Below are 55,904 nucleotides of genomic sequence, written 5' to 3'. Positions count from 1 at the left end.
TTTTGCCCTTTCATGCTTATTTTTCTGGGTTTCTTACGTAACACCATATTTGGCTATTTGCAGCAGTGTCTAAAATAACTGCTTCAAATCATCAGTGATGAGTGAGTTAGTGTAATGAAGCCGAGCTGAATAAGTATGTCAAAAGAAGTGGAGATGTTATGAGATGTTTACAGTAACTGACAGTTGAGAGGAGGGGTGCTGTGTAGTTCACTGAGAACAACAGTCAGTGATAGAAACACTCATCTCTCTCACTAATCTGTTTCACAGTCTTCTGATTTTTATACTTAAGTATTATGTTAAATGTTCTGCGGATTCACTTGAAAGCCTCAAACTACTACCTGTACCACAAACATCTCATTCCACTGTCAAAATGAGGATAAGGATCAAAAGGTGTGGCATACATAGTTACGTGCCATGAGAATGCTCTTTATTGGGTTAGATGTTGATGATGTAGAAGAAGTTGCTTTTCTCAACCATTGAAATAACTCTGTCATCATGCACTTATGTTTTTCAGGACATATGCTCTTTCAGGACTTTGTTGTTGTTAAACTGGCCAGTGCATTTCTTCTATGTAAATCATTTTTTTCTTCGGTTTTTTTATGTCACATTTAAGCTATAAAGTACAAATTCAACACTTTGGATCAACTCCATTTATTATGTCTGCTTTGTTTGTCATGAAATAACAAGGGATAGATTTGCCTATGAAACAACTTGTCAGTTAATTAAAAAAAATGGAAGAAGATGGATAAAAATGGCTGCCATTTCCATATATTTAATGCTAAATTTAATAAACAAAAACCCCTTGTTCAGTAGTCTGCTATAACGTGGCTGTTTGATTTAAAATCTGCTGTGGTAGTGTAGAGAGGCAAAAATGCAATTGCTGATAAGGATGTAGAAGAGAGACAATGTATTCTTAGTTACCAAGGTAACTGCAATATTTAGTCATAACAAATTTCTATTAAATCTTGAACTAACCAAGCACAGACTGGAAAATGTGTTGTATAACACAAAGTAAAGCTGATTGCACACTGTGGAGAGGGTCATAGCACAATATTACATTTTCGATTCATTGGGTTAAGACTATAATTTACATCATTTAGCTTTTTCATTGACATCCTGGAAAAGATTACTCTGATTGGAATTGAAATCCTTCATGACAGGATAGAAGTGATCACTCAAATCAAGTTTGGAATCATTTCTAGGGACCCTTTCCACTATGGGGACAAGTGGATACAAACCATTACAGCAAAAATGTCCACCACAGCATAACAGAGCCACCAGATCCACTCAATAGTTCAAGCTTTTCCTTTATTTTGACGCTCATCTATATATTTTATATATGAGAACATGAAAATGAGCTCCAGCATGCAAGAAATATCAGAATAAATATTATTTCTCATTCCTTGGACTCCAGAATCAACTTTCTGGGATTTCCTTACCTGGACGATTGAGCATCCATCAAGACAACACAGAAATATGTTTCTGATCCCCTGTGAGTGAGAATGATGGGGGACAAAAAATTTACATTCCTCTTTCTGTGTGCTGTTAATTGATGTTCGTAGGAGACTTTCAGTTACACTTCTAGGTACAAAGATCCCTTTTGATGCTACTGTGCCTCTACTGAAGTCAGTCGGTTAGGGATGTGTTAGAACAGGAGATTCACAAAACTGCAAGGAGCAGATATTTTGCTGAGTTCCTCAGAAGGGAGATTAAAAGAGACACATGGCAGCATGAGAGATATCCCTAGTGCCTGTGTCTATTTGAATATGCTGAGCATGTGTATTACTAAAAAAATATTAACAAATATAAACCACAAAAATAACATAAAAATTATCACTACATCAATTACATATTAAAGAGTGCTTGGGGTCATTAAGATATTTATCTTTACAGAGAAATGTTACGTTGCTGTTAGTTCGGCCTGTGCTGTGCACCTGTGACCTATCCTGGTTGTACTCCACCTTTAAACTGTTGTCATATGCAATAGTCTCCAGTTCTCCCATGGCTGGCTTTTGGGCGGATGTTACAGCTCTGTGACGCTGGCGTTAGACATCTACACATTTTTTAATGCCCAAATAAAAATTTTTTATAGCTCAAGCAGAAATTCAAGAGAAAAAGTTTTGTTTGTGTGACTTATTGCTGAGCTCTTTGTGTGTAGCTCTTGAACAGTTTTTGAATTCTGCCTTAAACTACATTTGTGACCTGTTTGGGGCATTAAGCTTTTTACTATTCCAAAAATTCAAGGTGGACATAAACTTAACCTGTTGACTTATCTGGGGTACATCGATTGTAGTATGCGAAATAAAAACTGCGCATATTGCAAAAATGTTAAGGTAACCTATCTATAGGTTTTTTAGGACTATATCCCCTCTCTCGTGCCTGTGGGCGGTCTTTATCCTTCAACCTCCGGTCCTCTGATGGAGGCCTGGGAGTTTGAGGGTCATGCGCAGTATCTTTGCCGCGCTTTTCTGAACAGAGATGTGCTTAGTAATTATCCTTTGAGTTATTTAGGCGGTATGATTTTTTGTGTCTTGCTTTGTGTTAATTGCCTACAACTGTGTCTGATTCCCTGAGCTGTTTCCCCAAGGTGTACTGAACAGATAGTCCAAGTCTTTGTTATATTATCCGTGTAAGTGCTCATGTATTTGGATTTTGAGCTGTGCTTTTTTCCAATGTGGACTTTGACTTGGACTTGACTTACAACCTAATAAAACACATTTTTGGGCTTAACTCCTGTATTTGGGTCCTTCACTTCACAACCCATGACAGAAATTGCTTTTCTTTGTGAAGCCACAAACTTTTATTTCTTCAACCTTGAAGTGTTCCAGCCTCATAAACGCTCTGTGCGTCAGCAGTTAATTACTTAAGTTATATTAAAGCTCAACACTGAAATAAATGCCTTTCAGATCATAGTGGTAAATTATGTGTTAGCAGGACTACTGAATCCCAAATTTATAAGTAAAACAGTGCCGAACTTGATTTTTCTGCAACACCAATGCACACAAGAGTAGTGCTTTATTAGTAAAGGCTTTGGTAAGCGTTTATATAGGCTATCAACCTTGATCTGCGACTTTTCCTCTTTTTACATGTCTTTTTGTCACTTTTATGCACATTACTGCTCAGTAAATATTACGATGCAACTTTGCGTGGATAAAGAAGAGTGCAGCCTCATAACTCACAGTTTTTTATTTGTTTTGCAACATATAGTTATATTGTTTCGGTATAAATACGTTGGATCTCAACTAGCCTACACAGGCTCTTTATTGTGTTTACGAAATGGGCAAGTGCTATATCTACGAGAAGACTGACACAGTGTGGTGAAAAGTGGGACATACTTGCCAGATTTCACCGTCATTTTACACATTATTAATGCTATTATCACTGGGTTGAGAGTACATTATTAGTTAAATATTGTAAAAACAACACATATGTTTAATTAGTGTAATTCCTTGTTTCGTGATTTACTTTAGTGTTTAAATTTGATGTCTGTTTGTGCCACCCTTTTTGTTTTTTTGTTCACTTGCACCATCAATAAATGATTCCGACGCGGTGAAACGACTGCTCTTTTGGAGTTATGACGGATGCTGCAGATGACCTGCTGCTCTACTGTAAAATGCATACAAGGCAAGCCCGTGCAGGGATGTCCAAGAAACCCCATCGACGAGACAAAACTCGAGGCGTGAACGTGGCAGCCATTTTACATCATCAAGAGTGAATGACTGAAGCCGGACCAGTGCCGGGAGTTTTACACTTTTCTCTCTTTTTCAGTATCACATTTATCTTCCTAAATAATCAGCACCATACACGTTGGTGTGCCAGCGGCAGGTAGGGCGAATGCTTGTAATTGATAACGTTATTGTTGCTTAATTGAGTGCTAAAAAAGTGTGAATCGTGCGGTGCTGTTTCAAACAATGTGGAAACTGGTGGTGGTTGGGAACGAGTTCTCCAGACCGGCTTTTTGAAAATGGACTCTTCCTATGTGGCGGCACGTTGACAGACCACGCATTTAGCAGGCTAATCCTCTAGCTTCCAAGGCCACGTTGGATCTAATTGTATTTAAAAAGCCATGCTTTGTCAATTGGCTAAGTCCTCATCGACAAATGACGTTGTAACAATGGCCTCACTGAAATTCCGTTCGAATTAGCATGCTAGCATAGGCTAACCCATTTTGACAGATCACGAAAATGACATGCTCATTGTCATTGTATGCTAACAGCACTTAGCTGGCAAAGGCCGGTTATATTGGTAAGAAGCGGCGATCATCCCTTAGTACTGTACTAACACATATGTGCATTGCCTACTTAAAGAATAACTATAGCTGTGTTCATAGTAAATGCACACAAGCACCTCATGTTATTGTCCCGATTAATGCCCCTAGCTTGATTGCTGAAACATTAGCTGTGCAAACTAGCTCGCTGGCTAGTTAGCTTCAACGTGTGCGAGTCGGTCCCTCCCCGCTAAACCTAACCTAACCTAACATTATGGTAGAAGTTTGAGGGGAGACGGCGGGGGTAATTAATTTCCACAAAACTGATAACGTGAATGGGTTAAAAATTTAAGATCTATTTGTAAATGGGTTTCACTCGTGGATTTAGCGTAGTAGAAAGGTTTTTGCCACGGAGAAAGCACGTGCCTACCGATACGAGATTGATTAGCAGTCAGTATAGCACATCGACTGGACAATACGAGCTTCTGTTAATGTTAGGCCAAAACATAAGATTGCCGTCCACGTTTTTGCTGAGTCTGCCGTTGCCGGATAGACATTGTGACCAGTGAGCAGGTCGATTGCTGCTGTTAGTACCCCAAAATCTATCCATACAAAGGAATGGGAGGCAGTGTTTGGGTTGGTCATTAACACGATTATTAGAGTGTTTGTGTTCAGTGTAACAATAGTTGATGCAAAGGTATAAACAAAATGCTAAAGTATGCATAGTTGTTCATTGGTCAGTCACCGGAAACCGGGGTTCACTCTCTCTGATGGAACACGTGTATCAGCTATCTGTCCTGTGCTGAAGTCAGCAGTGAGAAGGTAAGCTAACATGTAATTTAGAGACCGTAGCAGACAGGAGAAGACTGAGATTCGGGCGTTAGCGCGTAAACTTGGCTCCGTTTGCTCAACTTTTTTAGCTCAGAACAAACCAGAATGAAAATACTGCCACATGGCCACGAACTTCGTAGTTAAACCTTTTTTTCCCCCCTTCTTTTTTATTATCTATATATGTAATATGCAGCTGAGGTGAATTCTTTGGTGAAGTCTTTGGTATGTGCTTGTCCTGAACCCAATGTATTGCACACAGTGTCACACAGCCTATATCAGGCTTTGGAGCTTCTAGTTCAAGCTGAGTGCTAAGTCAAGATAGTGAAAAGTCTCCAGACTGTGAAGGAGCACATGACCATGATAATTGGTTCAGCACATGTCAGGATCTCCTTTGTTATAATTGGGTTTTATTAGTATGAAAGTTGCACTCCAGCAAACATTACAATTGGTGAAGTGATTTTTTTCCCCCCAAATGATTTTCCTGACAAGTCTGAGACTTCACACTCTTTTGAGCACATCACAATTGTTGCCCTTGACCCAGGATTAATTTGGCTCATTGCATTTACACAGATTTCTGGAGACATGGCCACAGAACATATTAATGGAAATGGTCCAGAAGAACCAATGGACACCTCTGCAGTTACCCATTCTGAGCACTTCCAGACTTTATTAGAAGCTGGTTTACCACAGAAAGTTGCTGAAAAACTAGATGAAATTTACCTAGCAGGTAAGGCACTATGAATACTCTTGCATATTCAGTATGCAAATCTTTATGTTTAGCAATTTCTTGCATGTATTGTCATTTTATCACATTTTTGAATGGGGGAATTGGGATCCTGAAGCAACTTTTTGTGGTTTCCTACCAAAATGGGTACTGCAGTGCTACAGAATTTTAAATTACACATTACCAGAGTGAAAATGTGTAAATGATTGCAGCATTTGCATTCCCAACATGGTTGCATGATCACTGGTGTCAGGGCGAATGAATTCTCTCCCTCTCTCTCTCTGGGAGTCTTTTGATGAGCCTATTCAGTATTGCTATTAATTTCTGTGAGGTTTCTCTGCATCCCATAAAATTATAGCAGAGCAGTTTCTAAATGGGACACTAGCTACAGCTTAAATAACTGTTGATTTTTAGTAGAAGATCAAATAGGGATGAACTGTAATGACAAATTTTGGGGGGGGGTCATTTTAGGATTTGTTTGGTTGGCCACATCTAGAAAAAGTACTGGTCTGGCCTTTTCAGCCAGATGGAACTGAGGCAGAAACAATGGCAGCAGCTGTCTGGTATATGGCTGCCTGGGACAGGTGACGGCCTCTCCATAAAGGAGAATGTAGACTGGCTCATTAGAAACTCCCAGCCACAGTATAGAGGGGCATGAGCATATCGAGTTGCACTGTCACATCTGTTGTGATTAGTTCTGCAAAAATTTGCTGGTTGAGGAGTAAAGTACAGCCTGACTACTGAATACGGCTCTATTAGATCATGCTCGTCCCACTCCTCACTCCTAATTGTACAAGTCATTATTCATCCATTATATCGGTTGCACAAAATCATTCCCATTTAAATACTTCACTTAGGTTCTTGCACTTTTGTCAATTATGTATCATTTTTGTATTTTTTTTTCCCCTTATTAGTAGCTCACTATTTGTGTGTATGTGTGTGTGTCGTTCAACCTGCAGGTTTGGTGTCACACAGTGATTTAGATGATCGAGCGATTGAGGCTCTGAAAGAATTCAACGAGGAAGGTGCTCTCCAAGTCCTTTTGCAATTCAAGGACAGCGACCTCTCACATGTTCAGGTATGCATGTGGTGCTGCTGCTGGTGCTATTTACATAATTTTGAATACCTCAATGCAAAGTCAAAATCAGAGTGCTAGTGTAATGAAATAATAGTATTTATGTTGAAATGTGCAACTACACTATAGGTCTTAGTTGTCATTAAGCTTCCTGTTCCTTCTGCCTGCTCATATATATTGAAGGATAAAGTTAATATATTAATATTTGACAGTGAAATTGATATTTTTTTTTTAATTACTGTTTGATCCCATTTGTTTCTTTCAGAACAAAAGTGCCTTTCTTTGTGGCGTGATGAAGACGTACAGACAGAGAGAGAAACAAGGGACCAAAGTGTCAGACACCAACAAAGGACCAGATGAAGCCAAAATCAAAGTGAGAACTGATGGTTCATTTAAAAATCACTCAAACTGATTTCATGCTTCGTTGGACACTATTGAATAATGAATGTTTTTGGGCCCAAAAAATGCAATAATTTTGTCTCTGCTCCCCCTCTTTTTCTTTCTTTTTTTTATTGTTAGGCTTTGCTAGAGAGGACTGGCTACACACTTGATGTGACAACAGGACAGAGGAAGTACGGTGGTCCCCCACCAGAGTCTGCTCATTCAGGGGCACAACCCACCATTGGTACAGAGGTATGGAACAATCACTTGTCCTTTTACATTGTTTATTTATTCGTTTAAAATGCTGCACCTTTATATATGTGTTCTGAGATTGATTGTATGAAGTGCAGTCATTTATTTTATGGTGTCCAAATGATGAAACTATTCACTGCTGTAGTAACCTTGGTTACACTGATAGTTTACCGCTAAGACCTGACTGGATACCATTTACTACAATGTTATTACCCTTTATACCACACATCTTAAATGAGTACTTTGATCTCACGCGCTACACCTCCTTTTCCTGTCAACCTGGCAGATTTTTGTAGGAAAAATCCCCAGAGATCTTTTTGAGGATGAACTGGTTCCACTGTTTGAGAAAGCTGGGCCCATATGGGACTTGCGCCTGATGATGGATCCCCTAAGTGGCCTGAACAGAGGCTATGCCTTTGTCACTTTCTGCACTAAAGAAGCTGCACAGCAGGCTGTCAAATTGGTAGGTCTACTGTAATACTCTAATTATGACCAGAAAATTAGTTATTCTATGGGTTTGTTTTAACAAAAGGGAGTTTTCAGTTGGAGAATAAAGGAATATATTTATGCAGCATGCGTGTGCCTCATGTTTGTCAGTGGCGAAAAAGCATCTTAAAGCATCACCACCAGTTGCAATAGGCTCTCCTAACTAGACTTGACTGTCTCCTTTTATTTATATATTTTTTCCTCTTATACTATCCTGCGTCTTTTTGCAGTGCAACAACAATGAAATTCGACCAGGAAAACACATTGGAGTGTGCATCTCTGTGGCCAATAATAGACTGTTTGTTGGCTCCATCCCCAAGAGTAAAACGAAAGAGCAGATTGTTGAAGAATTTGCGAAAGTAACAGGTGAGTCAAACTGTTTTTTAACCTTTTCCATCCATTATCCGTCTTGGAATGGGTTTCGCTTCGCTTGTGTATTTGATTGGATACACCTTGCACATTTGCAGGTGTAGCTTGTCCAGTTAGCATTTTTAAAACTTTTTTTTGGTCCAAATGATGATCTCATGACTGTACTTGAGTGATTCACATTACTCTGATGGTTTACCGCTAAGATCTGAATGGACACAAACTGCAGAAAATTTTGTTTTTCAAATTTTATTTCTCTAATTTTGATCAATTCATGTTTTGAATCAAGCATTTATGGCTTCAGGTTTATGCTTTCCATAGAACATTTGTCTTAACTTCTTTGTCTACACTTCTCTCTCCTGTTTCTCATCTTTACAGAGGGTCTAAATGATGTCATATTGTACCACCAGCCAGATGACAAGAAAAAGAATCGAGGTTTTTGCTTCCTTGAGTATGAAGATCACAAGACGGCAGCTCAGGCCCGGCGCCGACTAATGAGTGGCAAGGTCAAAGTTTGGGGAAATTTGGTCACAGTGGAGTGGGCTGATCCCATTGAGGACCCAGACCCGGAGGTCATGGCCAAGGTAAGGCACAGGACGAAAAGTCCTCAGCAATGTAACCTTAAGTGTATTTGCACGCACAACCTCTTTCGTCTTGTGCATTTGTTTGGATTTGCACTGCATTTCTGCATGGGGAATAAACAAAACATGCTTCTCTTTACCCAGGTCAAGGTGCTGTTTGTGAGAAACTTGGCGAGCACTGTTACAGAGGAGATACTTGAAAAGACCTTTAGCCAACACGGCAAGCTGGAGCGAGTGAAGAAGTTGAAAGACTACGCCTTCATACACTTTGAGGAACGAGAAAGTGCTGTGAAGGTATGAGGGGAAGCTGTTTGGACTTAACCTGTTGTGATTTTTGTGTATGAATGGTATTTCACTATTCTCTCGATTTCACGTCACAGGCTTTGACTGATCTTAATGGCAAAGACCTCGAAGGAGAGCACATTGAAATTGTCTTTGCCAAGCCACCTGACCAGAAGAGGAAAGAGCGTAAAGCCCAGAGACAAGCCGCTAAAACACAAATGTAAGCAAGAACTTTGCAATTGAAACTAGGCTTGTGTTGTGTGTAATTAATCCAACAACCTTTATAGCGAAAAACTGTCAAATTTAAAATTATGTTATATGGCATGATGGCTTCCTGATGAGAACTCTGTATCCTCCCTCAGGTATGATGATTACTATTATTACGGTCCCCCCCACATGCCACCACCAACAAGAGGTAGAGGACGAGGCGGTAGGGGAGGTTATTCTTATCCGCCTGATTATTATGGCTATGAAGACTATTACGATTACTATGGATATAATTACCACAACTACCGGGGCGGCTACGATGACCCGTACTATGGCTATGAGGACTTCCAGGCATCTGGGAGAGGAAGAGGAGCAAGAGGAGGACTCCGTGGCGGTGCCAATCAGACCAGGGGCCGTGGTGCTATCACACCAAGGGGTCGAGTGGGCTTCTCCCAACGAGGAGGCCTCGGAACAATCAGAGGTTAATGACGTTTTCCTGTGTGACCACCCACCTCACCTCCACATTTTTACTTTGTGCTTTTTATTTTCAAATTAAAAAATACATTTAAGCTCGGTTTGCTGTAAGCAAGTATTCTGACATTGGGTAAGAAATTAAAGCACAAAGTTAAGAGCAGTGGCGTGAATGAAACAACTGATGGATAGAAAATGAAAGCAGCTATAGTTGTGAAAAGTTGAGGGTGATTATCTTCAAATGACCTTGGCCTTATTCTAAGGCTCCAGTTTTCTGGTGGGATCTTTGAGAGCAGCCAGTCAGCTTGTTTTCCAGCAGAGAGGGTCATTCATAGAATTTTTAAGGCTGGCTGAGGCCCACACAAGTGACAAGACTACTGGTGTGAATGTCTGATGTCTGGTCTAAATGTCTGATTTATGGCAATTGTGTGCAACATTGGTTTCCTGTGCTAATTTCATCTTTCTTTCTTATTGGTCCAGCAGGGAAACGGGGCCGAGGGCGGTCCTGACCTGTCACAGTGGATACTGACTTGATATGTGGGGTTACACCGTAAGCTGCAATGGATGTCGAAACAACAAGCATGAGAAAAAGGTCCAATGATATTCCAGCCTTACAGAAGAAGCATCTCCCCTCCTCTATATTTTAACTCACTTTAGCCCTTTTCAGACATGGGATAATGCATAACTATAATCTCTTTAGTGGTGTCATTATGTCAATCAGACATGGGTCACTTTTACATTAATGTTCATCATGCCTACGATAATGCATGCAAAAGAATTGTTACTTTATGGCAACAGATTTTGTCAGCATCGACTCGAAATGTAACCACGTTTTTGAGCGCTCGCGCTCTCTGCGCTGTTAAGGTTTTCCATGCAGAGTAAGAGATTAATCTTTTATGGATCGTGAAGAAATGTCTTAATAATCGGAAACCAAACAGAGATAAGATGGCATAGGGCAAGTTTTGCTGTTGAACACTTTCTTTAGTGAGCCGAGCAGTTTAGAGAGTGAACATGAACTGTCAATCTTGGGTGTGCCCATCCGTTAATGTTACTGAGTACAGTTCAACGTTATGCTGTGTTTAAAGACTTGTTACTAGGTCCAACCAAGTAAGCTTACCAATGCAACTTTCATGGAAAAGTGACCTGGGTGCTCATGCAAATGAAGCCACCATGTTCAGATTATTGGAGAATAGCGCATGTCTGAAAAGGGCTCATTTTTTGTTTTTGTTTTGAAGCTGCCACCTTATAAAATAACTGGAGGAGTCTGAATACTTGCCACAGCCTCTTTGCTGAGTCCCTGTTCCTAGACGGGACCTATGAATTGCCCTTACAATCTACCCCTTCCCTGTCCCTGAACATGCCATTTTTATTTTTTTTTTTAATTAATGACGAAATTGCACTTTTTAAGTTCTTAGGTTTGAAGTGGCTCAAAGGAGCTTGATGCTATTGTATATTTTTGTGCTAATCGGAATTTTTATTGTCGGAATATCCATGTTAATCTTAATTGTTTGATCTGGATGTTTGAAAGAGAACATTTGCAGGGTTTTAGGGTGTACCCACCTGGCATGGATAAGTCAGGCATTCCAGGAAAGTGGTTCTTTTCAGAACTTGTCTTTAAAGGGTTGGTTGACTACCTCAGTACAGAGGACTAAACTACCCGGCCTGTACTGTAAATAGGGAAACTATATCGATGAAAGCAGGGCTTGTTTTCATACAAAATATGCACAAGAGCTGCAGCGCAAAAACGATGTACTTAAATGTAATATAGTCATTTTAGCTGCAGCTCTGCAGACTGCAAACAGTCACACCGGGCATGCAAAACAATCTCATATGATGAGTCTGAACAAGCCCTGCTTTTATCTTATTTTGAACTGAATTAGCTGCCTTGCTTATTCAGAGTATGTAGTTACTGGTTGTATAGTTTTTCGGAAAATGTTACTTTTGTAAAGGCTTCAACATCACGGGCATCCAACTGCCTTTGATTTAAAAAAAAAACAATAAAAAAAACAAACAAAAATAAAGCCCTGCAGTGTCCCTTTTGTGCCACTGTATTCTTCCAGTGGGTTTGTTTTTATATCAATACAACACATTTTCAGACAGCATCAGAATAATGTAAGAGCCTAATCCAATCCTTCCTCTTATAAGATCGTGTTAATCTCGAATGATCCCTCCCCAGTACAGCAACTATGTAGAAGATCTCTGGAGTTAATCTTATTGGATGACTGACTTGCCATATTGCCCAGCCAGTGAGCATGTGTGCCTAACATTAGCTGCTATGATTTGGTGAGGGATCATGGTCTCACAGTGGTAGAAGGGATACTGCAGTGAACGATTTCTACTTCCAGGTATAGCATAAAGGAAACTGCTCTTCAATCCCAGTTTTCTATACAGTTAACTCCCTCAGTAAAATCATAACAACCACCTTTTGAGAAAAAAAAAATGTTAGCAGTTTTAAACTATTGTTGGTGGCCAACAACGTTTTTTGCATTCCTGCAAATAAATTGTTTTATACTGTAAAATGGAGGTGAGTGTAACTTATTTTTGTAATAAAGTTTTTGATTTTTATCTGTGTCTTACTCTTTTGATTAAAACAAAAGCCTTCATGAGATGCAAGGACTTTATTAACTGGAAGCAGTCGATCATTTTGGATTTTGGTATTTTAAATTTCATGTAATAAGATTTGCATTAAAGTTTCATGTTTAAATGCAAGATTTTGAATAAATATTTTCCTAAACGGGTTGACGAGCGCAGTGGGGGTATGTAATAGACAAGATCTACTGTGCTACAGTTTGTATTTTTTTTTCATCTTTATATATGTATGTTTTGTATGTGTATAATGGTGTATATGATTTATAAGGCTTATAATATTAGATTTATAGGACAGGCATACATGCGCAGTATTAGTGCCTTTGAATAAATTCAACACTATTTATTGCATTTAATCGTCAAATGTAACAATACTGTGTTAGTATAGTTACTATTACAGTAATCTACAGCCTGATGTTAAAAGCTCTAAACGCCTTTGTGTCAGTTAGCTGGAAGTAGGTCAGCGCGAGTGATGGAGCTACTGTAGGAGGGCTATTTGCCGGTTAACCCAATTTAAGTCCACGTTAAAAAAAAAAACGTAAAAACGCAATTTTCCCATGTTCCGCTGTGCAGTTTCTTCGGTCAGAGTACGACTGTAAGGTGCTGCGCTTCGAGTCCGTTAAATGTGACAATACTACAAATAATGGCCGCTCCAGTGAGCACCACTCCGCTCCGGGACTCGTCTCCTTGATCCGGGCACCTTGGCGTGGGTTTCATTTCAAGGGGAATATGTGGCGGACACGTCCGTTACCTCAGAGCTAAACTACAGGAGCCAGTAGCAGCTACTGCTGCTGGGAGCGCAGCGGAGGTGACATCACACGTCTCCAGCGCTGACAACCGAGGCACCAACCACCACCGCTGCTGCTGCTTCTCAATGGACAGCTATGCCCGTGACAGGACCGCGGCCATTAACCAAAACGGCAACCTATCAGAGTTTTAGGACGGTCCACGCACGAATGATGCTGTGTAACTGCCACTAATCCTGCTGTGGCTCACAGCTGTGCGCGGCTCTGCTCTCTGCGCTGATCCTGCACACAGGCAACCTGCTTATGTATTTATTTTGTTTTTGCAAATTCATTATGGTGTCGCGCCTGAACTACAGTGAAAAATGGCCCATATCGTCCGCCGTACACTTACAGTAAGTGCTTGAGTCGATATGTTAATATCAGTGCAACCTGATACGTATGTTAAGCGCAATAGATTTTAAAAAATTAAATAAAAAATACTGTGACTTTGAGTAAGGAGCTCGTGCTTCCTACTACACGCCCTTATTTATTTGTAGCCTGCAGCCACTTCGTAATGCGACCTTTATTTATTTACAGTAATATGCAGTAGGGTGGGTGTTGACAGACAAAGATGGGATGCATCCGGGCTTATCTGCAGAAATTAAGACGCAGGGTAAAGGTGGACCGGCTCAGAGAGCTTGGTCGACAATATCCAGTCTTCTGCTTCCTTCTGCTGGTCCTGCTTCTCTCCACTGTGCTTTTGAACAGGTAACTAGTTCAGTCTCCATAGGCAAACCTGCAGCCCACTCATTTCACTTCATAGTTTACCATGTTCTTATTCATTTATACCTCACACCTCCTCTTTACTACAGATATATTCACATTATAATGGTGTTTTGGTCGTTCCTGGCTGGAGTCGTCACTTTCTACTGCTCCCTGGGGCCTGAGTCTCTGCTGCCTAACATCTTAGTCTCCATTAAACCAAAAATCAAGGTTGGTTAGAATTTAACTGGACAAATTAGGAGGATACAGCCTCCACACTCTGAGTGCCACAGCTGATAAAAATATATGTAATGTCTATCACTTGTTGGAAGCATGCCGTTGCTTGCTTATACATTGATGATGATGAATAAAAAGGCACAAAAGCAGCAGCAGTTCATACTCTTTGCTGTTGACTTTATCTTGTAGTCGTACCAGCAGGAGCTGTTTCCGCTGGGCCACAGCTGTGCTGTTTGTGGAAAAATCAAGTGCAAAAGGCACAGGTGAGTGACGTGGTTATGCTGTTGTGCAATGGTCGTAGACTGGACAGAAGCTGACTTGTGTTTTATTGAAACCTTATATCAGCAGTTATATATTTAGCATAATCAATGCTTAATGCCTGACGCCACAGATTACAGATTATCTGTGACTAAGTCCATATCACTGTGTTACTACATATGCTATACATATATATATATAACCTCATTACTGGGTTGACAACAATAAAGTTACCTACTTATTAGGTCATGGGAGATTTAGCAGTGCCATCTAGTGGTCAGACTGGATTCTTCTGTCTTCCTCTGCTGATGATACTGAATTTTTTCTATTTCATTCCTTTCTTTTTTCAATTTTGATCATATTTATAGACCGACTCTGTTACTGGAAAACTATCAGCCATGGCTTGACCTGAAAATTCCTTCTAAAGTGGATGCCTCACTCTCAGAGGTAATAGGCATATTAGTTAAACACATTATTATTATTATTAAATAAACATTAAATTAATCTATCAAATTATGGCACAATGAAATCTGTTGTTTTTATTTTAGATTCTAGAGCTTGTTCTGGAAAATTTTGTATATCCTTGGTATAGGTAAGAGTTTCTTGTATCCTTCCTCCGAGGTTCAAACTGTGTTGTGTCCTGTGAAATGAGGGGACAGATTTCTTTTTCCTTTCAGAGACATCACAGACGACGAGGCGTTTGTCGACGAGCTGAGAGTGACCTTGCGTTTCTTTGCAGCTGTGCTGGTTCGTCGGACCCAGAAGGTGAAACTTAGACTCTGTAAACTTAAAAACTTTGAATGTTTTGACCTGGTTTTCATCATTTTTGGATAAACTTGTCTCTCTCTCTTAGGTGGATGTGGCATCTCTCATCACAAAAAAGCTCCTTAAAGTTTCCATGAAGCACATTGAAATTATTAGCAAAGCAAGGCAGAAGGGTATGGCAGATATAATCACACAGAGCAGTTTGTTTATTTATTTTTCTTTTATCATAAAAAATGTTTTTTGGTTTCTTTTCAGTAAAAAACATAGAGTATCTTCAACAAGCTGCCCTGGAGGAATATGGTCCTGATCTCCACGTGGCTCTTCGCAGTCGCAGAGATGAGCTTCTCTACCTCAGGAAGCTGACTGAGATACTGTTCCCTTACATCCTGCCGCCCAAGGCCACAGACTGCAGGTAACTGACTGCTCTGCAAGTAAAGCCCATGCACTGCAACCATATATTTACCCAATTAAGTCACAACATGAATGCACAGCATGATTCTACCATGAGAATAGTGTCATTTGTGACACTATGCAGCACTACGTCTTTATTGCTTCATTCTCTTATTTCCTGCTTCTGTATCTCCTCATTCTCTCAGATCTCTTACACTCCTGATAAGGGAAGTTTTGGCTGGTTCTGTCTTCCTTCCTTCAATGGACTACTTGGCTGATCCTGTGAGTGTAGAATAGAAATCCAAAGCTGTTTTTTCCCTTAAACGTGTCTTTGGATGCTTTTGCCAGTCTAACAGGATATTTCTTTTATAGTCCTTTTAACAGCGCTAATGTGCAGTATTATGAGAATGCAAATAAAAGACAGATCAAAACATTACTTACAGCACTACACTTGAGTTTGAAACTTACTGACTGCTTTTTTTGTGTATTTCTTTTAAATTTCAGGACACAGCGAATCATTTAATTTTGATATTCATTGACAACTCACCTGTAAGTATATACTGGACTGTAACTGGCTGTCATTTGCACTCACCAGTCACTCTGTTTGGTTCACCTTTCTAGTAACAAGTCAGGTCACTCTTTTGCTTTCTGAACTCCTTCAAATTTTTGATGCATAAAGCAGATTTGTTGGCTGGGTCATTTGTTGGATGGACATGATCAGCAGCAGTACTCAGTGTGTGTCAAGAAAATATCCCCACACCATTACACCAGCACCACCTGTCTGAGTTATTGGCAGGATGCATCCATGCTTTCATGCTGTTTACATTAAATTCTGACCCTTCCCTTTAAGTGTCACAGCAGAAATTCAGACTCATCAGACCAGATACTGTCTTTTGTATCTTCTATTGTCCAATTTTGGTGAATCTTTGTGTGGTCTTCTGTTGCTGTAGCCCATCTGCTTCAGTGTTCAACATGTTGTGCATTCAGAGATGCTATTCTGCATACCCTGGCCACTCTCCTCTGACCTGTGACATCCACAAGGCATTTTCACCCAGAGAACCGCTGCTCATGGGATATTTTCTCTTTTTCAGACCATTCTCTTGAAACCCTAGAGATGGATGTGTGGAGTAAATCCCAGTAGATCAGCAGTTTCTGAAATAGCCCAGTCTGTATTAGCACTGTATTAGAAATCTCCTTTCTTCTCCGTTCTGATGCTCGATTTGAACTTCAGCAGGTTGCTTTAAACATGTCTAAATGTACTGAGTTTGTGTCATGTGATTAGATATTCCTGTTAACAAGCAGTTGAACAGGCATACCTAACAGAATGAGGGGTGAGTGTATCTTCTGTGAATTTTAAATGTGTATTTAATTTTTCCCGACTTGTTCACTCCAGCCTGAAGAAGCCACAGAGCCCACTTCAACACTGGTTCCTTTCCTACAAAAGTACTCTGATATTCGCAGCAAAAAGCCCTCAGTAAGTGTTTGTTTTCATCTGGGAGAGTGAAGTAATTCATTAAAAACCTAAAAAAAATTCAACTGCAGGCCACCTTTGAAACAAAAGCCATCTGGCATTAAGCAAAAACCTAGTGACAATATGTAGCTGGTATATGGGACAGCGTAAGCCTAATAGAAGCAGGAGGAATATAGCAGGCAATGCTTTATAGAGTATACTAATCCATTTTTTCCTGCCCTTGTATCAGGTGCTAAAGCTGGAGTTGAAGGAAATTCGAGAACAGCAAGACCTTCTCTTTCGCTTTATGAACTTCCTAAAGCAAGAAGGCGCTGTCCATGTCCTCCAATTCTGCCTCGCAGTTGGCAAGTATTCAATTTTTTCTCTAAATCCAGTTGCTGTTACCTTAATTACTCAGTTCTGTCAGTCAACAGCTTTTCATCACCCCATCTGAAATTATCAGGAAAAATTACCACTCATGGGTGGCAGAGTTAACCTATCACTGTGACGTTGTGATGTCTGACTCTCTTAACTTCTCAGAGGAGTTCAACGACCGGATTCTGTGCCCTGAGCTGTTGGATTCAGAGAAGATGATGCTCCACAAGGAAGTGAAGAAGATCTACGAGACCTACTGCTTGGACGAGAGTGTTGACAAAATCCGCTTTGACCCCTTTATAGTGGAAGAAATACGCAACAGTATGTGACAGGAGTCATTAGTGAAGTTAAAGTGTCTTAAACATCCTAGGTCTGCCTTAATGAGTATGCATGCTGTGTAGTATGCTAACTCGCGTGTGTGTTTCTGTTGAACGTCCCAGTTGCTGAGGGTCCTTATGCGGAGGTGGTGAAACTGCAGACCATGAGGTGCTTGTTTGAAGCCTACGAGCACGTCCTCTCTCTCCTGGAGAATGTTTTCACCCCCATGTTCTGCCACAGCGATGAGGTTAGCGCCCACACCTCAATAGAAACCACTAAGCCTATTGTCACCCAGCTTGATTTCCAGATTTAACCATTTTCCTGTCTAAAGTATGGGTCTTTTAGTTGAGAGTGAATGATCATTTCTTAAATTTAGTATTTTTATTGTCTCAGATATACTAAAACTATATCTGTAAAATACTTACACTCAAGCTCAACTGGAATTTGTTGACTCAGACCCATTTTTCCATCCCCCAGCTACCAACCGCTATCGGCCCTGTCATCAATATCAGACGCGCAACCGGCCAATGAGCCGGCGCTGGCATTATGCCAAACTGCCAAGCTGAATTTCACCCCTCAGAAGCAATTTCATTGAATTCAGCTGGGTGGACCAGAGCTCAGCCATTGTTCAGAGCAGGCCATAGCCCTGTGTGAATAGTGTCTGGATAACAATGTGAGATTATTTTCTACTTAGCTGCCACCCCTGTTCTTGCTCCCAAATAAACAGGGCATCAGTGGTTGTTATTGTTTAGGCATTAAGAGGTCAATAGATATGGGATGTTCCTTGAGTTTAGCTTGCATACCGTACCAGATTTTCCATATGTGTTGTTTGATTGACCTTCTTTTTTCCACAGTACTTTCGGCAGCTTCTCAGAGGGGCCGAGTCCCCTGCCAGAAATTCCAAAATGAGCAGGTAGGTTTCACTTTGTTATGTTTGTGTGTAACAGCATAAAAGTTTAGCATAATGATGCACAGGTCGACTTTCAGAAAATATAGAAACAGAAAACAGCGCAAACACAAATTCACTGCTAACTAAGATTTTAGACACACAGTAAATTTCTGTTTTCTTCCACGTCCAGTTTTCCTATTAAACGTACATAAATCCCTGTTTCCCCACAGCACTCTGCAGTACGATGACAGCATATGCTATGAGCCAGCTGCGTCACACATAAACATAACTGTAACTAAGCTGTAAAGAAGCAACCCATTTTCATGTAATGCAGGTTATATTAGACCACTGCAGTATAGCTGTAACTGAACTGAAGCCATGGATCGACTGTCATGTTTTCTATCGCGGGGTGTGGTGTGTACGTGGCCACGGGGCCCTGCCACTAACTCCTTGTGCATATTGTTCCAGAAATAGCGTCAGTTTGGATGACATTCGGTGAGTACAAGTCGTCAGTGTGCTGATCAGAACAGTGGCTGGCTGAGTAGTGCTGCACGCAAGATTCCAAAAGACACTTCATACTTAAGATTAAAGATGTGCTGCCTTTTTTTTAACAGAATCACTGTACCCTGCCTGGGCCCGAGCCGTCAAGGAGGGCTTCAGTTTCATAAGCACTAGCTGATACTACGATAATGATATATAATCTTTTAGCACTCATCTCATTTCACCCCTAAGTACATGTTTTATTTGGTGAGTGTGCTGTAGCTGCAAAAAGAGAGAACACTGAGTAAACTGACCTTTATGAGCTAATCATAGCATGTGTCACCAGTAAGCCTGTAAGCAGATAAAGCTAATAAAAGCATTATATCCAAAATGAGAGAATTAAAATGAAGGAAAACTCATTTTCTGTTTCATTTCCAACACCTGAAAGCAAACTTGTTATAAAGGCAGTTTCCAAAGCAGCATAAATTACGCCACTCAAAATGATAGATGGGATCGCGTATAATTGCTTTTGCAGCCCACAATCACATGTGATCAGTTTCGAGGCTAACCTCCCTCCATACCTGCGATTAAGAAACCTTCTCCACCTCTGCCCGTTTGTCCGCCCATTACGCCCATCTGTGTATTTCCACCATCGTGCCTGCGTCTGTGACCGTATGTCCACTCTGATTCTGTGACCACCATACTGCCTGCCCTGGTATGATCCACGATCCGCTCCCTCCTCTTGCCCGTGGGGATGTGACCCTGTTCTGCTTATAGCTCCTGGGACTGGAGCCCCGAGTCCCCGTCCTCACTGTTCACCGCCTCTGGCAGCTCTTCACCTGCATCTTGTAACTCCCTCCATGCCCAGTCCACGTTCACAAACTTCCCATATGGCTCGCTATCCCACCGCCACTCATCACCCAAGTAAGTCAGGGTCCATCTGTCTGTCACAGGTCGCTCAGTGTGATGTCATGCTATCCAGTTTCACACCCATGTGACCCCAGTCCCAGCCGGGCGCCTGCATGGTGGGGTCTGTGCACGGGATCCTGTTTTAATTTGTCGTTTTCTTTCCTCCAGTCTCGTTTTCGACACCGCAGCCACTTTTTCTGTGCTCGGCTTCTTGTGTAGTAGGCGTATCTCTGTGCGTCATGTGGTGATTTTTATTTTAGCAAACCGGCACTCACACAGAGCACCTGTGATGTTGTGTGCTTTTTATCGGTTGTCAGGTAACCGATCATCATCAGCATTTTTTACACCCTGAAAATATCCCCTCCAAGCTACACATCTGTTCATCACTGCTCAGTGCTTTGTTGTGTGTGTGTGTGTATGTGTGTGTTTTTGTGGCTCTGCAGCGCTTTACCAGCAACCCAGGCATTTTATTGTAAGATGACTGTGAAGTTAAACGTTGTCATTGGTTTGGCTAGATTAGCTTTTACCTCCCATGATACAGATACAGTAAGCTGCTTCTTCTTCCCTGCAGTCCCTGTTCTGTCACCTCTCTGAAGCTGCATGCGCTTTGCTGAAGCCAAGCGCATCTCCTCCTTTGCTCCGTGTTTAATAGCCTCCTTGTTTGAACTGCAGGAGTACGTCTAAGAGGGGCGAGTCCTTTGGGATTAGCCGCATTGGCAGTAAGATCAAAGGAGTGTTCAAGAGCACAACGATGGAAGGAGCCATGCTGCCATCCTATGGGCTGGTAGAGGGGGAGGATGATATGGTAAGGCACATCTAAAAATGGCCTAAACATTCATTATAAGATGATGAAAGTGTATAAAATAATGCTCACGTGTCGATAGTTGCTTTTTAGGGTTAAACTGCATGTCAAATTTAAAGCAGTGTGTCAAATTTATTAGAAGTAACTGCTAACAGACTCTTCAAGTCATATTGAGGGTCTCCTGAAGTAATTCCCACATGGTGGCGTTGGTGAGTAAAGAAAACAAAGCCACATAGTCTATTAATTTTACCTTATGGGCAAATCTTCAAGGTTTTCAGTGCAATTCCAATGTTTGGGTTCTGGCGTTTTCTGAGGTGGAGTCCATGAATTTGCCTGTTTTACAGTAGATTGTGTTGATTTTAAAGAGCAAGAGTTTCTCTGTGAAACCACAAAGACGACCTGCGAAAATGACTAAATATCCACCTTAAATGAATGAATGAAAATCAGCTAGTAAATTTATATTGATGTGACTTCAAACACAGTCTGTTACAGCTCTTTACTGTCTTTACTCTGTTAATTCCTTGTTCCGCATTTATTGTAAAGGGATATCCTGTGTATACGTTGCACTTCCCTTACTTGTGGTCAGGTCTCAGCCACCTTTTTTTTGTTTAGTTGTCCCTGATCTTCACATTTGCTGTTCAATTTAATAGTAATTTTGATAGGAGTAGATTATATGGTTAGGTAAAAAGAACCCATACACAAAGAACAAAAGAACTCCAAGAAATTAAAGTCAGACCTCTAACTTTGTGTGTTTTGCAGCATAAAAGTGGTCGTGTTGTTCATCTATCGTGTACGCCGCAAACCCTTGACCTCAACCACTCTCACTTCCTTCTATTCAAGGTGGAGGAAGCCATGATGGTGCTGGAAGATGACCCCCCTATGGAGGCGGCCTCCACCCCGAGCACCCCGCGAAACCTCTCAGCCTGGAACATCACAATCCCGTACATTGATTTCTACGATGACGACGTAAAGAGGGAGCGCATTCCGGTGTTTTGTATTGATGTAGAGCGCAATGACCGGAAGGCAGGTGAGGCTGTGCGGACCTTTTCCTTCAGTCTTACTTAGTGTCATCCGAGTGAAGTCACTCACCACTTCAGCTGGGAAGTTTTTAGAGTCATCTGTGTCTTTTTATACAATTTAACTCAGATTGAAAAAAGGATCTGATTATTCATTTAATTTTCTTATCAGAAAAACCCCATAAAAGCACACAATCTCAACCAACATATCCCCATAAAACATACTTGTAAATAATCTGTAATATTATTAGGTAACCAGTAACTAGTGTGACTAGCTGTTTTGCTTTGGTGTCATTAATTAAACCTTGTTGTTTTACTCTCTGCAGTCGGACATGAGACTGAGCACTGGTCTGTGTACAGGAGATATCTGGAGTTCTATGTCCTCGAGTCAAAGCTCACCGAGTTTCATGGTAGGTTTTCTACATAATGCTGATTTAGAGCACCTGTGCACTGCTCTGTTTTTCATTCAAGGTCATCAGGAAGGAATTTTCCCATGAAAATGACATCGTCGACTCCACAGAAAAATCCCAGATTATTACTTCCAAGTAAAGTTACATTTTAGAAGCGAAGAACATTTAATGGCCCTGTTGCATTATTTGGGGACTTGGAAACTGCACGGCTGTTATGTTCCAGTTAAAGAAAGATACATATTTTTAACACTCGTCTTTGTGAAATCTTACACCACCTGCAGGCTCATTTCCAGATGCGCAGCTGCCCTCAAAGAGAATAATTGGTCCCAAGAATTATGAATTTCTGACATCGAAGAGGGAGGAATTTCAGGAATATCTTCAGGTAGATATCTGAGCTTCTCTTGGCCTTTTCTTCTGAATTGCACTGGGCAGGATATTCAGTCATGTGAAAAAGAAAGTTTTCAAAGGACTCCATGAAGTGCTGTGAAACATTGAGTACAGCCTTACTGCTTCCATAGAAATTATGATGTTAACAGCAGTCCAAACAAATGCACTTGATTAAAGGATCATGCAAGTGTGACCATCTCTGATGTTGAAATGCAAATGCTTTTTTAATGAGGTAGCATTTAGATAGGTGTAATATATACTGTACCTAGGCAATATAACAGGTTTTGATCAGCTACAATAATCACTTTTAAAAGTATCATGCTTTATGTAATTAATGTGTAGCTACACTTTTAACATTTTGCTATATAATTTCTTTATATAATCGTACTATGATGATTGTAGTGTATGTATATATTTATGTCTACATGTACCCAACCCTAATAATCATAAACATAATGTACAAAAACATGCATCCTATTGTTAATTCTAATAGCAAAGCCTGACATTTAGCACTATGCATTTAGTTTATGCATTTTCTGCAAAATATATATTGGAACCTGATGACTTTCTAGTATTAATTTAAAAAATATGCTCCTAATATAAGATGTTTGGAGTAAATATATTATAGTAAAATTGCTGAATATAACCTGGGGGCATCAAGTGTAATTTTAAAATGAACCTCAAATAAATTAAAAAAAATACAGAAAATTTTTACTTCAACTTATTGCTGCTAGAGGTGATTCTAAAAGCTGCTGAATCATGGTTTGTACTGTGAAAACTTCTTCAAATAACTAAATAATAAAAAACTCTAAGACAAGTAGTCTTACAAAAATGACTTTGAGTGGAGGCGGTTGGTGAGAAGGTTACGAACAAATTAGCTTGAAATACGTACGCACACACATTATTGAAAAGTTTTTGGGTGTAGTTTTCTGTGTGTATGCGTTCATCAAGAATACTTCAAATTAGGTTTCGGAAAAAAAGAAACATTTAAAGTCATCTTAATCAGTCTTAGTCAGTGGTTGAGTCACTTCTTGTAAAGGGAGAAAAATATCTTTGTCGTTGCTTCATTTGGTGATTCTAAGAGCAGCTTTTCAATACACAGAGTTAAAAACTGAATAAAACACAATTCAGTCCGTGCAGTTGCTACCAAGGTCCTTAAACACTTCAAGGAATAAAATTTGAGTCTTAACTGTTGAACATTTATAGAGAAAAATGACAAAACTCCCCATCCTGGAGAGGATGGAACGGCAAGGAAAGATTTTTAAATGGTCCCCACCTGGAGGACCATCACTACAGAATCACAAAAGACAACACAAAAAGCAGTAAAAGTTTTCACTGTGATGGATTACTTACCTTGAAATAAGTCTGCAAGTTTTTTCAAGACACACCAAGAGGCTGCTTTGAAAGCTTGGGAATTAATTTAAAAAGTTGCAATGTTCTGTGGAAAGTAGTAAGCACTAATCCAAACTTGGTTGGGAGGCTTTATAAGCAGAAAAACCCACACAAAGCCCTTGAAAATCCACAGTCTGCTTTGTTCTAAAAACGAGGAAAGCACCTGCATCTGCATACATTTGATCATACACAATAAATAAATAAATGATTGATTTTCAGCTACAGAACAAATGTGTGTTTTCATTATCTGTTCACTTTGCAGAAACTCCTGCAGCACCCAGAGCTGAGCAACAGCCAGCTACTGGCCGACTTCCTGTCTCCTTATAGCATGGAGTCTCAGTTCCTGGACAAGATGTTACCTGACGTGAACCTCGGTACAGTATGAGGCACATTCTCTCTGACCTGGCTGCAGAGAATGTGACAGACACTTTGTTTAAACAAATGTGCAAAATAGATGATGTTTAAACAGCAAGATTATTTCAAACAGCCTGTGGAAATGTTTGATCAGGCTGACCTTGGGTTGGATGAGAAGAGATGTGTCTGGAAAAGAGGCACAATGTGACAGAAGCATACATCACTGAGATAGGGTTTTTTATTTTTCACAGGGAAAATCATTAAGTCGGTCCCCAGCAAACTGATAAAAGAGGTGAGACATGCATTTATTCTGGGACACAATATGTAGGATGTGCTTTTTGTTTCAACTTTGTGTTTTTGAAACCATAACTACCCAATATACATTTTGCACGTGTGCTTTTTTTCTGCCAGAAAGGGCAGCACCTGGAACCTTTCATCCAGTCCTTCTTCAATTCCTGTGAATCTCCCAAACCCAAACCCAGCCGACCTGAGCTCACTATCCTGAGTCCCACCTCAGAGAATGACAAAAAGGTTGGCAAGTGAGGCTTTATCGCTTTTTGAGTGTCTGCATTGTTTAAAAGAGTAACCTGAGGAGAATCCTGAGGACTGGTAGAGTCCTCCCTAAAGCTCAGTTGCAATTAATTGTTCCTGTTACAACTGTCTGGTCAAAAATCCACAAGCCAGCTGAGCTTTACACATATACAGTGGGGAAATAATTAGATTATTAGAGCCTCTGCTCAATTGGTGAGTTTGCTCACTTACAAAGAAACAAATCAGTCTCTAATTATTATGGTAATTTCATTTTAATGGAGAGAGACAGAAAATTGATCAAAAATCCAGAAAAAAACATATTGCATAACAGTTATGAACTGATTTGCATGTCGTTGAGTGGAGAAAGTATTTGATCCCCTACAACCTAAACAGAATTTTGCCTCCCAGAGATTGGCTGCCTGCTCTTGTGGCACACAGATTAAAATCAATTGTCGAGACTTCTGATCTCAACTTATGTATATAAAGCACAAATGTCAACAGAATGGATTTCCATCACAATGGGCAAGACCAAAAAAGGCTGTCGAAGGATGTCAAGGACAAGACTGTCAATCTGCGTAAGGCTGAAATGAGCTACAAGACCATCAGCAGGAAGCTTGGTGGAAGGAAGTGACAACTGCCAGTGCGATTGTTCAGAATAAAAATAAAAAGACCATCAATCACCCTCGGTCTGGAGCTCCATGAAAGATCTTGCCTGATGGTGTGAGGATGATCATGAGAGTGGTGGTAGATCAGTCCCAACCTACATGGGCGGAGCTTGTTAATGATCTGAAGGCAGTTGGGACCAGAGTCGTCAACATCGGTAACACACTACGCCGTAATGGATTGAAATCTCGTAGTTCTTGCAAGGTCCCCCTACTCAAGAAGTTACAAGCCTGTCTTAAGTTTGCCAGTGAACATTAAAATGATTCAGAAGAGTGTTGGGAGAAAGTGCTGTTGGAAGATGAAATCAAAATCAAGCTCTTTGGCATCAACTTAAACTGCTGTGTTTGGAGGAAGAGAAATGCGGAGTATGACCTAAAGCCTCCACCATATTCCCCACAGTCAAGCCTGGAGTGTGAACATTATACTTTGGGGCTGTTTTTCTGCTAAGGGTACAGGATGACTTCCCCGCACTGAGAGTCCAATGAACGTGGCCATGCTTGGACAAGAACCTGCTTGCCGCAACCTGAACACTGAAGATGGGTCGTCATCATCTTCTAGCAACACAGTGACCCAAGACATACCACCGAGGCGGCAAAGGAGCAGCTAAAGAAGAAGTACATTAGGGTCATGGAGTGGCTTAGCTGGTCTGTAAACTTCAGTCTTATAGAAAATCCGTGGAGTGAGCTGAAACATTGAGTTGCCAAGCAGCAGCCAATAAAGGTGAAGGATTTAGAGTTTCTGTAAAGATGAGTGGGCCAAAGTCCCTCCTGAGATGTGTGCAAACCTGGTGCCAACTACAAGCAACTCTTACCCCTGTACCTGCCAACAAGGGTTTCTCCACCAAGTACGAAGTTATTTATTGGTCTGATATTCTCTCTGTGAGCAAACTTACAAATTGAGCAGGGGATTAAATAATCCCCTAAATAAAGTTTTTAAAGCAAAGACAGTGATTGTATCGACTATCGATGGAACTGTTTATGCTGATATTTTGTTTCCTCTAGTGTTTATTAGATTCCTCTGTCTTCAATTAAAAGGAAGTTTAATGGTGATTCTAGTATTACAGACACAATAGAATAAAACATCAGCACATGCACTATTTTTGCAACAAATTTTGTGAAGTAGCACTTCGCAAAATTTAAATGAGGTCTGACATTGCCAAGAAAGGCCTCGGGCATTTAATCTGAGAACTTGCCAGTGGCTGAACTGATGAGATCATAACAGCTTTTTGCAAGTGGTGCTTAAACAAACACGTCCACTTAACTTAACATAAAATCTGAATATATTCCTAAAAAATAGGGATGTTACATATTTACTTTGACAGAGTTCTGTGAGTCACTCATAACTGGAAATGCTCTCAGATAGAGACAGTGGGTGTTTGAAAGAGCTTCAGTCTTAAAATCTGACGCAAGTGTCTCACCCCCAGCTCTTCAATGACCTCTTCAAAAACAATGCCAACCGATCAGAGATGACAGAGAAGAGACACAATCAGAACTACTTCATGGAAATGATCACCATTGAAGGGGTCTATGACTACTTGATGTATGTTGGTAAGTAGAGGTTTGTTTTTTTGCAGTCTGTTCTTCAGACACTATTTATGATGTTTCCTTTCCAGGCTTAAACATAGAATGTGGATCGATTTGTACCGGGTTGAAATGTTATTGGAAAGTGTTTCAGAAAGGACTTGTTTTGCAAGGTAAAATACTAAAATGAAATACTCCATATGTGCCATTCGTGGATCTGCTGTGAAACCACTTCTGGGTTGTGCCACAGCAGAGATACCCTCTGTCGGCTTCTCCCTGAAGGCCAAAACAGCTGATAGACACAATATCCACCTCAACTACTTCCATTTGATGCAGAGAAGCAGCGTCTCTACTCTGACTCCCTCTTGAATGACTGAGCTCCTCTTCTTATCTCTCCTCGCTTCCTTCAGAGGAAGCCCATTTCCACTGCTTGTCTTATTCTTTCATCCGTCTTGGTCTGTGTAGCTGACAGACGCTAGAACCATGAAACATATGGCTGAAAGTGCATGCTGCTAAAAAAGAAATATTAGGCCAAACAATTGAAAAATGTCCACTGTGTTGAGTTTCCACCAAATGAGAAACCATAAGGTCGGCAAATAGGGGATGAGGAAAGACAGATTGTAAAACACACAGTTTACACTGATCGGGCATAACGATGACCACTGACAGGTGACGTCAATTACACTGATTGTCATTAGGAAGTAAGTGAACATTTTGTCCTGGAAGTCGATGTGTTAGAAGCAGGAAAAATGGGCAAGCGTAAGGATTTGAGAAAGTTTGACAAGGGCCAAAATGTGATGGCTAGACAGCTGGGTCGGAGCATCTCCAAAACTGCAGCTCGTGGTGTGTTCCTGGTCTGAATCGGTCAATACTTATCAAAAGCAGTCAAGGAAGGAACAGTGGTGAGTCAGCAACAGGGTCATGGCTCATTGGTTCATTGATGGGGAGCGAAGATGAACTACTGTAGCTGGAATTGCAGAAACAGTTACTGCTGGTTGTGATAGAAATGTGTAAGAACACGCAGAGTATTGCAGTTTGTTGTGTATGCGTCTGCATAGCTGCAGACCAGTCAGGGTGCCCATGCTGACCCCTGTACAGTGCTGAAAGTGCCAACAATGGGCATGTGAGGATCAGAACTGGACCATGGAGTAATGGAAGAAGGTGGCGTGGTCTGATGGATCACATTTTCTGTCACATCACGTGTATGTGTGAAGCTTCTCTGGGGAACACCGGACACCAGGATGCACTATGGCAAGAAGGCAAGTATAAACTCGCAGAAGCAGTCTGGTGCTTTAGGCAGTGTTCTGCTGAGAGATCCTGCCATTGGTGTGGATGTTACTTTGACATGTGTGGGAACTGTATTCCCTGACGGCTGTGGCCTCTTTCAGCAGGATAATGCATCATAAAGCAAAAAATGTATAGAAATTATTTGAGGAGCACAACAGGAAGTTCGAGGTGATGAATTGGCCTCTAAATTCCCCAGATGTAAGTCCAGTTGAGCATCTGTGGGATATGCTCCAGTCCATGGAGGCTTCACCTCGCAGCTTATAGGACTTGTTGGTACGAGCGTCTATGCTTTGATTGTTTAAGGGCTGCGACCGATACAATATCAGACAGGTGGTCATAATATATACCTGACTGGTGTATATTAAAAAGATAGGTCATGTAGGCGATCAGTGCTCTCTCTCTTCTTCTTGATTTTTAGGCAGAGTCGTCTTTCGTGTCCCTGATTGGTTGCACCACCTGCTAATGGGTGGCAGGATCCTGTTCAAGAACACACTGGAGGCCTACACAGATTATTATCTTCAGTACAAACTCAACCAAGTGGTCCAGGAGCACCGGCTAGTCTCGCTCATCACCCTGCTTAGAGGTACACGGCCAAGGAACCGAAGAGAGTCTGCGTGTTTGTGAGAATCTTGAACTTTAAACAAACTAAGTGAGGTGAAATCATGTACTGAATCTTTGCCCTCATAGACTCAGTTTTCTGTGAAAGCAGCCCGCCTCGCTCCGCCCAAGACAAGCAGAGGAGAGCAAAGAAGACGTTCGAGGAGATGATGAGCTATATTCCAGGTATTTATTTAGTTCTTCCAAGTCGCCTTTTGTAATTTATGGACCACTTGTAGTCGGCATTGAAACCTACAAGACAAGTGGTGAGTTTTAAATTGCCGCCTGGGGGCTTGTCCTTGATTTATCTTCAGACTTTCTGGGGAAATGTATTGGAGAAGAGGCCAAGTATGAAGGAGTGCGCCTCCTCTTCGATGGACTACAGCAGCCAGTGCTCAACAAACAGGTACAAGGACAGACACGCGCAAACAGCGAGGACACACTCTGTGCTTTCTCAGAATGTTTGCACTTCACTGATAGGAAACATATCTGGACACGAAAAAAAAAGCTGTGCTAGTATATGACAGATGGGTATATGAATGAAATTGACTTGGGGTACATTTTCCTGCTGTGCAGCGTATCTCTGAATGTAACATTCACACCTTATAATAGGTACGCAATGCATCATGCAGTTTGCAGAAACACAGTTTCCTCTGCCGTTCTGCATACTGTTCCTGTTTCCATCTTTATTTAAACATGACTGACCTTAATGTTCATCTTGTTCCTACCTTTTTTGCTTTGCCTTCCTCAGCTGACATATGTGCTGCTGGACATCGTCATTCAGGAACTTTTTCCAGAGCTAAACAAGGTAAACATATATTCATCTTTGTTCACCCACCCATCCATAGGCTCTTATCCTCTGCAGAATGGAGTGTGAATATATCCTGACATAACCCCCCCCCCAAAATACCAAAAAAATAAACAGAAAAATGAAAAACATCTAGTCCATAACTATCAGCAACATCATTTTTAATTGTTGGATAAGTGAATGAATGAAACTGCATGATGATGTTCAACGTTAAATGAATATAAGATTAAATAACTGCATTTTTAGTAGAGAAATACACACATATCACTCGTTAATAAGTATGCCAAAGTCGTTTACCTGGATAGTCGTACAGTAATGTTTTTGCAATTGGAGGTAAGATTAGCTGTCGCACCAAAATCTCAAATATTATGTGCATAATTCTGATGTTGAATTTTTTTTTACCCCATCCCCATATCTGGATTTATTTCTGTTCTTCTGCTTTTGAATATATATATATATATATATATATATATATATATGGTTTAATTGGATGCATTTAGGTTAGAGGGCAACAAAAGGCTGGAAACGTAAGAGGTACTAAAAAGAAACAGCTGGAGGAAAATTTAGTAACTAATGAGGTTATTTGGCAAGAGGTCAGTAAAACGATTGGGCATAAAAAGAGCATTTAGAAGACGAAATTTCACCAGTCTGCAAAACACTACCCCTACAAATTGTTGAATAATATCAGAATCATGTTCCTCAATATAAAATTGTGAGGGGTTTAAATATCTCATCATCTACAGTACATAATATCATCAACAGATCAGAGAATTGGGAAAAATCTCTGTGTGCAAGGGACAATGCTGAAAATCAATATAGCATCTTTGGACCCACAGGTGGCAAAAACAGGAAAGAATCTGTCATGGAAATCACAGCATGGTCTCAGGAACACTTCCAGAAATCACATGTTAAAGCTCTATCAGGCAAAGAAGAAGCCATAATAAACATTTTATGGTTTTTTTTTTATGTTCTATTTTTAATTAGGTCTGCTTTATGTGACTGCATTCCATTTTTATTCTTCCCAGTGTCCCAACTTTATGGAAATGTGATTGTAAACAATCAAAGCTTTTTCACATTGTCTTTAAATCAAACACCAAACCGCACCAACACATCTGCTTCTGAGTTCACCCTGCATTCTTGTTCTCAGCAGGTGCAGAAGGAGACGTCTGCGATGGCTCCATGGATGTAAAATAAACATGAGCCAACATGCTTGGCATGCCCGAGCTCATCTGACACTAGACTAAATCTGACGCATAGACTTTGATAACTGACATGTACAGTAACTGTATCTGGATACCTGCTCCCACAACAGGAGGAAAGGCAGATGGTTTCTCCTGGTGCATCTGTCATTAATTTGTAAAATAAATACATAAAGGAAGTATATACTAAATAAAAAGTCAGAATTTAACTGACAATGTCTTCTTTGTATTATTATTAGCAGTAAAAGCTAACAGTAAAAGACCGTGATTTAACAGTTTTGTCAGGTGTGGTGGAGGCGGAGGGACACAAATGACCAAGGCAGGGAAATAAACAGAAAAGGAAAGCCTTTATTGGGCTAAGGAAAAATCCATAGTACACAAAATCCAAAACCTACACTTGAGGGAAACCAAAAGTATGAATAATGAGCAGCAGACCAACAGATAGGGGACAGGCAGGCACCGGGGTGGGCAGATAATCACAAAGGACAGACAGGAGGAAAAGGGAGACAAGACTTGTGGAAAGGAATAAGGAGGGAAGGCAAAGGCACTGTCAGCTGCATTTTCCAAGTGGTCCAAACAGTGGATTTAAATTGGCACAGTTTTTAGATGGGATACCCATCCTGATGTAACCCAACTCATTTATCTGGGCTTAAGAAGAACACTAGGAATGCACTAACCTGAGGCTGGGTTTATGTCTAATCAGTCAGTTTGAAGATGGCATTGGATTGAGAGAAATGTAAAATATTACAAGCTTAATAGCTGACTGCTAATAAAGGAGTAATCATAACAAGCAAATACATATCACTATACTAATATTTCATTAAAGAGCACAATCATTTGCCCACTAAAATTAAGTTTATGTTGGAATTACTACAAGATGAACAGAATACACAATGAATAATAATTTTCTTTTGGTATTTTTAATGTGTAAAAATAAAAGTAGGAGAAACATCCTTAGAATTTTAAAAAAGCACTTTTATAAATGTGAATTTTAAGTAAAAGCATAGATGTACTGACAAATTCATGAACTCAGTGCAGATGAATCTTTCAGCTTTGCATATATGCAGATCAAACAGGTCCTCATGACAACAAATCACTGGCTTGTTTACAAGTCCTCACAGTTTCTACACAGTAATGCGTTCATGTTTGTAACCTGATGAAAACATCATTCATGCATTCTGCCCGACCACAGTTTTTGAGGCATTTGACGAATGGTAATTAAAGGGAAGGGTAATTAAAGAAAATCATTTGGAATAGTTGTTGCTTCGTGTGCTTTTTACTATCCACTGTTATTTTGTAAAATATTCTCATTCAGAAAATGGACCAAGCTTCATACACTCCCTCATCTTTCAGTCAGTAAGCTCTATCATTCAATATGACTTTGCTTCTTATATTTAGGTTGTTCCTTTTGTTACATTTGTGTGTCGGTTTTAGTAAACAAGACTGTCGCTCATGCTTTTTTGGGGGATTGCTGAATCGTTGTGGGTTATAATAAGTTTCTGCCTGGATGCTGGCTACCCCGAGGCTGAACCTGTAATCCTGTTGTCTTCTAGTTAGCTTTGAGGGCAGCGAGCCGAAAAGACAGTTAACCAAGTCCTGGAGCTTTTCAATTTATCACAGTTTGCCAGAGTGTAAAAAGCCAATCAAAGTGTCACAGACAGACACAGACTCAGCAGCAACAAGCCAATACTGTATGAAGCAATGACAGCAGAGTTCCTGAAAGTGATGCGGCCTTCTACTGCAGGGAACACGCGCTTCATGTCGGAGATGTACTTGGAAAAAACGGTAATGTCCAAGTCACCTGCAAGAAAAGGCGAGAAAATATCAAAGTGGCATTAAATGAATCAATAATACATCATTAAAATGCACAAATAGCATCTTCATAATGCTTGAGTCTCAATTTCAAGAGTGATTTTTGTAAAATTTAAAGAAAACTGCAGAAACATATTTGAAAGATTTAAACATCCCTGCTGGAGAGAATCCCAAGAGTAAAGATTGAGAACTTAAGAGTTTACAGTTACAGCGGGCTTTGATTTGTTGTTCATTTCTGTCTCTGAATAATGGGTTGGAAAAAAGTTAAAAAAACAAAAAAACAACCTCTGTGTGAAATTTTGCCACAGTTAATGAGTTTGTCAACCATCCTCAAAAACAGTGGATTTCTATCACTCAGCAGATCATCAGCTTTTCTGGCTCAGCATCTCAGAATCATTAGTGTCAATACAAAACGTTACAGCAAAACTGTCCAGTGGTTGTTTCAGCATTTCGATGTGCCGGAGTGCCAAAAACCCTTAAAGCAATGCTGGAAATGAAAATGTCGCAAGCCACATCCTGCTATTCTTTTCCTCTTTAGTGCGGCCTTGAAGATAAGAATAACTTTTCCAGTGTACCACTACAGAGATATTTTACTGCAACGTGTGTTGTCAAGTTAAAAAACAAGTGCAGGAATTTGAGTCACAGAATAAACTCTTAAGAGCAGATGTTATATGACTGCGTTCCCATGTGTGGTCCATATGTTGTTTTTCCCCGTTTCCATGCGTTTCACAGACAAATAAAAGTGCGCCACGGTTAATTCTCAATGTCCTCTCGTAAAATGTTTCTCACTTGCATTCCACCAGGGAGAAAAAAGAAAGGGACAGATGACTGTGAAACATTAAAGAGTTTACAAAACTTTATAACAGTTTGCCAAGTCTTTGGATTACTTTAATCAGAGACAGTGATTGCTAAATGAGCTCTTTGTTCAGCTAAAAGAGATTTCTTTTAAATATTTAGCCTTGTTGTGTTGGCTCCTACCAACCAATCAAACTGCAGTATATGTTCTAAGACATGGTAGGAATTTAAATTAAGGTATTAATATATTAGTTATATAAATATTTATATGTTTAGATTATATTTATTTATATAGGAAGTGTGAGTATGAATGGGACCACAGCAGCAGAAACGCCTTCAAAGAAGAAGTCTAAACTTGAATGCTTCAAACACACAGGCATTCAGCCTGGCAGCCTAAGAGGATATAAAAAAATCAGCACCCAAATTTAGTATCACAAGTGATAGTCTCAAAACAAATGTGATGCACAAATATGCACAAATAATCATTATTTGTGCATCAATTTTAATCTCAATTGCAATCTTTGCTTCCCACAATTACACAAAAGTGATATTTAAAATGCACGCTCCTCCAATGCAATGCAAAGCGCACTATGTTAAAATAAAGATATGCAGATATCCTTTGATTGTGTTTTATTTCAAAATACTTTGGCTTCACGATAAGAACAAAATGTATGCAAAGCGTGCTGTTATGTCAATTGCGTGGAAATACCACTATCTGCAGTTTGATGGATGCACGAAGGCGAGGGAAAAACAACAGAACAGTTGCTAACGTGACTTTTCCAACATTGAACATTAAAGCGAGCCCGTAGGGCGTGTAAGCGTATCCATCCAGCTCACAAAGGTGCACTGAAACTAACACGTTTGCATTCAATTTGACCAAAGACGTGTATCCGGTAACCGAGATGAGTAACGGAGGTTTCATGACAAAAAGATGTAATTAATTTTCCAAAATAGAAAAACTTGTGCTTTATGCGAAACAAGGAAAGGGGATCTGTAGAGGATCTCACAGCTGCCAGGTACTTTGCTATGAGTTGAACTAGCACTTAGTTTTCCCAGTTTGCCCTGCTGACTACAAATGCTGACTACAGTTTTTGAATGTATATACATGCATAAATTCCCTGGATTTAGATGAATGAGTACCAATCTTATTTCAATGGAGAGATATAAACAGATGTGAACATTAAAACACAATCAAATGTCACTAAAATCAGTGAATAATTGCCACAAATAATCGTGACCTTTGTTTCTGAGATGTGGCTTTCAACACCAGCAGAAAAGTGTTTTGCTGAACATTATGATGTTAGTGATGTTAGTGTGAGGTTGACCTTTGACCTTTTGAATTGAAAATATAATTTTTTAATGATGTCAGTGTGATTTTTGACTAAGAGGATGCTGGTGCTGGATGTAGTAAAAGTCCTTCTAGGTGCCCCTGAAATACTGAGGTAAACTGCTTATAAATTTATAACAAGAGTCTGCCACCCACCTGAATTATGTTTCAGTAACTCCCTCTTAATCATTGTAAAGTTATCGCCTCCGCCCACCATGTATGAAGGCATGACCACGGTGTAGGTCTTCTGTGGGTCTAATGGTTCATACTTGGGCACTCGGCACTCTGTGCAGAGCAATGACAGCGATGCTACACGCTGGTTCACTGGCTTAGAGAGGTCGTACTCCACATGAATACCTGGAAGTTTAAGGGAAAAATGGCATAATGTTTACATTTATATAAAGAGTCTAGTGTGTCCTCGTGACAAACTCGACCACATTCTTCACACTTTTCACTCTCTTTTTTACCACTTGTTGTTCTCTACAACTCTCGGCTGCAGCTTTCCAGCCGCCAGCCACACGTACACAACAACAACAACGACGTCAGGACCCAGTTCATTCTTCTTTCATGCAGGGGAGGCGTGATGAGCTGATTGAGCTCAGGTGTATCAGCCTCCCCCGCAGCCGCGCCACGAACCACGCCCCGCCACAGTCCTGTTTACTTAGAATTAGTAAAACACAAATTAAAATACTTTTGGGAGAACATCAACAGCATTTTATGTTTGGTGTAAGGCTGGAGACAGCGGGTGGTCTACTAAGATGAGACAACAAACACTACCTGAACTACCTCATAAAGCCACTGATTATTGTTTTCACACTGCACTAAATACCCATGTGCATTACGGTTACTTTAGGAATTCATTAATATAACATCTGACATGCTTTTTAATGTCCTGTTACACAACTAGGCACGCCTGCAACTGAGCAATGCTTTCAGTGCAACTTTTGTAAGCACATGTTAGAAATGTATTTCTAACCCTCTGTTATAAAATTCTATTGTTAGCAACCACCTGAAGAAATTCTCCAGTCTTGCTTCCATATCTGTGAACAGAGTGTTCAAATGCCTTTTTTATTGTTGAGCCTTTTATTTGGACCAAGTCGCAGGTTCCTCCAAATGGTAACACGGTGAGGATCTCCTCCATTGTTATGGAGCCTAAAAGCCAAACATATAAAGGTAAATAACAGCAGATTACAAAACACTTCAAGGTGTATTAAAAATTCTGTGCAAAGGAAAAAAAAATCTCCTACCATTTCTGTAGCGTTCGTCTATCGCTGTCCGTATGCCCCCACTATTCAGCATACACAGGCTTACATGATTCCACTGCTCCCCAGTTGAATGCCTCATATTGTGATACACCTGTAAATGCAAACAGACGTATTATATGACAGGGAACATCTCTTTGCTTCTGGCTGTTTGTCGTCACCTTTTAAGCTCAATCACCTTCCTTAAAACTCACGCAGTCCTTTTATAACCACTAATTCACACATGGAGCAACTATCCGTGTGTGAGGTTACTGTAAAAGACTGGATGAATTAATTAAGTGAAAAATGCCTGTAACTATTACCATGGCATCACAGATTAGGTTTCCCAGGTTACACTCCCGAAATCGGCACTCTTCAAATGACCCGTTGAGGTAGACTAAGGTTTGGCCCACATACTTAGTCGAGTATTGAGCCAAGTCTGTTTTCCACTTATTAACATCAGCAAGGATCTCTGCATCTGAAACAAAACAAAACAAGGAAGAAGAAAAAACACAGATCGTGACTAAAGGATTTGGAGAAAAAAAAGTCTAGATTATTGGATTTTGAGTAAATCCCTGAGAGCAAATATGATCCTGGATCTCTAATGAAGAATTTACACAAATATGGTAACATTGCATTTGTGAAGGAAGAAACAACTCCACTTTTTCAATATGACATTGCAAATCATAATTACAATGTCATATTGAATCACATATTGCTGCTGTAGCCATCTGCTTCAAGGTTCAATATGTCCTGTTTTCTGATAGACTCCTCTGCAGATCTTGGTTGTAACAAGTGGTGATTGTTACTGTTACTGTTTCTGTAAGCCTGGCTGTACAGGAAGCTTGGGTGGGAAAATCCCAGTATGTCAGCATTTTTTATAATAGTCAGCCGAGTCCATGTGCCAGCCAACCCACATTCAGCATCACTTAAATCACATTTCTTTCTCACTCGGTTAGAACTTCAGCAGATCGTCTTAACCATGTCTACAAGTCAAAATGCACAGATTTGCTGTCATGTGATTGGATGATTAGATATTTGTGTTAATGAGCAGTTGTACCCAAGAAAGTGGCTGCAACATATATTAATAGATTATATAAGATATAAGGCGCTAACTACTTTAATTTAATAAGTATAATACACTTCATTAAACAACAATGTATCTCTCAAAAAGGTAAGTAATGTTAAAGTTCTTATTTGTGTGAGCACATGTAAACTTTTACTAGAAAATGGATGTGATGGGAGAGCCTGAGTCCTGTGTTGTGTTTTTGTTATTCTTTTTATACGGAGACAAATGAGCTAAAGCAGTTTTTACCTCTGTGCCACTGGATGTTCAGCTGTCAGCAAATGAATTTAACACTGAGATTTGTTGATATTGTGATGAGTCTTGGACAATGCAATTTTGCCCCACTTTGCTGTAAGTATGTGCAAATATTTTCCACCACTCAAGGATGGGTGTGTGCATCAAAATCCAGTAATAACAAGTTACCTGGTTATGTAAACAAATATGAGATGAGAAATGATACACAGTGCAATCACTAAAGTTCATGTACTGCGTCAGGAGCAGGAATGCTTACTAAAGAGCTTACCTAAGGATCATCCAGCTTTTAAAAATGTTTTCTCTCTCTTTCAGAGTAATTTAGTCTCATTGCCGCTTCTGATTACATCCAATTTCTTTTGTGTTCACAGAGATAAAACTTTTGCCTCAATTCCCAAATCCTTAATACACTTACAGGAACACTGAGGAATTTTAACATGATAAAATCTTATTTGGTTCAGTGAATGGTTTGGACTTTTCAAACAGTAACATGTGTAGAGTGCAATCTGATATTTTAGTCTACCTTGAGGTATGCTGCTGTCCATTAGGATGGGATTTCCAACGGCTTTGATGACATTGCCAGCATCATCAAAGGTGACTTTTAAGTGTCCAAGATATTTCCCAAAGGCGTAAGCCTGGACCACTGGCACATCTCTTCCATGGCTGGATTTTACTATAAAAGGATATGGGCCAGCTGGCACTTCGGAAGATGGGGGCGTTCCTGCAGAGAAAGAAAATGTTGTGAAAGTGGTTCTTTCTTTCTGTTATAGTGAGGTTAGAAGCATTCCATTCCTCTAAACTGGTTTGTTGCATGTGTGAAATGCAGTTTTTGTGTCTGGAGACAGCTGGATAAACACTATGATAAATAACAATAGAACAGGATAGAGATACCTGTGTAGAGGAACGTGTTGGTATGCCCTCCAACAACAACGTCCACCCCTCTCACGCGTCTTGCGATGTCTTGATCCACAACAAAACCAGAGTGTCCCAGGGCAATGATTTTATTATAGCCCAGACTTTCCAGCTTATTTACTTGAGCTTGAAGTGACTCCACCTCATCTTCGAACTTGAGATGTTTGCCTAACACGCACAGGAAATAGGGGACGGATGGGTGCAAGCAAGCAGTGCACATCTCAAAACACTGGTGAATAAAACGTCTAAATACTGGATAAGAATCTGAAAGTTGTAATTACAAGGCAAGACATCTGGTAATGTAGCTGAAAACACCAATATTCAGCGATGCTTTATAAAGAAAAAGAGTTTTATTTGAGTGAAAGGATCCTGATCGTGATGCAGCTTCATCCACGAACTGGAAAAACAAAGCATGGGCATTGGGCGGGACCAATGTACAGATTGGAGCAGATTTACCTGGCATGGATAAGAAGGGCGTCTCTGCTGAGGTATAGCCAACCACAGCCACTTTCTCTGAGCCCACACTGATAACTTTGTAGGGACTGTAGTATTTATGAAGCTCTGCCAGGGTGTAGTCGGGTTTAATGTTTGCACTGACCACAGAGAAATTTATATTTTGGAGGAAGGGGTGAATGAGACCCTCCACTCCATTGTCAAACTCGTGATTTCCAAAAGCCTATGTGACAAAAAAAGAACTTCAACTACTTTATTAACTCATTAAATATAATGATTTAATAAAATTTATGAACAAATAATTTACTTTTTAAAGAAACTTATCTTTGAAAAATACAAACTTGAACCACTTTAACACACAAAAAGTTACCAAACGACATAGAAATTAAAAGAATACTTGCCATAACATCATAACAAAGTTTGTTCATAAAGTGTGCGGCTTCAGCGCCTTTATAGTAGTTGAACCAGAGTGTCCCTTGGAATTGGTCTCCAGCATCCAGAAACACCACGTTCGTCTCTTTTGTTCTGATCTCGGTCACTTTCGTGAACCTCCTGGCCACACCAGCGAAGCAGGGACGCTCGGGTCGACACTTTCCCGAGTCCTTGCCGGTCTCCTCGATTCGCGCATGGTTGTCATTGGTGTGGAGTATTGTCAGCTCGAAGGTCGACGCTCCGCTCCAGCAGTTTAAAACGAGGCAGAGCGAGGTCAAGAGAGCGCGCCGAGACGAACGGAAACCCATGATGTCTCCGTGCGTAAAAAACGCATTTGTGACCAAGAATGTATAGCACATTGAAGGAGGCGTCGGCTTAGTACAGAGGGAGGAAAAGGTCCAGGAAATTCCGACATAGAAAATTAGTGAGAGAAAGCGTTCTGTAAGTTTTATAAACTGTAAATTTGAAGAAACGTTATAGCTTATTTCAAGTTTGAGCCATTATTAGGAACAACTATGGTTGCCAGTTTGATCTTTTCCCTTGTTTAGATGGTGTTATCATCTGCTTAAGGGCTGCATTTGAACCCGGAGGAAAATGTATTTATTCATAAACGATTAAGCATATTTTCTTCTGATAACCGTAATTGTAAATGTAAAATAAAGGATATATAAATCGATTTTACTCAGTCTGGTTGTTTTCAGTTGGTTTCCTTTTCTTATTGATAAAGAAGTAGTAAATTATTTATTCTAAATAAACAAATGATGTGCAAAATTACAAACTAATTAATGAAAATCTTGAAGAAGTTGTCTTCTGTCGTTTCATTAGACTTGAGTACTGATTAGCAGGACACAACAGCTTAGAAAGTTTGCAGTGTGTGTGTGTGTGTGTGTGTCCAGGTCAAACAATGTCAACTTGTTATCTTTTAAATCTATATTATCTTGTTTTTCAACATTATCCGTGACTGGGCCAGGCTGTCACATAGAGCATCCATGCAAAGACACAAGCTGCATGCTGTCATTCCAGTACACACAAGAATAATGTACAACATTATTCTTGTGTTCCGTTGTACTGACTTCAGTATGTTTTTTAATCCAGTACTTTTGTACATCACATAACACAACATGACATAACTAAGCACACTCTATTGTTTAGAGTGTTTTCCAGCAGCGAATGACTTCTTACATTACGCAAACTGCAAACTGTATATTCTGACTGTTGAATACATGCCCTTCACCCATCAGCTCCCCTTAGTGGACAAATAAGGACAAAAACATTTAAAAGTAATGAGTTATGACGAGCACCGTGACTCTCTTTGTTTGCCAAAAGTTTGCCAGGATTTCAAGAGCTTTCAAATCTTGCCTATACAATCCTTGCACCTGACCATTTCCAGGTTAATGTTTGTTAACCCACTTAACACTGACCTGTTCACCGATAAATAGAAAGTACCTAATTCAAGGGATGAACCACTATTGTATCTACATAAATTGCATCTTTAATTACTTTTTTATTATCGGCCTGTAGCAAAAACACTTAATTTGCCCCCGTTTCTTTAGTGGAATCTATCTATCTATCTATCTATCTATCTATCTATCTATCTATCTATCTATCTATTGCATTTATTTTTTAATGACGAGCAAACTTTCAGGATCTGGAGCTCAAAGTGGGCAAATACTCTTTGATGAAAGTGAGTCTTCACTGGAAATGAGCAGAGAAGTGTTTTGTTCATGCAGTCTCATGCACATTGTTCCTGAAATGTGTAGCTCCAGTTCACATATCCTGCATTTCTAGCACGTTTCTCCAGGATTACCCCGAGCCTTGATTTTTAGATATTGCTGACAAGCTGATGAAATTTCAGCCATGCTTGTTCCAAGCATGAACCCTGTGTCAGTCCTGCTCAATAACCTCTCGTTTTAACACTCCCCGAGGCTTCACCCGCACCAGCACTGATGTGTGCTATTAGCACTTGTCTGCCCACAGAGGATTAGGCTGCTCACCTCTTCATGCTGTCACCCCACGTCTCTTTCACCACACAAGCCTCACACAAACAGCGTGTAAGCAAACATACACACTCAAAATCAGACAGCCTATACCTCCAGGAGGCAGTAAATCCTGTAAATCTCATCTCACATACTTACATTATAAGGTCTTATTCTTCTCCACATATCTCTGAGCGGCATGCGCCTAAAAATGTTTGCAGTCTATCTCCCTAGCTAGCCCTCCTTTCATTTTAAAATGAGGCCATCTGTGACACACACATGAAAGAGAACGATGTGCATTGTGCATACTATTGTGCATCTCACTGCAGAATCTTTACCACTTCTAAATGCATCTTACTTTTCCTGCTAAAAGTATGGACTGGTTCCAGCTTTTAAAAGGGCTGATAAAACCAGTTACTGGTCAAAGTGAATTCCCTATCTGGACATTCAGTTTTTAAATGGACTTGTCTGCTTCCACTTCAGCTAAAATGAGTCTGACCGCAGTAACACCAGCCTTAGCAGTCAACAGTTATCATCACCACTTAGCTCTTTTCCTGTCATATTTTCCTCCAGGGAATAAAAAAAAGTGATTTACACAGTGTATTTAGAGCTGACGTTCTTCCCTCTTTCGCCTCAGTCGCGTGCTGAAATGCTTCACTTCAGCGACCTACAGAATCTGCACAGCGAGGGTCTCCTAAAAATGGGGCACGTCCCTCCAAAAAGTGGCACAATCCCCTACATGGTGGCGATCACGCCTTCATATGATCATCGGATTTGGAAAGTTCGAGCCTAGCGAGCCTCCAGTTGTAAATAGTACCTCTCCCAATTCATTTTTAGATGGAGACCTTCGAGAGCCGATTGGCAGAGCAGAAGGCACCATATCCCATCAGACCCGACTGGAGCACGCTGCAGTGGGACGCGCTCTGTCGCTCAACATGTGTCCTATATTTGAGTTTCTCATTGTACTCCAGTCCAGCCTTCAGATCATACAAAGCAGTGAAAGAAGTCATCAGATTTCACTCATGCACACATCATTTAATTATATTATTACTTCTGCAATATTTAATTGTTGTTTCTGTAATTTGTGACGCAGACTTGGCTCAATCCATAAGATCATATTGCGCTGTATATATAGATGCTTTCTTTTTCCTTTGCCATGCTCTTTGGAGTAGTAGAAACTCTAATGTGATTGCAATATAACAAATAAATCTGTTATATAATCTCTAAGAATAAGAAAAATAAGTATTTTTTGTTTGTACAAATGTATAAAAATATGCATTTTATGATGAACTATCTTATGGAAATAGATTTTCGGTTACTTCAGTATTACTGAAGTATCACTTCGGTGCATATCAGGTCTTAATACAATAGCTCTTCTTTGTATGAGCTATGTATATTTACTTCAGCAGTTGGGGATTATTTCAGGCTCCAGTTTCCAAACGTGGCTGACCTAGCTGCTCAGCTTGGTCACTTCTCTTGTGTCTCATGTCATAAACACTTGGATAAGAAGGAGCAGTTCCCCGCAGCAGTAATTTCGGGTAGGTGGAGAGGGAGGGTTGACACTCACGACAACAAGGGATCTGCCCTGGTTCGGGTTTGCTCCATTTGGCCTCGACTGCTACAGCTGTCATTTATCACGAAAAAAAGAATTAATAATAATGGATTGCATTTATGTAGCGCTTTTCGGGACCCCTCAAAGCGCTTTACAATACCACTATTCATTCACTCTCACATTCATACACTGGTGAAGGCAAGCTACAGTTGTAGCCACAGCTGCCCTGGGGCAGACTGACAGAGGCGAGGCTGCCATATCGCGCCATCGGCCCCTCTGGCCAACACCAGTAGGTGGTAGGTGAAGTGTCTTGCCCAAGGACACAACGACCGAGACCGTCCGAGCCGGGGCTCGAACCGGCAACCTTCCGATTACAAGACGAACACCCAAGTCTTGACCACAATAACTAAACGGTTGCCTCAAAAAATGCTTTTGATGGACTTGATGGAGAAAGTGCAACTATAAGAGTGAAATTAAGTGTCTTTAGCAGGTCGACAGAACAGCCTGCTCTTAATTACTTTTGCAGCATTTCAATTAAAGCTGCACTAATCTGTGTTTTCCTCCCCAACCATTCAGAGCAGTTTAGTCTGTCACACCATTGTTTTGCATTTCTGGCTGTAGGTGTTGGATCACTCATTTCTGAAAAGAAGCAGCTGTTTTCAATGAGAACAAAACAAACCCAAAAAGTACCTACCAACCACCAAATGTTAGTTTGACAAAGTTGGTGACTTGAGATGACTTTTTTAAATAGCTGATTCCATACTGCCATAATTTCATTGTACATGTACAATGACAATAAAAGGCTATTCTCTTTTAAATGTCCTACTCAGCAGGAGGTTGATTTTTAAACTGGCTAGTCAGGATGTTTCACTGTTCAATCAGTTAAACTGAGGTAAACCCAAGAAAAAAAACTCTCATATATTGTTTCAAAAATTGATTATGCGAGGCCTTTAGAATACTTAAGCAATGCTAAAGCTGAAAATCTGGCTTAAAAAATACCCATATATGCGTGGATGGAGCCACAGTCACCAGCCGAAAGTCAAAAACTGTGTTGCTGGCTTTCTCTGTCTCTCTCTGTGCAAGGTCATCTTTCTGAGAGAAACATTCAGCTGTAAAGGTGTTTGTGTGACTGCAGTAATATTACAAGTTCATTGCAAGCAGCACTTTACTGAATGAACATAATAAACTTGGGTATGACACCAGGTTTGATGAATGTAGACGATGATACAATCTACCGAGTCACTGCACAGCTTTAATTCTTTCATTATTTGTATCCATGTTGCATCTCCTTGACACAGTCATGATAACAGCTGAAGGACATCACACAGACTAGACTCCGGCTGCAATAACTCAACTAGATTTTCTTTTAAATCTCTGTTGGTATAGACATTTTGTGTCACACATTTAACCACCAGCTAATTTCATTTGGGGTTTTGTCTGTTAAGGATGGCTGAGGAATAAAAAGCTTTTAAACAGTTCAACAGTCAAATCTCTTTTATTCCCCTTTTCTTAACAGCCGGAGTTTTGTTCAGCATAGTTATAGTGCATATTAGTTGGCCAAACTAAAGGGAAACTCAAGCTAAGGTAAAGAGTTAAACTGGAGGAAAATAACTAAAAAATAACTACATTTCTCCATCTTAAAGATAAACACCTGAGGAAACAATTCTGCAGCCACACTCCAGCAGGGCTCCTGGCATTACAGCCTCAGTGGGCTTCACCACCATGACCTAAAGGAAGAGCTGAACCTCTTGCCTTTGTAGTCAGTATCCTGGCCCACTCCAGGAAATAACAATTAAGTAAATATTTGACTACCTGTCCAGGGAGTACCCCACCTTTGGTCCAACAACAGCTAGGATAAGCTCTAGCCTTCTGAATTGGATAAGTGGAAGAAAATGTTTATCATTTAAAAGACAATTTAAAAGACAATTTCAGTCTTTTGTTGTGTCTCCCTCCCCTCACCCCTAATTGGTTGTGGCAGATGGCTGCCCCTTCCTGAGTCTGGTTCTGCTTGAGGTTTCTTCCTGTTAAAAGGGAGTTTTTCCTTCCTGCTGTTGCTAAGTGCCTACTTTTAGGTGATAATTTGATTGTTAGGGTTTTCTCTGCATTGTTGTATGATGTTTACCTCACAATATAATACGCCTTAAAGCCCCTATGATCTATGATGTAATCTGTCACTACATAGATAAAACTCAAGTGAATTGAATTGAATTGCAATAGGTTAACTGAGGGGAAACAAATGCTGGTATATTAAGAGAATGTACCCACTCTCTAACTGCTTAAAATCAACACGTCCTTGAAACATCTGATAAAACTCCCCCTCCTTCATACCACAATAGGCAACTCAGTCAATATAAAACACAGACAGAGCTTCTGGATCAGAAAAATGAAACCAATGCAGAGGAGCCCTGAACCTGCATTCTATCTAAAGGCCATCAGATGGATAGCAATGATTACAAATTGGCAACATTTTAAAGCTACATTCCTGTTATCGTTGGCTATGGGACACACTGTGTGACACAGCAGCAGTTATTTCCTGAATTTCTGAAAAACTGGAAGTTTGTTCCAGGTTATGTTTGATTACGATACAGTTACCAACCAGAACCGCTTAAGCCTATCTGGACGTACAGGGTGGGCCATTTATATGGATACACCGTAATAAAATGGGAATGGTTGGTGATATTAAAGTCCTGTTTGTGGCACATTAGTATATGTGAGGGGGCAAACTCCTCAAGATGGGTGGTGACCATGGTGGCCATTTAGAAGTCGGCCATCTTGGATACAACTTTTGTTTTTTCAATAGGAAGAGGGCCATGTGACACATCAAACTTATTGGTAATGTCACAAGAAAAACAATGGTGTGCTTGGTTTCAACCTAACTTTATTCTTTCATGAGTTATATACAAGTTCCTGACCACTTATAAAATGTGTTCAATGTGCTGCCCATTGTGTTGGATTGTCAATGCAACCCTCTTCTCCCACTCTACACACTGATAGCAACACCGCAGGAGTTGTAGTTGTATCCGTAGTTTCAGGTGCTGCACATCTCGTATCTTCACACCATAGACAATTGCCTTCAGATGACCCCAAAGATAAAAGTCTAAGGGGGTCAGATCGGGAGACCTTGGGGGCCATTCAACTGGCCCACGACGACCAATCCACTTCCCAGGAAACTGTTCATCTAGGAATGCTTGGACCTGGCACCCTTAATGTGGTTGTGCACCATCTTGCTGGAAAAACTCAGGGAACATGCCAGCTTCAGTGCATAAAGAGGGAAACACATCATCATGTAGCAATTTCAAATATCCAGTGGCCTTGAGGTTTCCATTGATGAAGAATGGATCCACTGTCGTTGTACCCCATATACCACACCAAACCATCACTTTTGTTGTTCCAACAGTCTTGGAGGGATCCATCCAATGTGGGTTAGTATCAGACCAATAGCGGTGGTTTTGTTTGTTAACTTCACCATTCACATAAAAGTTTGCCTCATCACTGAACAAAATCTTCTGCGTGAACTGAGGGTCCTGTTCCAATTTTTGTTTTGCCCATTCTGCAAATTCTGTGCGCCGATCTGGGTCATCCTCGTTGAGGTGCTGCAGTAGCTGGAGTTTGTAAGGGTGCCATTTGTGAGTAGCTAATATCCGCCGAAGGGATGTTCGACTAATGCCACACTCCAGTGACATGCGGCGGTGCTACGTTGTGGGCTCTTGCTGAATGAAGCTAGGACAGCCACTGATGTTTCTTCATTAGTGACAGTTTTCTTGCGTCCACATTTTGGCAAATCCAACACTGAACCAGTTTCACGAAACTTAGCAAGCAGTTTGCTAACTGTAGCATGGGAGATGGGTGGTCTCGTAGGGTGTCTTGCATTGAAATCTGCTGCAATGACCCGGTTACTGCGTTCACCAGATATCAACACAATTTCGATCCGCTCCTCACGTGTTAACCTCTTTGACATGTCAATGGCTGTGAACAAAGAGAAACTTGTAAATAACTCATGAAAGAATAAAGTTACGTTGAAACCAAGCACACCATTGTTTTTCTTGTGACATTACCAATAAGTTTGATGTGTCACATGGCCCTCTTCCTATTGAAAAAACAAAAGTTGTATCCAAGATGGCCGACTTCTAAATGGCCACCATGGTCACCACCCATCTTGAGGAGTTTGCCCCGTCACATATACTAATGTGCCACAAACAGGACTTTAATATCACGAACCATTCACATTTTATTACGGTGTATCCATATAAATGGCCCACCCTGTATAATTTTAGACCAAAATTTTGGAGCCATTACCAAAGATATTGGCTTGGTTCTTTGATGTGTTTGTTCTCCACACTGGTCTGGGCCAACCTATAATGGCACAGTGTGCACCCAGGTTTGGTTATACCTCCAAGCCTCCTAATGATTTTTGATTCTGCTCATTCCATCAGGTTTGTTTCCCTGCTTTGAATGGTTTCCATGTACTGATCCATTTGCCCAGAAAACTCTACCTTTTTGAACTCTCACTCTTGTCTCCATCTATCTATCTATCTATCTATCTATCTATCTATCTATCTATCTATCTATCTATCTATCTATCTATCTATCTATCTATCTATCTATCTATCTATCTACAGTACAATATACAGTATACCACATGCATGTTCTATAATGATCAGCTTTAGTGCACACTGGATACCTTACTAACTATAACTAAAAATAGGACTTTCAGTGCCATTGTGAGCTTATAGGTGGCTTTCTGATGTGCTGTGCTACCATGCGTTTAGAGATGAGAGGAGATAACACAAACAGAGTCATAGAAATCCCCCCATGCTGCTGCTGCTGCTGCTGCAGTCAAAGTGGGCCACAGGGAAGCTTTTAACACAGAAAAATCAACCAGGAAACAAACAATACACCACTTTATGATTCTAGTGACACCGTTCAAATACAAGTTTTGCGTGCACGTGTGTGTTTTCTGCTTATTTAACAGAACATTTCCGTGTGTCCTTACATAAATCTCACAGTCAGAGCTTGCAGTCACACCAGAGGGTTGATCCAACCTCACCTCAGCTGGTGGTAACATAGTTCTGCACATTATTCGGGTAAAAGTGAGTATGTGAAAAAAAACAAAAAAGCAAAAACGAGACTGCATGTTTTGTGTAAACAGTGACAACACTGGCTGGGTTGTGTCCAGTTTCTGTGCATTAGCAGTGCCAGTCAGTCATGGTCAGTCAAGGGGTACAATCATGAACTCACAGGAGGGTCTGTTTTGGACTGAGTGCTGCCTGAGATTACTCTTTACAGAGCTCAAACACAGAGGAATGCCTGCTGCTTGTCAGTGCTTGTACTGTAGGGGAATTCAAGTGTTAGACACCAGAAATCACAGAGGTATGTTCACTAAAAAAGTGAACTTTTAATTCTCCGGCACAACGCTGTTGCAAATTAAATAAAGGCTTTCTCTAACAGATGCAGTCAGCTCTCCCTGAATGAAAAAAAATGAACACTAAAAGCAATTATCAGGATCACAATAATGCAAATTGCGAATTTGGTTTGAAAAGGTGTCAGAGGTGTGTGTGCATGCCTTAGGAGTAAAAAAAACAGCGCTAGGTAATGTTCAGTCTCCCCGGGACTAAACTCATATTGCTACAAGCTCATTAAGATTTTTTATACAACAAAAAAACCCATTATTTTTTCCCTGTCATACATCAGTTGTTAAAATTCCTGTAAATTCAGACGAATACATACTTTATCTCCACCTCAGTGAGACACCGTCACAGTGTATGAAACTCTAAATGTAGCTCGGGTGTCTGACACAAATGCTTTTGCTTATTCTTGACCCTTTTTTATGACATTGAAAAGAATTTTTAATTTACATTTTTGCACACCTTCAAGGATGATGAAAAACGTCTTGTTTTGGTATTTTTCAGGACACTCGACGTATTTGCATTGATTACTCAAGCTTAAAAAAGTTTGTGTTTACCCCTGTAGAAATATTTTATTCTGATGGGAGGTAAATCTGAATATTTAACAAGGTTAATGGCTAGTGATTTATTGCTTGCGCCGCATTAGCATTTGCGTTTACTGCTTAATGCTGTAACTAGGTAACACAGCCACTAAGTGGAGATGCTTTTTGTTTTGTTCTCTCAGCTTGCTACACATGTGGTGCAGTGGAACAACCTACTGACCTATGAGCGCTGGTGCAAAAATACATTTTGTGAGTTTAAATACACACACGACTGCAAAACTAGAATGTTATACAGTCATCTCATATACGTGATCTGTTGTGTCTCAGCAAGAACATCTTTGATTCAAACCCCAGGCAGAGCCAGGCTTGCACTACGTGCGTGTTATGACATTGGCCAAAGACTTTAGACTTGTTTTTGCTCATGTCTTAAACGGTCTGCTCTTTCCTTCCTAACTGCTTTAATTCTTTATCGGATACATTCTTCAAGGTGCTGGAAACATTCCTAAGAGATTTTGCTTTTTTGGTTTTCTGCTGTTGTAATCCACCCACTTCAGAGACTGACATGACGAGTGTTCAGAGATGCCATTAAGCATACCTTATTGTACGGAGTGGGTATTTAAGTCACTGTTAACTTCCTGTCAGCTTGAAGCAGTCTGACCAGTCTCCTCTGACCTCAGGCATTAACAAACCATTTCCTCCAGAGAACTGCTGCCCACTAGACATTTTTCTTTTTTGGACCATTCTCTGTAAACCTTAGGGCAGACTGTGTGGGAAAATCCCAGCAGATCAGCTCGACTGGCACCAATAATCATGCCACACCTAATCATTTAGTCGTTTAGTCAGTTAACTCACTGCCCTTTCCTATTCAATTGCTCAGCTTGAACTTCAGCAGGTTGTCTCATTTCTCCATGCCTAAATGCACTGAGATGCTGCCACGTGATTGGTTAGATATTTGTGTTACCTTGCAGCTGAACATTTTATTATATAAAGTGATTGATGGGTGTTTAGCAATCATACAATCTTAGTAAGCAGAAATGTAAATTTTAGCACATGAAATACCTCCTTATTATATTAAATAAACAAGTACTTAAATATTGTTTAGAGGTTTAATTGCTGAACTTAATTCACATAAAAATGCCACTTTAATATCTGAAACATGATCAGTTGTGTTACATCATCTATGAGTTTTAGGAAAAGTAGTAAAAAGAAAATGCCACAGACTTTATTTGCACTACAATATTGGCCCAGAACTTCTCCTAACAAAACCACCTGAGAACCGCAGACGAAGGTGGTCTAATGTGAATCGGAAACCCAGCCAGCAGAACTTAAGTCAATTTCAATTAAAAGTTTCTGATGAGGAAAATGTATAATAGTGTAGAAGGGTGAATGTGACATCAGTTTGAGATGAGAAAGGAATATATAACAGCAAAGTCATTCCTTTGAGTTATTGCAGTTTCTCAGTTTGGAAACTTAACAGTGCACTGGTGTGTGTGTGTGTGTGTGTGTGTGTGTGTGTGTGTGTGTGTGTGTGTGTGTGTGTGTGTTAAAGTACAGTTTATGTATTTCCAGACCTGACTGAAAAGCTCTGATATGATGCTCTAAATGAGAGCATGAAGTTCACAGCTCACATGTAAGCAGCAGTAACCCTGTGCCAATATCAATGACAGCTGCTTTCACACATCAGAAGTGTCAAAAGAGGAAGTGGTTAATGTGTGTGAACTCTTCACCCTTCATCTTGCATCCTTGAATTGAAAATTAGCATCACCACAATGTGAAAAAATCGGCGACTTGACAAGTCCTGGTAAATACTAGAAAACAGTATGCAGATACCTTTATTTATACAGCACTTAAAAAAAAAATGGTTTATGAAGCTATTTGACTGAGAAGCAAAATGAGGATACTCAGAGCTGAATAAAATAAAATAAAAAGTTCTGTGGCTGAATAATTCAGCTGGTAAAAATGGAACTTCTTGGGGAAAAAAGCTGTAACCGGACATTCAAGGTCTTGTTTGTCGGCTTGGATGAGTGCCTCATCCACATGCAGGTTAAATGGTCCATCCAAGTGGGGTGCTAACAAAACAGAAGCACAGCACAACAATGATTTGATGCTAACAGAAGCTGGCTGTAAAGTAGACAAAGTAAATGTTTCTCTTTTTGCTGGCTTTTAGCAAATCAGTCAAAAGATGATGCCACAGTCAAAAACTTGTTGGAAAAATAATGCTAATAACAAACTAGACCCGGAAATCTGACAAGCTCCTTTATAGTGGTAGAAACAGGGAACTACTTGATGGCTGACACCTTGGCATCAACAGGCCTTGCATGACTTGGCTCACAACCTTACCAAGAGATAACACGTTACGTTATTTTGCAAGGTTTACAGTCAAATTTCCTTCAGCTATTCATAAAAACACAAAGCACAAATGTGGTCAAGATGATCCTTCTAGGCACTACTATATACCAGCACGTCATCCAAAACATCAGCACAACGTTCCAGCTCATTAATAACTATATTTAAAAGTCACTGAAATGTAGCCAGTGCATTTGGCACCAAATCCCATGATGGTATATACTTACAGTCTATAAGGAGTTAATGGGACTTGGCAGTACTCCTTTAATAGATCAGACTTCTTCTTATACTGTGGTGCACCAGCTTGGTCAATATGGTCTCCAAGGCGAGGCCATGGGTAAGAATCGGACTTACTTTAAATCTTTGTCAAATTGGATTTTATGTCATCTACATCAATATCATGTTTGATCAAAGTTGTTTAGCTGTCTCCCTAAACAAAGATGGATAACTTCAAAGGTAACCAGTGCATAAAACTCCAATATGGTTGGTTAAATAAGAGCATTTTGCACACTAACTGACTTGGTGTTTTTTGTTCTTATTATTGAATTATTAACATTCAATACTAATCACTTAAGATTTATTCATACTTCTAATGGTTCATTAATTACCTATAATTGTATGCTTTACAAAGTTGGATGTAAAAAGTTGGTGTGGTGACAACAGCGCATTTTGCATTCTGTAATCCAAGATGTTTCTTTTTTTTTTATATATACCTAGCAGGGTATGTGACAGATGGGAAACACTGGGCACTATGACCCAGAAGGCAATCTACTCTTCAGAGAGAGAGAGAGAGAGAGAGAGAGAGACAAGGCTGTGATCGGTGGTGCTTGTTTGATGTCAGAGTCTGTATAAAAATCGAGACTCGGAGTTGGCTCAGCATTCAACCACGAGGGGCCTGCAAAGGCATAGCTCTTGAGAACCTCTGCCCTACATGTGGATTATCTGTGACATCCTCCCAGATGCTGGGTTATCAGGGCGCACTGCTCAACATTTACGCATAATACTTTTTATTTGTTGCGTGCTTCCACAGTTAGGAAGTTTTCTTTTCATGGCTAAAACCCGGAGAAGTTTTCATTTCTGCGATGAATGGATACTTGCCTCCATATTTCAACATCTGCGCATTAAAATCTGATGTAAAATGAAAAAATGAAGAAGAAAAGAGTCAGTTTTTCGGTTTCCACTGTGCCACTACTCTGAACGCATGGCACGGATGAGGCAACGCTCACGACGAAACAAAGCTCATTCAGTGTCAGACATCAGAGGGTGCAAATAAAATATGATAAAAGTGACTGAAAGTTATGGAGCTCTCGGGTCAAGTCGAGCCAACTCAGCCGGTGAACACCACAAACGACAGTTTTACTACAAATTCATCCATTGTGGATGAGAGCGCAGAGAGTCTCGCCTATCAGATCAGCTTGGCTGTGATTCTCTCGATTATCACACTCGCCACCACTTTATCCAATGCCTTTGTCATCGCAACGATTTCCCAGTCGAAGAAGCTGCAAACTCCCGCAAACTTTCTGATCGCCTCTCTGGCCGTCACTGACCTGCTGGTGTCTATCCTAGTGATGCCCATCTGCGTCCTGTACACCGTGATCCACACCTGGACGCTCGGACAAATAGTTTGCGACATCTGGCTCTCCTCGGACATAACGTGTTGCACTGCGTCCATCCTCCATCTGTGCGTAATCGCTTTGGATAGGTACTGGGCCATCACTGACGCAGTGGAGTACTCTAAAAAGCGCACGACGGGAAGAGCGGCAGGGATGGTGGCCACAGCCTGGGTCATCGCCATCTCCATCTCCCTCCCGCCTCTCTTCTGGAGACAGGTGAAAGCGGATGAATTAACAAGCTGTAGCGTCAACACAGATCACATTTTCTACACAATTTACTCCACTTTTGGGGCTTTCTACATCCCAACCTTGCTCCTCATTGTCCTCTACGGACGGATATACGTGGAGGCTCGGAAAAGGATCCTGAAGCAGTCCCCGAAGAAGGTTGGGAAGAGACTAACGTCGGCTCACCTGGTCTCCAACTCCCCTGGGTCCGCGGCGTCCACTAGCTCTCTGCAGTGCGGGAGACACGACGCTCAGTCCAGCGACACCGGCTCTTCGACGAGCGAGAACCAGGTGAAAGTGACGGTGTCCGATGCGGTTTTGGAGAAAAAGAGAATTTCAGCGGCAAGAGAACGAAAAGCGACAAAGACTCTGGGGATAATCCTCGGCGCTTATATTATTTGCTGGCTTCCGTTTTTCATCTACACGTTGCTAGTGGCAACATGTGACACATGTTTGAACCCCGAGTTATTTGACTTTTTCACCTGGCTGGGATATCTCAATTCCCTCATCAACCCGATCATATACACCATGTCTAACGAGGACTTCAAGAAAGCTTTTCACAAACTCACGCGCTTCAGATGTTGCAGGCTGTGAGCTGCACCTCCAGTCACTGACAACATTTGTTTATGTGTCTATTTTCTTATATGAACTTCTGAAACAAGAATCCTTCAAATAATAAGCTCTCTGTGACTCACAGGCATTATGAGGATGTGAAAATGGGACTTTTTTCATTTGAATCGGTATGGAGATGAAAAAATGACAGTTTTATTGAACAAAAAAAGAAGAAGTGGTGAGAAATTGTTCTACATAAAAGGCATAGTTGTAAAAATACTTCCATTATCTAAATAAATTAAGAAAAAGAAATTCTAATTCAGTGAAGCCATGATGAGGAGAAATGCCAATTTAAAAAAAAAGTAAAAGAAAAAAAATAAGCTTGTTTTTTATTTACAAAAGACCCGATTATCATCTTCACAAATGATTTATATAGATAAATCATTTGTGAAGATGGGCATTTTGCATATTGAGGGTGGTGGTGGGAAACTTCTTTTTTTTTGACACTGTTTCACTTTAACCTTTCACATATCAGTTAAGTGATGGATTATTCTGTGTGGATTCCTATTTGGCTGGTAAAGTATGTTAATGCAGTGCATAGCACTTACTCCCATGATGCCTGACCCATTAATGTGAATAAGCAGCAGAAATCAGGAGCAACAGACATGATTTTGAATTCATAAATACCTTTTGGATAAATGACTCTGGCTAATTCTTTTTGGGGATTATGTGAAAACCTGAAAGCAAGGTTGCTGGTTCAGTTATATGTCTATGTATGCTGAAAATAACCATAGGTTTATATTTTGATCATAGTCTTGGGCCGCTCGATGCTGTGGTTATCTTTGTTTAGAAAGGCACACCCATGCAGTTAAAAGAAAGAGTGAGAAGTCTGCTTTCCTTCTGGGGCTCTAAGAAAAGCTTCATCTGCAGCTGATATTAATGCAGCAAAGCTGATGATCACTCATAATAAATTCAATTCTGCTGAACAAACTTAATCTTGTTTTACTGTGCATGGGTGGGCCTGTTTTCTGCCACATTCAGTCTGTTTCTTCAGTATGTCCTGTTCGTGTGTCACATGGTTTCCCCATCTTATGGCCGCATAGAGTGATCTGAATTGTAGAATCTGGCTTGCAGAGCTACATAAAAAAATGCTGAAGATCTGTCAGCATAAAATGAAAACAAAGTTTGTTGTTCTAGTATTTGTTCTCATCCAGAGGAGCTGTGTAATAAAGGCTTTCAAATATTTGTCTTTGAGTAAGAGTTTTAATGCAGTTCTCAGTAAAGATGATCCATCCTTTCATTTGTGTTTTGCCATGTTTATAATGTGGCAGATGACTTGCAGTTTTCTCCCTGTTGTGAGGTGTTACCTTGAAATCTAATGAGAGATTAGAGTCACGGCCAGAAAACATTATGATGACATCAAAATTGAAATCCAACAACCTCTCGAGGCACTCGCAGATGTGGGAAAGCATTAAACAGCGCGGATCAATTTGGACGAGAGGGTGTCGTTTCGCATCACTTCCTCCTCGTGTTTTAAGGTTGCGCTGCAGCTCGCTGCTGTTTGATCTCACCATCTCCCTGCCCTTTCTCTGCTGCCTTCCTGCAGGAGGACAAGCCTTTGCTGTCATAGTTCAATAAGTCATGAGAGCAAGCGAAGCAATGCTATGCTAGTGTACTTCACGCATGCAGAAAGGGGCACTCATGTTGTCAGCACATATGGAAGCACACGCGCTGACATCTTTTGGTTTTCCATATATGAATTTTAACATGACCCACAACGCTTGACAGAGGATTGCACTTGAACAGGAAGTCATTCAGAGAGTTTTATAGAATTTTCTAAGGCAGATGCAGGTGCATTCAAGACTGAGATGAAGTAATATCTGTAATCTATATATTTAAAGACTTTGCTTGTGGTTGTGACTTTCACATTATTTATGTTTCCTAAAGGGAATCAGACGTCTTAACTCCATGCAGAGCTTTCACAATAAAGTAGGGCAACAAGAACTAATGTTGTAATAATAAATATTTTTTTATTCATTTCCACAATAAATTTATTTGAACTATTTGAATATAAAATACGTGATAAATACATAAAGTCCCCAAATTTTGGTCAGCTAAGGATAAGACGACGAACAAATTGAATAAAATGACCCGAGAAACACTCTTTACCAGGGCTGAGCTTTGGGCTGAGCTTTGCCACAAAAATAAGAAATATTTTCGTGCTTGTTTGGGTGCAGGACAGAAGAAAAGGTTGTCCCCAGAGGGAATTTTTAAATGTTTCGACCTACAAGATCTTCCTCAGAAAAACATCCATCTGAACACAAATTATGCAACATTCTAAACAAAACTGAGTGCAGTGTGGATATTATGCATGACAAAACACAAATCTGTGCCTTATACAGGTATTGTATTATAGACAGTCTACAGTTA

At 40.3% G+C, this 55,904-nt stretch overlaps 4 protein-coding genes across 13 annotated transcripts; 3 read left to right on the top strand and 1 right to left on the bottom strand.

The window, feature by feature from the left end:
- The first annotated feature begins 3,668 nt into the window (after positions 1-3,668).
- Positions 3,669-12,428, top strand: LOC100696647 (heterogeneous nuclear ribonucleoprotein Q). Of its 3 annotated transcripts, none has more exons than XM_003453260.5 (12): positions 3,669-3,825; positions 5,609-5,765; positions 6,722-6,840; positions 7,103-7,210; positions 7,357-7,470; positions 7,757-7,933; positions 8,187-8,322; positions 8,701-8,906; positions 9,048-9,197; positions 9,284-9,405; positions 9,548-9,873; positions 10,347-12,428. In XM_003453260.5, exons 2-12 carry the CDS (start codon positions 5,621-5,623, stop codon positions 10,370-10,372), a joined length of 1,629 nt encoding a protein of 542 aa, XP_003453308.2. In that variant the 5' UTR covers positions 3,669-3,825; positions 5,609-5,620; the 3' UTR covers positions 10,373-12,428. The 3 variants fall into 3 exon arrangements, with proteins under 3 accessions (XP_003453308.2, XP_005477163.1, XP_005477165.1); XM_005477106.4 differs by having other exon boundaries at positions 10,344-12,428; XM_005477108.4 differs by lacking the exon at positions 5,609-5,765 and having other exon boundaries at positions 3,673-3,825; positions 10,344-12,428.
- A 582-nt stretch (positions 12,429-13,010) lies between these two features.
- On the top strand, positions 13,011-31,182 carry LOC100711138 (sorting nexin-14). 7 transcript variants are annotated; one of them, XM_019348828.2, is made up of 31 exons: positions 13,011-13,587; positions 13,772-13,942; positions 14,047-14,167; positions 14,363-14,436; positions 14,800-14,878; positions 14,980-15,023; positions 15,109-15,196; positions 15,285-15,369; positions 15,452-15,608; positions 15,793-15,868; positions 16,091-16,135; positions 16,980-17,060; positions 17,287-17,401; positions 17,577-17,732; positions 17,852-17,976; positions 18,584-18,642; positions 19,087-19,113; positions 19,876-20,022; positions 20,680-20,812; positions 21,650-21,836; positions 22,152-22,235; positions 22,517-22,617; positions 24,277-24,388; positions 24,620-24,660; positions 24,780-24,899; positions 26,986-27,109; positions 28,788-28,952; positions 29,057-29,152; positions 29,281-29,372; positions 29,718-29,774; positions 30,925-31,182. In XM_019348828.2, the coding sequence occupies exons 2-31, from the start codon at positions 13,806-13,808 to the stop codon at positions 30,961-30,963; spliced, it is 2,967 nt and encodes a 988-aa protein (XP_019204373.1). In that variant the 5' UTR covers positions 13,011-13,587; positions 13,772-13,805; the 3' UTR covers positions 30,964-31,182. The 7 variants fall into 7 exon arrangements, with proteins under 7 accessions (XP_019204373.1, XP_019204372.1, XP_019204374.1 ...); XM_019348827.2 differs by having other exon boundaries at positions 13,012-13,587; positions 30,922-31,182; XM_019348829.2 differs by lacking the exon at positions 19,087-19,113 and having other exon boundaries at positions 13,012-13,587; positions 30,922-31,182.
- Positions 31,183-31,646: 464 nt separating this feature from the next.
- On the bottom strand, positions 31,647-39,653 carry LOC100696913 (5'-nucleotidase). Of its 2 annotated transcripts, none has more exons than XR_002057401.2 (9): positions 39,233-39,649; positions 38,835-39,054; positions 38,358-38,546; positions 37,990-38,187; positions 36,472-36,626; positions 36,155-36,263; positions 35,915-36,059; positions 35,064-35,271; positions 31,647-32,774 (listed from the first exon to the last, which is right to left on the bottom strand). XR_002057401.2 is itself a non-coding variant. In XM_019348834.2 (9 exons), the coding sequence occupies exons 1-9, from the start codon at positions 39,620-39,622 to the stop codon at positions 32,617-32,619; spliced, it is 1,770 nt and encodes a 589-aa protein (XP_019204379.1). In that variant the 5' UTR covers positions 39,623-39,653; the 3' UTR covers positions 31,647-32,616. The 2 variants fall into 2 exon arrangements, 1 of the variants encoding a protein (XP_019204379.1); XM_019348834.2 differs by having other exon boundaries at positions 35,064-35,267; positions 35,913-36,059; positions 39,233-39,653.
- An 11,024-nt stretch (positions 39,654-50,677) lies between these two features.
- Positions 50,678-54,702, top strand: htr1b (5-hydroxytryptamine (serotonin) receptor 1B). Its single transcript, XM_005477105.3, has one exon. It carries the CDS (start codon positions 52,383-52,385, stop codon positions 53,514-53,516), a length of 1,134 nt encoding a protein of 377 aa, XP_005477162.1. The 5' UTR covers positions 50,678-52,382; the 3' UTR covers positions 53,517-54,702.
- Positions 54,703-55,904: the final 1,202 nt, after the last annotated feature.

Source organism: Oreochromis niloticus, linkage group LG19, assembly GCF_001858045.2.
Source record: "Oreochromis niloticus isolate F11D_XX linkage group LG19, O_niloticus_UMD_NMBU, whole genome shotgun sequence".
NCBI lineage: Eukaryota > Metazoa > Chordata > Actinopteri > Cichliformes > Cichlidae > Oreochromis > Oreochromis niloticus.
Note: the sequence above shows the minus strand (reverse complement) of the source record. Positions and strands in the feature narration are given on the sequence as shown.

What these genes read in the sequence shown, in the direction of transcription:
- LOC100696647 (XM_005477106.4), top strand. Translation starts at nt 5,621, where the DNA reads ATGGCCACAGAACATATTAATGGAAATGGTCCAGAAGAACCAATGGAC. An exon ending in AGAATTTGCGAAAGTAACAG is followed by an intron (nt 8,323 to 8,700) that starts GTGAGTCAAACT and finishes TCATCTTTACAG; the next exon opens with AGGGTCTAAATGATGTCATA. An exon ending in ACCCGGAGGTCATGGCCAAG is followed by an intron (nt 8,907 to 9,047) that starts GTAAGGCACAGG and finishes CTCTTTACCCAG; the next exon opens with GTCAAGGTGCTGTTTGTGAG.
- LOC100711138 (XM_019348827.2), top strand. Translation starts at nt 13,806, where the DNA reads ATGGGATGCATCCGGGCTTATCTGCAGAAATTAAGACGCAGGGTAAAG. An exon ending in TAGAGGGGGAGGATGATATG is followed by an intron (nt 20,813 to 21,649) that starts GTAAGGCACATC and finishes CTTCTATTCAAG; the next exon opens with GTGGAGGAAGCCATGATGGT. An exon ending in AGCCAGTGCTCAACAAACAG is followed by an intron (nt 29,373 to 29,717) that starts GTACAAGGACAG and finishes TGCCTTCCTCAG; the next exon opens with CTGACATATGTGCTGCTGGA.
- LOC100696913 (XM_019348834.2), bottom strand. Translation starts at nt 39,622, where the DNA reads ATGTGCTATACATTCTTGGTCACAAATGCGTTTTTTACGCACGGAGAC. An exon ending in AACTTTGTTATGATGTTATG is followed by an intron (nt 39,055 to 39,232) that starts GCAAGTATTCTT and finishes TTTGTCACATAG; the next exon opens with GCTTTTGGAAATCACGAGTT. An exon ending in GGACAGCAGCATACCTCAAG is followed by an intron (nt 36,627 to 37,989) that starts GTAGACTAAAAT and finishes GTTTTGTTTCAG; the next exon opens with ATGCAGAGATCCTTGCTGAT.
- htr1b (XM_005477105.3), top strand. Translation starts at nt 52,383, where the DNA reads ATGGAGCTCTCGGGTCAAGTCGAGCCAACTCAGCCGGTGAACACCACA.